Raw genomic sequence first — 72089 nt, 5'->3', positions numbered from 1 at the left:
AGACTGCTGTCTGTAGAAATTTTGCTTCACATTTACTATTTTCAATATTTATGATTATATTGTCAATGATGGTCTGACTGTTATCAGTCACTCTTGTAGGGTCATCTATTATTGTTTTCATGTTACACTGTAATAATGTCTCTTTCAGTTTTTGTTTTGGTTTTGATTCATTACCTATATCCATATTAAAGTTTCCACATATTACAACATCTTTCATTTTAATCTCCAGCAATAATTTTTCTAGTTTTTTCAGAATGTTGTAATATTATCATCTGGGGACCTGTATACACAGATAATTCTGAGCTCTTCACTCATTACGCCAGTAATTTCAAAACCTTTTTCAATGCAAGCTGGAAGTTTTACATATATACAGTATTCAGTACCTTGTAGACATCCAATTTTCTTCTTGTGTATAGCAACACCTTCACCTTTATGTTTTGATCTACAGAAATAATTAATCAAATGATAGTCTCTTATTATTAGGCTGCTAAGTTCTGCTTCATTTAGCCCATGCACACTGATGCATAACATATCCGTTTGTGTTTCATTCAGGACCACTTCCACTTCAAGTTTTTGTTGCCTAAATACTGAGTATTTTGGAACAAGATTTTAATGTTTTATTTTTCTCTTTGTGAGTCCTGGGTTGCTGAGTATCTGTTGTAGTTGGGGCTTGATATGTGACTATGCAGTATTCATTATTATTTATCTTGCTCTTCTTCTCTTTCGTTGGATGTGAAATAAAAAATCTTTTGCTAAATAGTGGGGAACTGCTCGTACTTTCAGAAGTCTAGATTGGTTTCCTTTCTATTTGTTTAACTTTTCAAGTTGCTGGTTGTATGCTTTGATGTATTTCACGATCTTTTTGTGGTGCTGTGTGCGATGGTTCCTTTATTATGTTTAATCCGCTATCGGTTGTTTCTGTTTACACATTATAATCTTCCTGTTTTTTTTTTTTGAGTGTGTTTGTTCCAATACTGCTGTTAAAACTTGTTGGAATGTGATGGTCCAATTTTTCCATCTTCCTGGTTTTTTAATTCTATAGATGATTTTTCTACTTCTGACATGATGGGTTCCGCTATGATTTTCCCATGACTATGGTCCGATTTTTGGTTGTTATTGCGTACTTTAATTCTCTGCATAGTTTCTTTCTTCCCCTTTTGTTTATATGTAATCCTTGCCATGTGAAATCTTGTCTTCTTAGGAATCGGTTTACATCAAGTACTGTGGCGTGATTGTATTGTTCACCTGCTTTTACAATGTACTTGTTCAGCTGATATATGACATATTTTGTCTATACCCTGTCCTGCTGGTATGAAGTTGTACACAGTGTCACCCTTGTGTGTAATGTATTCCTGATTAACACTTCTACAGCATTTCTGAAATTATAGGTCTTCTTCCAGTTTCTGCTGTCATTTGCTCCAGCACAGACTATTAGTGTGTCTTCTTATTCTAGGTGTTTGATTTTGCTATGAATGTCTCTAGTAACTTCGTTAAATAACGCGTCTGGTTTAACAAAGAACGTTACAGAGAGCGTTTCTTGTGATAATTTATTTAACAGGCTTGCACAGTTTCTGCCATTTTCGTTAGTCAACATAAGAACTTTAGTTACTAGCATAGCTGTATTACATTTATCTCTGGTTCCTTTCGCTGCTAATTCCATTTCTGTTCGTGCAATATTTACTTTTATTAGGACTTACGATGTAACACAATTATCGGAACATTCAGCAGTGTCGCTGTTTTCTTTTCCTTTTGCAAATTTGGTCTACATTTTCAGACATCTGAACGAATCGACGCACTGTTTGTCGCACTCATACAGTTTGTTCTTTTAGAGCCTTCAGACTATCAGTAAAATGTGCAGTTGGAGCATCCACTCGCAAAATTTCGTCTTTCATTCGTTGTCGGGAAACTTCGTCCTGAGTATTTCCTTGTATCATTTTATTGTCTATTTGTTTAGTTTCGAGCCGTTGATTTTGTTCTGTGCCTTGCGCTGACCAATTTACATAACGTGTGACGATAGTTGTTTACTTTTCAGCGCTAAGCTTCGCAATTTTTTTTATTAGAATAAGCATACCTGGAATACTGGTACTGTTGTGTCTTCATTTCCATTTCGTTTGCACACTTTAAACATATAGTTCAGAATTGTACAACACACTTACTTGAAAAGTTTTATATTTACGCTCCATCCACACTTTATACAAATTTCTCTAGCTTAATATCTTAACAAACTGTCTTGAAACAGCAAAAATTACACCTGTAGACTTGACTATATTCACAGGATTATTTCGCTAAGCACTTGCTACCCTTGATAAGGTTACCTTCCATTCAGAAGGCTGTTGCACGCAGTGACTGCTATATTGAAATGTAAATAATAGATTTCAGCTATCAAAAACACGACTGATAGCTGAAATCTATTATTTACTTGCTACCTTGGTTTGTTTCACTATATTTAACTGTTTATACTTCCTCATTTCCTCTATTTTTGTGATAATATGACGTACACTACACTTAGGAACACTATAAAAACCGCGACATCTGTATATTACATATTTTTTCACTCTTTACGTTTATATTTGAAGCGCTAACACATTCGCGATTTGTAGTGCCGCCATCTTGTAGATGTTTTAACTTTTATCAGTAATAAAATGAAAACATGCTGAAATCGAATGGAGTATAGCACCAGTTCCTCCACGATAACTGTAATAGAATGTTCGTGTTTCTAAATACAGTTGCGGCTGATGAATTCTTCTCGGGTGCAGCAGAGTGATGGCGTCGTCTTGTCGCAACGTTTCAATGAGTTTCGTACCCATCATCTTCCGGCGAAGTGTCGGGATGCTGTGTTCTGCATATCTACAGAGTGGTCTACTGATAGTGACCGGGCCAAATATCTCACGAAATATGAGTCAAACGAAAAAACTACAAAGGACGAAACTCGTCTAGCTTGAAGGGGGAAACCAGATGGCGCTATGGTTGGCCGGCTAGATGGCGTTGCCATAGGTGTAAATGGCTCTGAGCACTATGGGACTTAATATCTCAGGTCATCAGTCCCCTAGAACTTAGAACTACTTAAACCTAACTAACTTAAGGACATCACACACATCCATACCCGAGGCAGGATTCGAACCTGCGACCGTAGCGGTCGCGCGGTTCCAGACTGAAGCGCCTAGAACCGCTCGGCAACCAGTGGCCGGCGCTGCCATAGGTCAAACGGATATCAACTGCGGTTTTTTTTATAGTAGGAATCTCCATTTTTATTACATATTCGTGTCGTGCGTAAAGAAATATGAACGTTTTAGTTGGACCACTTTTTTCGCTTTGTGATAGATGGCGCTGTAATAGTCACAAACGTAGAAGTACGTGGTATCACGTAACATTCCCCCAGTGCGGACGGTATTTGCTTCATGATGCATTACCCGTGTTAAAATGGACCGTTTACTAATTGCGGAAAAGGTCGATATCGTGTTGATGTATGACTATTGTGATCAAAATGCCCAACGGGCGTGTGCCATGTATGCTGCTCGGTATCCTGGACGACATCATCCAAGTGTCCGGACCGTTCGCCGGATAGTTACGTTATTTCAGGAAACAGGAAGTATTCAGCCACAAGTGAAACGTCAACCACGACCTGCAACAAATGATGATGCCCAAGTAGGTGTTTTAGCTGCTGCCGCGGCTAATCCGCACATCAGTAGCAGACAAATTGAGCGAGAATCGGGAATCTAAAAAACGTCGGTGTTGAGAATGCTACATCAACATCGATTGCACCCGTTCCATATTTCTATGCACCAGGAATTGCATGGCGACGACTTTGAACGTCGTGTACAGTTCTGCCACTGGGCACAAGAGAAATTACGGGACGATGACAGATTTTTTGCACGCGTTCTGTATAGCGACGAAGCGTCATTCACCAACAGCTGTAACGTAAACTGGCATAATATGCACTATTGGGCAACGGAAAACCCACGATGGCTGCCACAAGTGGAACATCAGCGACCTTGACGGGTTAATGTATGGTGCGGCATTATGGGAGGAAGGATAATTGGCCCCCAATTCATCGATGGCAATCTCAATGAAGCAATGTATGCTGATTTCCTACGTAATGTTCTACCGATGTTACTACAAAATGTTTCACTGCATGACAGAATGACGATGTACTTGCAAAATGATGGATGTCCGGCACATAGCTCGCGTGCGGTTGAAGCGGTACTGAATAGCATATTTCATGACAGGTGGATTGGTCGTCGAAGCACCATACCATGGCCCACACGTTCACCGGATCTGAAGTCACCGGATTTCTTTTTGTGGGGAAAGTTGAAGGATAACATGCGTCAGCGCATTGTCAATGCATGTGCGAACATTACGGAAGACGAACAACTCGCTGTTGAGAGGAATGCCGTTACACGGATTGCCAAATGTATTGAGGTTGACGGACATCATTTTGAGCATTTATTGCATTAATGTGGTATTTACAGGTAATCATGCTGTAACAGCATGCGTTCTCAGAAATGATAAGTTCGCAAAGGTACATGTATCACATTGGAACAACAGAAATAAAATGTTCAAACGTACCTAAGTTCTGTATTTTAATTTAAAAAACCTACCTGTTGCCAACTGTTCGTCTAAAATTGTGATCCGTATGTTTGTGAATATTACAGCGCCATCTATCACAAAGCGAAGAAAGTGGTCCAACTAAAACATTTTTATTGCTTTACGTACTACACGAATATGTAATAAAAAATGGGGGGTTCCTAGTTTTAAAAAAACGCAGTTGATATCCGTTTGACCTATGGCAACGCCATCTAGCGGGCCAACCATAGCGCCATCTGGTTTCCCCCTTCAAGCTAGACGAGTTTCGTTCTTTGTAGTTTTTTTCGTTTGACGCATATTTCTTGAGATATTTGACCCGGTCACGATCAATGGACCACACTGTATATAGCTGCTTAGCCGTCGTCCGCTACTGTAGGCCGGCTAATCACGTTCCTGCGGAAGGGGGTACCGCGTCGATAGTCGGTAGTGGGGGTGGGCGGGAGGGGGGAGGGGGGCGGGCGGCCAGCCCAGCGTGGAGAGACCCGGGAGCTATCCAATCTGTCTGCGGACGCCGCTGCTGCCTTCAGATCGGAGCCTTCCTGCCGTATACTGCACCACCAACAGCCAAGATCGCAAGAATATTAAAGAAGCACGAAATAACGACCGACCATCTTCCACGCACCGAAAAATGTCAAAGATATACTTGCCTCAACCAAAGACCAGCTGGGGTTGCAGACGCAGGGCATTTATAGTATTGAGTGCGAATGTGAGATTGAATATACAGGGTGTTACAAAAAGGTACGGCCAAACTTTCAGGAAACATTCCTCACACACAAATAAAGAAAATATGTTATGTGGACATGAGTCCGGAAACATTTAATTACCATGTTTGAGCTCATATTAGTTTTGTCAGTATGTTCTTTCACCTACGCTCAATGGAGCACGTTATCATGATTTCATACGGGATACTCTGCCTGTGCTGCCTTTACAAGTACGACACAACACGTGGTTCATGCACGATGGAGTTCCTGCACATTTCAGTCGAAGTGTTCGTACGCTTCTCAACAACAGATTCGGTGACCGATGGATTGGTAGAGGCGGACCAATTCCATGGCCTCCACGCTCTCCTGACCTCAACCCTCTTGACTTTCATTTATCGGGGCATTTGAAAGCTCTTGTCTACGCAACCCCGGTACCAAATGTAGAGACTCTTCGTGCTCGTATTGTGGACGGCTGTGATACAATACGCAATTCTCCAGGGCTGCATCAGCGCATCAGGGATTCCATGCGACGGAGGGTGGATGCATGTATACTCGTTAACGGAGGACATTTTGAACATTTCCTGTAACAAAGTGTTACTGTTGCTGTGTGTTTCCATTCCATGATTAATGTGATTTGACGAGAAGTAATAAAATGAGCTCTAACATGGAAAGTAAGCGTTTCCGGACACATGTCCACATAACATATTTTCTTTCTTTGTGTGTGAGGAATGTTTCCTGAAAGTTTGGCCGTACCTTTTTGTAACACCCTGTATAGGGCAGACACAACGATGGATCTCCCAACGCTGTACTGAACACATCAGGATCGTACGACTAGGACAGACAAACAAGTCCGCGGGAGCAGAACATAGCATTATCGAGGGACACACCTTCGAACTCGAAAGAACGAAGAAGCTGTGCAGCGCCAACAGTTTCTGTGACTCGATCTTCGAAGAGGCAGTGGAGATACGTCTGCACAACAATTTAGTAAACAAGGGTAGCGGTTTTCAGCTCAGTGCAGCGTGGAATCCCACAATTGACAAAATACGTCAGGAACGCTCCGATCTGAAGGCAACTGCGTCCACAGACAGGTTGGATAGCCACCGGGTCTCGACGCCGGGCCACGCCGCCGCCCCCCTCCCCCCCCCCCCCCCTGCGCCCTCTACCGACGCGGTAGCCCCTTCCGGAGAAACGTGATTGGCCGGCCTACAGTAGCGGACGACGGCCAGGCAGCTATATAGACATGCAGAACACAGCAGCCCTGTCTGGGGATACGTGGCGAAGCAGCACCTGGACAAACTCCAGAGGCTGCAGAACCGCACCCTCAGGAGGGCATTGCATTTACCCCTTGGATTTCCCATAGATGATCTGCACGCCGCAGCTGAAATCCCACTCCTGAGAGAGCGTTTCCAAGATCTGGCAAGGGCCTTCTATGAGGGTTCTTCCAGATCGGAAAATGCCCTCATCCACTCCCTAGGTCCGCATGATGTGTCTCGCGACAAGCACAAGTGCCCCGTGACGATCTTCGACGATTAAGTCGAAGAGAAAATCCCAAATACCCAATCCAAAATCCTGCTCCTTCCCATATAACACCAAACATCTCGCCAACCTCAGCCAAGTACCAGACACATACAGAACAGTCATCACATATCACAGACACCAAAAAAGTACAGAAAAAAATCATACACACACGTACACAGGGGAGTAAAAGCCGAAAGGCTACAAACTCCCCCTCACACTTCCCCAAAGAGGGGAAAGTAAAAGATGAGAGCAGCAGCAGCAGCCCGACACTCGCTGAGTGGCAGTGAAGGGTTGAGCATCGCTCCTCTTACTAGCGCACTGTCAGCCATAGCCTCTCGCTTGCACGGCAGTACAACAAGGAGTGTTTTCCGGCTTTGTTTTTATTAAAACACTGACGGGCACTTGCACCGAGGTCTCGCAGCATAGCAAAACGGCACTTGGGAAGTTTTGCATGGCGTCGCCTGACAGCAGAATTGTCGTGTCTTCTCGTCGAGGTGGTATGTCGGGCTTGGATGGTGCCTTGGGGTCGCGGCGGTCTCTTTCCGCTGACGACACGAGGCGCGTTTTCTTGTTGCCGCCGGCCGTTTCGAGCGCTTCGGTTGCCGCAGAGCTACTCTCTGCCCCCCCCCCCCCCCCCGCCCCAAAGAATAGGGAAAAAGTAGGCCAGGACCTGGAAGCAGGCCGCGGAACCACAGAAAGGTTTTCCGCCGCCCCCGTCCAGAATTCCGCGTCTGCCATCGTTCTCCTAGGGTCAGCAGTGCAACCGGAAAACCCAACGGTGACAACAAAAGTTGCAAGTGACAATCACCTGGCAGCAACACCCCTTTCCGCTCCAGACATGGCAAACACACGCAAATCACAAAAAAACAATTACATTGTCAGTATTTGCGATCCCCTCCCTCCCTCCACTGTCCTTAGCCCGCTCCTGTTTGCCAACGCCCAAAATCGCCTCGCCGAACACATCTTCAAGTGGCAAGCAGAAGTCCCATCAACCGACCAAAATCCTTCCCAAACCCGCAACTGCTACCCAACCCCCTACCCAAACTCAGTTCCTCAAATCCTACCCACTCAAGTCCACCTCATTCAAACAGTAGCGTGCAAGGAAGGACAGGAAGGAGAAGCACTCCAAGGGAAAGAAACACTCCACCACCCCCACCCCAATCACTCCCTGCCCTGTGAGAAAACTGCGCCCCCGACAGCACCTGTTGTCGCCCTGAGAGGGGACCAGGAAACAACTCCACTGGAAGGGAACCACGTAACCAGGCAGGACTCGGATGGTTTCGTGCTGGCGAAGAAAACCTTTCACCAGCCGAGGCTTCCAGCTGCTTGAGGAGTGGAACCCACTGTGAACAGGTTTCAAGTGGTGGGTGATGAGCCAGAGACATCACATGACACAACACAAACACAAAACCATGTCACCCACCACCTCCCTCCGATTGTCACAGAGTTTACCCAGAATTATGAGGAATTCTTCGAGATGCTAAAAACAGAAATGGGGGAGACAGTTTCCAGGCAAATAATGCTGGTGGTGATAAAATCAAAATAACACTAAGCACACTTGAGCACTACACCACAATCAAAACACTTCTTAACAACAAAAACATACCCCACTACACATTCCCCACAACAAAGACGCGAAACAAGAACATTGTGATCAGAGACCTACCGAGACGACTGTCCCCGCAGGCGATCAAAACAGACTTGACTGCCCAGGGGTACGTCGTCAAGGCAGTCCAGCAGATGGGCAACATAGGATGCAAATGGCCCACATACCAGATCACACTGCCAAATATCCCTCAAAACAAAAGCTAAATAAAGATGATCCTGGCAGTCCCTGTGACCACTGAACCACTGAGCCGCAAAAACAAGATGGTGCAGTGCTTCAGGTGTCAGGGCCTTAATCATATTGCAGCACACTACTCCATGGCAGTAAGGTGCAGAAAATGCGCCGAGGTCCATGACACAAGGACATTGAAATAAGGTATCCCAGCTGAGACACAAAGTTGAAATATGCTCACTATTTTTTATTTACTTAACTTTGGCATATTTCGTGACAGTACCATTTCCGTTAGATGTTTACAAGGCGACATTGGTCTTGGCTTCAGTTGTCTAGTGGAAGTATGATTCCACAATGCATCTTTGTCGGCTGCAGAAATGACCTGGTTCAATGCGTTTGCCTCATTTTTGGTGCTTCAAATACCGTTTCTTCGAATGTAGTTTCTTCTTAAAGCTTATATAAAAAAATAGTAACATAATTCAAAATTATTTATGACGGCGACCTGTACATTGTTCTACCGCCAACACACACCAAAAGTTAACTGCCGACTGACTATAGTCAAAGACGACTCCAGCGTCAAAGACATTTTACACAACACACAAGCTTCCACTTGTAATCAGTCTCTTTGATATTCTTCGTCACATTTACTAATAGTAATCAATATGCTTTCACTCTCAAAAATATAAGTAAATTAACATATGATAAGGCAAATCATAATAAAAAAATTTTGACAAAAATATAAGAAAACATTTACAATTTGGTATCGACAAATCCAGTAGAAAATAACACATCTCCCAGATCCATTACAACATGCACAATAAAACACATGGACCCACAAAAATGGTTCAAATGGCTCTGAGCACTATGGGACTTAACATCTGAGGTCATCAGTCCCCAAGAACTTAGAACTACTTAAACCTAACTAACCGAAGGACATTACACACATCCATGCCTGAGGCAGGATTCGAACCTGCGACCGTAGCAGTCGCGCGGTTCCGGACTGAAGCGCCTAGTACCGCTCGGCCACCGCGGCCAGCATGGACCCACAAATAAGGTGTGCGCTGTGTAGTGAAACCCACACAGCGGGTTACCAAAGTTGTGAGGTCCACAAAAAACACTCACAGCAGGCAAAGGGCGACAAGGGTGCCCCCCGTACACGCAAACAAAACGCCACCAACCCATCCAGCCACACAAGAAAACAAAATACGACAACACACACGGACAAGGCCTGTGTAAAACCAAGACCGGACACACCAGGAGCAACTTACGCGGAAATGGTTTCTCCTTCGAGAAGCCATGGAAACGTAGCCCCATCACCACAACACCAGACACCATCACAAGAACAACACCGGGAAACACGCAGCAACAACAACCAGGTCCACCATGACAAAGAAAGCTCTAGGGAACCCCACACACAGCCCACAAACTCGGATCAGGTGTTAGGCATTATGGTGCAGACCATGAACCTCGTCATGGAAATGATGAAGGAATTCAGGGAAGCCCAGAAGCAGAACACACAGATCCTTATTGCCCTTCAGGCAGCATTCCAGCAGTCGCTCCCCTCTGCGACTTCCTCAGTAGTTTCAAAACCCCATCATGAACAGACGACCAAACATCCAAGGCCTGACAATGTGCGTCTTTAACGCAGACGGCATTGTTAATCAAGAGATCGAGTTCTCCATCCACATATGCATGAAGGGGGAAACCCACCTAAAACCGGGAATAAAAGCGACAGTCCCCAACTATGTTAGCTATCGCAAAGACAGGGCAACCCAAGGCTGTGAAGTGGCCCTATACATAAAAGGAGGGACCCCCACCACCAGGTATTCTTACCAGCTACTAATAAAATCGAAGCAGTGGCGGTGGAAGAAACCACTGCCACCGGACCCCTAACAATTATTGTAGTCTACCGACCCCCACATAGCCAGATAGATGAGGGAGACATAGCTGCTCTAGGGAAAATTGAAGGCAAACTCATAATAGGGGAAGACTTCATGCCAAACACCCTGATTGGAATTGTAGAGTAACCTCCAGAGCAGGCGCCAAACTGCAACAACTAGCGCGCACCCACCTCTCTGAAACGTGGGGTCCAGTCGAGCCCACACATTTTCCAAAAAATGGAAGCAGGCCCGACGTATTAGACATAGCCTTCACTAGGAGGATCGCAGGGTTTGTGGACGGAAGGACAATCAACAGAATGTCCTCCGACCACAACCCAGTGGTTCTAGAGGTCGATGTGGGAGAATGGGTAGCACTCGCACGGTACCAGACGTCTTACAAACGTACAGACTGGGAGCGATACCGAGAAACTGTCGCCTCTGATATCGCTCGCGCTCCGCCACCTACTGCCGAAACAGTAGAGCAAGCGCTACAAGACTTAACAGGCACCATCTTGCAGGCAGCGGAAGAGGCCACCCCTCCACAAAGAGATGGCCCACTGCCTCAAATACAGCTCCTGGAACACTTGCTAGCTCAAATTCGACGTAAGAACAGAGTGGCAAGAGAGTGGAAGATCACCAGAAATCAGGCCACCAGGAGGCTGCTCAATCGTCTACAGAGAGAACTGAAGCACAGAACCCAGCAATGGCAAAACCGCCTCACAGCTCTCAAAGTAGACGATCATACGCTATGGGAAGCAACCAAACAGTTCACAAAAAGACGCGCTAGGATGCTGCCACTGTATGACGATCGGGGTCTGGTCTATAGCCAAGCTGAGAAGGCCAACGCCCTCGCTGATTCCTTCAAGAAGCAGTTTCAAGCGGCAGAACCCCAGGATGAAGAGCATGAAGAGGTAGTCAGCCATCAACTGGCTGTCTTCCTCACTGCTGAGGAGGACCCAGAGGACGAACCCACGCTTTTCGCCCCCGAGGGCGTGGCAAAAGTAATTAGGTCCCTCCCCACAAAAAAGGCGCCAGGACACGACATTTAGTCAAAAATCTCCCACCCACGGCGATCACACACCTCACGAACGTCCTCAACGTGATTACTCGATCCCGCGAGTGCCCAGCTTGCTGGAAACATGTGGAATTGGTCGCGATACACAAACCAGGGAAAGGCCCTCTATTTCCGCATTACTACAGGCTGATTAGCCTCTTGCCAACTCACAGCAACATCTATGAGCGCCTCCTGCTATGACCCATACAGGAACATATTACCAGAGAGCAACTTCTGCTGGATTTTCAGTTCGGGTTCCGGCAGAACCACTCTGCCCCAAAACAGGTCATGAGAGTGGTTGAAGCAGCCACAGATGGCTTCAACCACAGAGGCTACTGCGGGACAGTGCTACTAGATGTAGACAAAGCCTTTGATGCAGTATGGCATAGAGGGCTACTCTACAAGTTGTACACACAAGGGTTTCCCAGGAGCATAGTTAAGCTGATCAAAAGCTGTCTCACTAATAGGACATTCTCAGTCAAAGTAGAAACTGCCACCTCCACCAAAAGGCGTATTAGTGCTGGGGTGCCACAGGGATTGGTCGTGGGGCCCGTTTTGTACAGTCTGTACACTGCGGACACACCAACGGCCCCCTGGTGCATACTGTGCAGTATGCAGACGACACAGCCTTCTACACGAGAAATGCGGAGAAGGACCTGGTCATCCGTAGGCTACAAAGGGTTTTAGATGACACAGAAACTTGAGCCCGTCACTGGCGCATCACCATTGACTCTGAAAAGACACAGGCTATGCTGATTACCCACAGGCTCAGAAGGCGCGAACCTCCTCAATGACCCCCCCCCCCTCCATCTTCACCTAAATGGAACCCAACTCCCCTGGCGCAGAACTGCCAAGTACCTTGGCGTAACCTTGGACTCTAGTATCACGTGGAAACCCCACATAGACGAGGTCCACAGGAAGGACTGCGCCAGAATGTCCATCCTATGCCCAATCCTGAACTCAACCAGCTCCCTTCCCTGCCCAGTAGCAGTTAATGTGTACCAGGCCCTGATCTGGCCAGTAATGGAATATGTGTGCCCTGTCTGGGGATACATGGCGAAACAGCACCTGGACAAACTCCAGAGACTGCAGAACCGCGCCCTCAGGAGGGCATTGCATTTACCTCTTGGATTCCCCACAGGCGATCTGCATGCCGCAGCTGAAATCCCACTCCTGAGAGAGCGTTTCCAAGATCTGGCAAGGGCCTTCTATGAAGGCTCTTCCAGATCAGGAAACGCCCTCATCCACTCCCTAGGTCAGTATGACATATCCCGCAACAAGCACAAGCACCCCATGACGATCTTCGATGATTAAGTCGAAGAGAAAATTCCTATATCCAACCCCTAATCCAGCTCCTTCGCATACAACACCAATCATCTCGCCAACCTCAGGCAAGTACCAGACACAAACAGAACAATCAATACATTTCACAGACACCAAAAAACTACATAAATAATCACACACACACACACACACAGACACACACACACACACACACACACACACACACACACACACACACACACACACGTACAAAGGGGAGTAAAAGCCGAAAGGCTACCAACTCCCCCACAGACTTCCCCAAAGAGGGGAAAGTAACAGATGAGAGAAGCAGCATCCCGCTGAGTGGCAATCAAGTGTTGAACATCTGTTCCACTAACTCGTGCACTGTCAGCCATAGGCCCCCACTTCCTTGGGTGACAAAACAGGAGAATCTTCAGCTTAGCTTTTATTAAAGCATCGGTGGGATTCCAATATAGATCTGCAGTAACCAATTACGGCGGGCAGGATATTTTGTTTGGCGACGCCCAACAGCAGAATTGTGTTTCTTTTTGTTTTGTGGGATGTTGAGCTCCAGTGGTGCCTTGAGGTCGAAGCTGTCTACTGCTGTTGACAGAAGGCGCGTCTTGTTGTTGCCACGGGCCATGTCGCCGGCCGTTTCGAGCGCCTCAGCTGCCGCAGAGCCAGGCTCCGCTCCCCCCAAGGACAGGGAAATTGTGGTCCAGAACCTGGAAGCCAGGTGAGGAACCAATGATGCCGTCCAAACCTCCGCATCCACCAGCGCAGTAGGGCCAGCAATGCAGCCAGGCAACCTAACAGTGACAACAATGGCTGTAATTGGCACCCCTTTGGCAGCAGCCCCCTTTTCCGTTCCGGACATGGCTAATAACACAAGAAATCTGATAATACACAAAACGCCAATAGCTTCATACATAGTCAGTACGTGCGATCCCACGCCTCCACCCCTTGTCCTAAGTCTGCTCCTGCTTGCCAATGCCACCAACAACCTCCCAAACTACATAGCATCCCTAAATAAATTCAAGCAGATGACTCGTCAGCTGACCAAAATACTCCCCAAACCCACCACCCCGACCCAGCCCTCAACCCGATCCAAATACCTAAAATCCCCCCCCCCCACACACACAAGTCCACTTCATCCAAACATCGGCGCGCAGGAAAGGACCTGTGCCCCCGACAGCACCTGTTGTTGCCCTGGGAGAGGACCAGGAAACCATCACCCTGGAAGGGAACTGCGTAACCGGGAAGGACTTGCAGTGTTTCGTGTTGGCGAAGAAAACCTTTCGCCAACCAAGGCTTCCAATGGCCCGGAGAGTGGAACCCACCCCAAACAGGTTTCAGGCGGTGGCTGATGAGCCAGAGACAACACAAAACAACACAACAGAAACACAAACACAGAATAAAGTCACCCATCAACTCCCTCCGATTGTCGCAGAGTTTCCTCAGAATTACGAGGAACTCTTTGAGTTGTTAAAAACAGAAATCGAGGGAGGTAGTTCCAAGGTGTAACTTACTGGTGGTGACGAAATAAAAATATCTTTAGAAACACTTGAAGACTACAATACAGTCAAAAGACTTTTCACTAACGAAAACATACCCCACTAACGTTCCCCACATCAAAAACACGAAACAAGAATATCGTTATCAGAGACCTCCCAAGATGACTGTCCCCCCAGGCAATCAAAACAGACTTCACTGCCCAGGAGTATGCTGTCAAGGCTGTCCAGCAGATGGGCAAAGTGGAAAGCAAGTGGCCCCTATTCCAGGTCACACTGCCAGACATCCCACAGAACAAAAGGGAGATTAAAATGGTCCTGGCTGTGCCTGTCACCACCAAGCCACTGCGACACAAAAACAAGACAAAAATGGCTCTGAGCACTATGGGACTTAACATCTGTGGTCATCAGTCCCCTAGAACTTAGAACTACTTAATCCTAACTAACCTAAGGACATCACAAACATCCATGCCCGAGGCAGGATTCGAACCTGTGACCGTAGTGGTAAAAACAAGACAGTGCAGTACTTCAGGTGTCAGGGCTTGAATCATATCACCACACACTGCACCATGGCGATAAGATACAGAAAGTGCACTGAAGCCCATGACACGAGGGCCTGTACACTAAAAGCCACTGACCCACAAATGAGGTGCGCACTGTGTGGCAAAAACCACACAGCAGGTTACCAAGGCTGTGAGGTCCACAAAAGACACACATAACAGGCAAAGGGAGCCAAGGCCACCCCCCACACATGCAAACAGGACACCACCACCCCATCCAATCACACAAAGAAACAAAATACGGCAACACACACAGACAAGGCCTGGGTAAAACCAAGACCAGACACACCAAGGGCAACATACGCAAAAGTGGTTTCTCCTTCGAAAAGCCATGAAAACGTAGTCCTATCACCACAACACCAAACACAGTCACAAGAACAACACCGGGAAAGTCACAAAAACAACGATCAGGTCCACCAAGGCAGAGAAAGCTCTAGGGAACCCCACACTCAGTCCACCCCCTCAGATCAGGTGTTTGGCATTATGGCCCAGACCATGAACCTCATCACGGAAATGATGAAGGAATTCAAGGAGGCCCACAGGCAGAACACCCAGATACAAGTTGCCCTTCAGGCAGCAGTCCAGCAGTCGCCCCCTCTGTGACTTCCTCAGTAGTTTCAAAACCGCATCATGGATAGACGACCAAATATCCAAGGCCTGGCAATGTGCATCTACATTTACGTCTATACTCCGCAAGCCACCTGACGGTGTGTGGCGGAGGGTACCTTGAGTACCTCTATCGGTTCTGCCTTCTATTCCAGTCTCGTATTGTTCGTGGAAAGAAAGATTGTCGGTATGACTGTGTGGGGGCTCTAATCTCTCTGATTTTATCCTCATGGTCTCTTCGCGAGATATATGTAGGAGGGAGCAATATACTGTTTGACTCCTCGGTGAAGGTATGTTCTCGAAACTTCAACAAAAGCCCACACCGAGCTGCTGAGTGCCTCTCTTGCAGAGTCTTCCACTGGAGTCTATCTATCATCTCCGTAATGCTTTTGCGATTACTAAATGATCCTGTAATGAAGCGCGCTGCTCCTCGTTGGATCTTCTCTCTCTCTTCTATCAACCCTATCTGGTATGGATCCCACACCGGTGAGCAATATTCAAGCAGTGGGTGAACAAGTGTATTGTAACCTACTTCCTTTGTTTTCGTATTGCATTCCCTTAGGATTCTTCCAATGAATCTCAATCTGGCATCTGCTTTACCAACGATCAACTTTATATGATCATATCATTTTAAATCACTCCTAATGGGTACTCCCAGACAATTTATGGAATTAACTGCTTCCAGTTGCTGACCTGCTATACTGTAGCTAAATGATAAAGGATCTTTCTTTCTATGTATTTGCAGCACATTACACTTGTCTACATTGAGATTCAATTACCACTCCCTGCACCATGCGTCAATTTGTTGCAGATCCTCCTGTATTTCAGTACAATTTTCCATTGTTACAACATCTCTGTATACTACAGCATCATCCGCAAAAAGCCTCAGTGAACTTCCGATGTTATCCACAAGGTCATTTATGTATATTGTGAATAGCAACGGTCCTACGACACTCCCTTGCGGCACACCTGAAATCACTCTTACTTCGGAAGACTTCTCTCCATTGAGAATGACATTCTGCATTCTGTTATCTAGGAACTCTTCAATCCAATCACACAATTGGTCTGATAGTCCATATGCTCTTACTTTGTTCATTAAACGACTGTGGAGAATGTATCGAACGCCTTGCGGAAGTCAAGAAACACGGCATCTACCTGGGAACCCGTGTCTATGGCCCCCTGAGTCTCATGGACGAATAGCGCGAGCTGAGTTTCACACGATCGTCTTTTTCAAAACCCATGCCGATTCCTACAGAGTTGGTTTCTAGTCTCCAGAAAAGTCATTATACTCGAACATAATATGTGTTCCAAGATTCCACAACTGATATAGGTCTATAGTTCTGGACATCTGTTCGACGTCCCTTCTTGGAAACGGGGATGACTTGTGCCCTTTTCCAATCTTCTGGAACGCTACACTCTTCTAGAGACCTACGGTACACCGCTACAAGAAGGGTGGCAAATTCCTTCGCGTACTCTGTGTAAAGTCGAACTGGTATCCCATCAGGTCCAGCGGCCTTTCCTCTTTTGCGCGATTTTAGTTGTTTTTCTATCCCTCTGTCATCTATTTCGATATCTACCATTTTGTCATCCGTGCAACAATCTAGAGAAGAAACTACAGTGCAGTCTTCCTCTGTGAAGCAGCTTTGGAAAAAGACATTTAGTATTTCGGCCTTTAGTCTGTCATCCTCTGTTTCATTACTATTTTGGTCACAGAGTGTCTGGACATTTTGTTTTGATCCACCTACTGCTTTGACATAAGACCAAAATTTCTTAGGATTTTCTGCCAAGTCCGAACATAGAACTTTACTTTCAAATTCATTGAATGCCTCTCGCATAGACCTCCTCACACTACGTTTTGCTTCGTCTAATTTTTGTTTGTCTGCAATGCTTTGACTATGTTTATGTTTGCTGTGAAGTTCCCTTTGCTTCAGTAGCAGTTTCCTAACTGAGTTGTTGTACCACGATGGCTCTTTTCCATCTCTTACGATCTTGCTTGGCACATACTCATCTAATGTATATCGTACAGTGATTTTGAACTTTGTCCACTGATCTTCAACACTATCTGTACTTGGGATAAAACTTTTGTGTTGAGCCGTCAAGTACTCTGAAATCTGCTTTTTGTCACTTTTGCTAAACAGAAAAATCTTCCTACCTTTTTTTAATATTTCTGTTTACGGCTGAAATCATCAATGCTGTAACCGCTTTATGACTGCTGATTCCCTGTTCTGCGTTAACTATTTCAAATAGTTATCGCCTCGAGTCGGTTCTCTGTTTAACCGCTTAAGGTAGTTTTCAGATAATGCACTTAAAAAAATGTCACTGGATTCTTTGTCCCTGCCACCAATTCTAATCGTTTGAGTCTCCCAGTCTATATCTGGTAAATTGAAGTATCCACTCAGAACTATAACACAGACAGCATTGTTAATCAAGAGGTCGAGTTCAGAGAACTCATGAAGTTCAGAGAACTCATGAAGGAGTTCTCTATCGACATATGCATGATGGGGAAAACCCACCTAAAACCGGGAATAAAAGCGACAGTTCCCAATTACGTTAGCTACCGCAAAGACAGGCCAACCCAAGGCAGAGGAGTGGCCATATACATAAAAAGAGGGATCCCTTACCACCAGGTATTCTTACCAGCTACTAATAAAATCGAAGCAGTGGCTGTGGAAGTAACCACTGCCTTTGGACCCCTAACAATTGTTGCAATCTGCTGACCTCCACAAGACGAGATAGATATAGCTGCTCTAGGGCAAATTGAAGACAAACCCATAATAGGAGGCGACTTCAATGCCAAACTCTAGAGTAACCTCCAGAGCAGGCGCCAAACTGCAAGGACTAGCGCGCGACCAACACTTCGAAACATGGAGTCAGGTCGAGCCCACACATTTTCCAAAAAATGGAGGTAGGCCCAACGTGTTAGACATAGCCTTCACTAGGAGGATCGCGGGGTTTGTGGCCACAAGGACTATCAACAGAATGTCCTCCAACCACAACCCAGTGATCCTAGAGGTCGATGTGGGAGAATGGGTAGCACTCCCATGGTACCAGACGTCTTACAAACGTACAAACTGGGAGCGATACCAAGAAACTGTCGCCTCTGATATTGCTCGCTCTCCGCCACCTACTGCCAAAACAGTAGAGCAGTCGCTACAAGACCTAATAGGTACCATCTTTCAGGCAGTAGAGGAGGCCACCCTCCGCCTCCCGCAAAGGGATGGGCCACCCCCGCAAATACAGCTCCTGGAACACTTGCTAGCTCAAATTCGACGTAAGAACAGAGTGGCAAGAGAGTGGAAGATCATCAGAAATCAGCCCACCAGGAGGCTGCTCAATCGTCTGCAGAGAGAGCTGAAGGCAGCGTCCAATGTGCAAAGGAACAAACAATGGCAAAACCGCCTCACAGCTCTCAAAGTAGACAATCACACACTATGGCAAACAACAAAGAAATTCACAAAAAGATGCGCTAGGATGCCGCCATTGCAGGGCGAGAGGGATCTGGCCTACAGCCATGCTGGAAAGGCCAGCGCCCTCACCGACTCCTTCAAGAAGCAGTTTCAAGCGGCAGAACCCCAGGATGAGGAACATGAAGAGGTAGTCCGTCGTCAACTGGCTATCTTCCTCAATGCTGAGGAGGACCCAGAGGACTAACCCACACTTTTCGCCCCCAAAGACGTGGCAAAAGTAATAGGTCCCTCCCCACAAAAAAGGCGCCAGGACATGATAGTGTTACCAATCAGTTTGTTGAAAACCTCCCACCCACAGCTATCGAACACCTCGCAAACGTCTTCAACGAGATTACTCGTTTCCGTGAGTTCCCAGCTTGCTGGAAACACAGGGAAGTGGTAATGATACTCAAACCAGGGAAAGAGCCTCAATTCCCACGGCACTACAGGCCGATTAGCCTCTTGCCAACTCTCAGCAACATCCATGAGCGCCTCCTGTTAATACCCATACAGGATCACATTACCAGAGAGCAACTTCTGCTGGGTTTCAAATTCGGATTCGAACAGAACCACTCTGCCCCACAACAGGTCATGAGAGTGGTTGAAGCAGCCACAGATGGCTTCAATCACAGAGGCTACAGCAGGATGGTGCAACTAGACGTAGCCAAAGCCTTCGACCCAGTATGACATAGAGGGCCACTATACAAGTTGTACACACAAGGGTTCCCTGGGAGCATAGTCAAGCAGATCAAAAGCTATCTCACAGATAGAACTTCCTCTGTCAAAGTAGAAATTTCCACGTCCACCAAAAGGCGTATTCGTGCTGGGGTGCCACAGGGATTGGTCCTGGGGCCTGTTTTGTACAGTCTGTACACTGCAGACACACCAACAGCCCCCCTGGAGCACAACACACATTACATAGATGACACAGCCTTCTACACTCGAAATTCGAACAAGGACCCGGTCATCCATAGGCTACAAAGGCTTTTAGATGACACAGAAACTGGGGCCTGTCGCTGGCGCATCACCATCAACTCTGAAAAGATGCAGGCTATGCTGATCACCCACAGGCTCGGAAGGCGAGGACCTCCTCAACGCCCCCCCCCCCCTCTACCTTCACCCAAACGGAACCCAACTTCCCGGGCGCAGAACCGCCAAGTACCTTGGCGTAACCTTGGACTCTCGTCTTAGGTGGAAACTCCACATAGACGAGGTCCACAGGAAGGTCTGTGCCAGAATGTCCATCCTATACCCAATCCTCAACACATCCAGTTCCCTTCCCTGCTCTGTAGGAGTGAACGTCTATCAGGCCCTCATATGGCCAGTATTGGAGTATGCATGCCCTGTCTGGGGATACATGGCGAAGCAGCACCTGGACAAACTCCAGAGGTTGCAGAACCGCGCCCTCAGAAGGGCACTGCATATACCCCTCGGATTCTCAACCGATGATCTGCATGCCCCTGCTGATATCCCACCCCTGAAAGAGTGTTTCCAAGATCTGGAAAGGGCCTTCTATGAAGGCTCTTCCAGATCAGGAAACGTCCTCATCCATTCCCTAGGTCAGTATGACATGTCCCGCGATAAGCACAAATTCCCAATGACGATCTTCGATGACTAAGTCGAAGAAAAAATCCCTACATCCAATTCCCAATCCTCCTCCCTCCCCCATAATACTAATCATCTCGCCAACCTCAGGCAAGTACCAGACACACACAGAACATTCATCACATCACGCAAACACCCAAAAACTACAGAGATAACCATACACACAAGTACACAGTTGAGCAAAAGCCGTAAGGCTACGAACTCCCCCACACACTTCCACAAAGAGGGGAAAGTATTAGATGAGAGTGAGAGAGCATCCCGACACTTCGCCAGAAGATGATGGGTACAAAACTTTGAAACGTTGCGACAAGACGACGCCACCACTCGGCTGATAAGCCGAGAATAATTCATCAGTGGAATACGCCGAGAAAGACTGCAATCGCATACAGTTGCGGCTCTTAGGCTGCGCCATTGAAAGCTGGGAGTTCACACATGCAACTGAATTTAAACCACAGTATGTCACTAGCTGTGGCGACACTTGTGTGTGTGTGTGTGTGTGTGTGTGTGTGTGTGTGTGTGTAGACAGCCAGCTAGAGGGGTACAGGGAGCCGAGGTAACAAGCCCGCCCACCACACAGATTGCCATGGCGGTACGATCCGCGTGGTTAGAAAGTTGTGAAATGTAACCCCTCTTCAGGTTTGTGTGCTCTTTCCATTTAAAATTTCCAGTAGTATGTAAAGTTACAATTTACGAGGCAATACTGTTGAAAATTTTGCTAAGTATATGTCTGTGTAAAGGTACCCCTTAAATGGGGTAACTTTACACACAATATTTTTTGTTTTAACGTGTCATAAAAATGATTTTCATTCACTTTGATTTCATAATTGTCATGAACCCTGATGGTATATACAAACCCTTTTCTGTCAATTATGTAACTAATCATACTTTACCAAAACAAGAAATTAAAAAAGTATGTAAAACTCCAGTTGATGGTACACGGTACTATACGAGGAAAAAATCTGCACTTAGAATAGAATATTTAATCACCTTTGACATTGTTTACATACAATCCGTGTCGTCATATAAATTTTGTATACACTTAACGGTGTTACCTATCGGGAATCAAACTTTTGCACAGAGGTGGGCGCAATTGTCTTAATGACCTGTAAAAATTGCCCATTGAAATAAAATTTCTAACAGACAGCAGAAGTATTTTGAAATGTAAAGTTGTCCCATATTAACAAATCCTTTTAGCCACAGATGAATTCTTGGATATAAATAGCTCTAAAGTACACCGTGTAAATAGCCACCATGTAATGGTCTTCACAATCTTTTGTTCAAGTTGCAATTTACACATGATTACATTTATCGTGAATATGATCCATGGAACATAATAATTATCAAATAATTGACTAACTACCGGGAAATAAAGGAGAACGAATAATATTTAAAAAAATTGTTTTGTGCTACATATAGCAATTGAAGTGAGGATAAGTAGACTAGCTACAAAGCTACGTATCCCTCAAAAGGTCGTTTACACATCTAACGACACACAGCATTTATCGACGATTTAAGAAATAAAATACGAATGCTGGTTTAAGCGAAGTTTCTTCTTCGGGTTTCAGCTCCCATAGACACATGAAGCAGTAGCTGAATCTTAGCATTTCACGTATTATTTCATTTATAAACATTATCTTGGCTGACCTAATTTCTAATCGTACACGTTAAATACATTTTAAACTCCTTTTGGGTGAAAGATTATCGGGAAAAAACACAGTTATGACAAATTGTAATACAGGGAAGTGTAAAGAGGCCTTCGCAAGTTCAATACTATTGCCAAAGTGTCAATATATTGACAGTCTGATGGCGCGTATTGACGCTTTGTCAATACTAGAAATATTGACGAGCAGTATTAATGGACCTCAAAATATTCTTGTATTGTCAATACATACTGAACGTCTGAGGTAAAGTATTGACAGTTTGACAATATTATCCATTCAGATGACAGAGCTTCAGCAACCAGCCACACGCCGTTAGGTGCACTGTTTATTTTTCAATACGCCGTTGTGTATATCACGCCTCAGATTCAATTTTTAAAAACTTTTTTAACGCAAAATAACTTTAATGAGCTTTTGCAAGGGTAATCATTGTATATACCATGTTAGGATGCTTAACGGAGGATTCCCTGTGACAATGTTTACTTCATTAATTTTAAAATATAGTACAGATTGGTGTATTACATAGCAGTTTGGAAAAACGTTCTCATTTCGAAAAATACATTATCTGCAATGACTAGTAAGAGGTCTGCGAAATACACGTCAGTTTCACCAAATTATCGCAAAGCGTAGAAAAATCTCTTTATGTTAATTGCCTGAAAAGGTCCTTACCATTTATCCACAACTTTTCACGCAATTTTACTAATTGGGCTAGCTGATATTACAGAACTAAACTTCAGGCATTAGAATGACCTGCCTACCGCCAGAAATCTCATAAGTTACTTCTAATCTCTTGCCAACAGCGAGTCACTCTCATTAACATATTTTGCTTCTCTACTTCATCTCGCATAAATGCTAATAACGTGACAAAAAATGGTTCAATGGCTCTAAGCACTATGGGACTTAACATTTGAGACCATCAGTCCCCTAGACTTAGAACTACTTAAACCTAACTAACCTAAGGACATCACACACATCCATGCCTGAGGTAGGATTCGAACCTGCGACCTTAGCAGCAGCGTGGTTCCGGACTGAAGCGCCTAGAATCGCTCGGTCACAGCAGCCGGCAATAACGTGACATTCGGTGCAAGGCAGATCGGAAAATAATATATGAACGAGGAACGAATGGCTCCAGACAATCGCTGTTTATTTATACACTTAAAGATGCATTCCCTACAACATGTAGCACCACATACCATCTTTATTGACCTTCACATTAATTAGACGGGAAATTCTAAAAGAGTCGTCACCTAGCTTTTATCAATATAAAAGCAGACTGTGATGAGACTACATGTCGCACGCTTGACGAATTGACGATATACTTTGTAGTTTGTAGTTTGTAGAAACCAGTGGGCTTCGGTGAACATCTGTCTCGCATGCGAGTCGCGCTCTGATTGGACGCATCCCCACCAAGAGGATATAGTGTCAGCTGTATAAATTGTTCGAATGATCGGCACATGTCACTTGAAGAAGTAGAAGGAATCACTTGTAAGTGTACGTAAATATTTTTTATTATCGTTTTGGAAATATATTTATACGTCAGAATTGTTACTTTATTTTACTTGGCACGAAAACACAGAAAGGGCTATAAACTCTTTCACTAAATGATGCGAATATATTTTTGGTAAAGTTTAATGTTACGTCAGGAAACGAAGTATAAATTTTTGCTATCAATTTTGACCGCGGAAGTTTCAGTTAAAGAGAGTTGCATAAAAATAACACGTGTGTGTGTGTGTGTGTGTGTGTGTGTGTGTGTGTGTGTGTGTGTGTGTGTTTAGCATTGTGAAGCCACAGGCTGATACAGATATTATTATCTTTCATTTTTCTATCTGTTGCAGTTCATAGAGGAACCAGTGACTGTTAATAGTACACAATGTCTGCAGCAGGATTTCTACCGAACGATTCTTCCTTTGCAACGAGAGCAATTCATGATGGTCAAGATCCGGAAAAATGGTCGTCGCACTGCATGATACCGCCAATAGTTATGTCAACTACTTTCAAACAATCAGAGCCATGTGTATTTAAGGTTTGTCACACCATTCTTCTGTACTTTATTAGCGTTCTGAAATTTGTATGCTAGAAGACCGAGAAAATACTGCTTTATTTTCTACGTGTCCCCCAGCCGCAGCCAGTCAGTGATTTAAATCACTGTAAAATTTTGTGATGCAAATATTAGTCACTGTGGTGGAAAATATTTGGGATTTTGGCTAGATTTGTTGCTGCTCTTAATAGCAAAACTTGGTGTAGGCATATACTTGGTAACACTGAAACTAATCAGCATAAATTGCAGAAGTAATTGGTCTAGTATAGCAGTGATGAGGATGAAATGCAACAGGCCACATTTTTCTGTTTCTGTTGGGAATAGATGAGAAAATATTACTTCAAAACATACAGGAAACTGGTCTTTACAGTGATCCAGATCTTTTCCAACAAGGTACAAAATCTTGTTAGCAAATAGAATAAATTTATTATCTATAAATATAGTGCATGTTAACTCAATGCATTCCAAATTTTAAATGGTCATTGTAGATGAATAAGCAATGCGCAGCTTTTATATGGAAAACGTCTTGTTCAAAGAGGTACATCCTTCTGATGCAACAATTTTTCTTTGAATCCCTGCATTCTATTATGTGAAACATGTTTCGAATACTTTCAGCTTGTTTCTGACAGAAGATAGGACAATCTTGACTATACACCAACAAAACTTCTGGTGGAGAATGACCCCAAGGAGTCAAACTTAAATTTACTACCTGTAATACATGAGAATTAATCTTACAGTTTTGTAGATATTACACAGTAATAGACTGATAGTCCGTTATGAAAAGTTAGGTTTGCAAGCTCACTATCTGGTCTGTAATAGCTAATGAAAGTACAAATACTTGCACCAGATTTGTTGAGTTGCATTATTCATGTGCCATACTCTATTGTTAACAAGCTATTCATGTTGCCTCATTGCCCTTGTAGAGAAAGGGAATTTGACAGTGCCTGACTTCAGGGCACAGTGTGGTATCCCTGAGTGCAGTGCACAACCGTAGATAAATCATTATCAAAATACTGAAGAATTCAGTAAGTGTATGTGAACTGAACTTCTGCGTGTAGCAGCACCTGTGGAGTACAATAAACTTGCAACACATTGCAACAAAAGCCTCCTTTAAATGTGGTGCAGTTGAAACATACTAAGTTTTCCAGGTAGGTGGATTTGGTTCGTAGCTGTCTTTGGAAGGCCTGACAACTTACCTGAAATGTGGTCCTCGAGGACAGGTCCTGTCATCATTGACTCTACCGATTAGTGTTTGTCGAGGACAGTGTCAGTCATGACTGGTGGAATGTGGTATTTTCTGGGAAAATGTTGTTGTCCTCAGTTAATGATGGTCCTCTAAGAGTATAGAGGCTCCAAGGTGTCCGTTCTGACCCCAAATTAATCCACAAGTTACCTTGTAGTGGTCATGTGTCTGTGGCAGTTTGGGAGTGGGAGGAATGCTTCACAGGATAGATAGTTCTCTTGATGCTACCCAATGTACATATAATATAGGTAATATTACAGTTCCATCCGTGTGACAACTGCATGCTGGAGGAATAATCTGTTTCCAACAGGGCCAGTCTCCTATACACTTGGCAGCAATGGTGCAAGAGTGATTTGCAGAACAGAATGAGATCTCTCTTCTCAGTTGTCCACCTCCTGCACCAGACCTTAACACGATTGAGAACATATGGGCAGAGGTGAAATGGGTGGGGGGACTGGCGTGACCCCATGCCAAAAACCCCTTATGACCTTTGGAATGTCACACTAGCTACCTGGGAGGACGCAGTAGTAAATGAGAGATTTACTTCCCATTGCATGGACTCCTTTCCTCACAGATCGCAGACAGTCATTGAAGTTGAAGGCCTTTAAATTAGATTAATACTTGTTCCATAGGTCATGAATACAACACTACGTAATGATGTGGAACGTGTCAGTTTTGTCAGTTTAACAAAAGGTTTCTTTACACGCCATAATTTGAGGTTTTTGTTTTTTTAAACCAATGATTTTGTGGTAGTGTAATTCACCCTTTTCTGTGCCAAAGATAGAACTCAAAGTAGTGAAGATCAGCCTTTCTCAAGGTGGTATAGCTATGCACAGTGCTGTTGCTTTTGACTTGGTATGGGTTATTAATAACAGATTTCATAAATACGCATATGTATTGCGAAACTACTGTGAAATATCTAGTTCCTTAAATAAATGTCTGCAATATGATTTAGTCAGGGCACGTGCTGTTATTCTGATTACACGCTTTTGTGCAATTACTACTAAATGACAAATTACTCCATAATATGTTGCCATATAAAAGCAGTAAATGCAAATAGGTATAGTAAGCTAATTTACTTGTATGTTATCTCCAAAATTTGCAATAACCCTAATAACATAGATGGCTGAATTCAAACATTTAAGCAGATCGTCAATGTGTTTCTTCAAATTTGATCTCTCATTAGTGCGCACACTCAGAAATTTGGAATATTCTGCCTTAGCTACATACTTCTCTTCAAACTCTTTATTTGTTAATGGTGTTATGCTATTTACTGTAGAGAACTGTATGTACTGTGTTTCATCAAAATTTAATGAGTCCATTTGCAGTGAACAACTTAATGATTTTCTGAAAGACATTGTTCACAATTTCCTCAGCTAATTCTTTTTTTGTACGTAGTTACTGCACTTGAATCATCATCAAAAAGAATTAGCTTTGCATCTTTGTGAATATAGAATGGCAAGTCTTTAATATATGTTAAGAATAATAAGGGAACCAATGATCCTTGTGGGACCCCTTTCTTGATGCCTCCCCAGCTTGAGGAATCTGCTGATTTTTGAACATTATGTGAAGTGTTTATTTCAACCATGTGTACTCTTCCAGTTACATAACAATTAAACCATTTGTGCCCTGTGCCACTCATACCACAATACTTACGCTTTTCTAGCACAATTTCGTGATTTACACAATCGAAATCCTTTGACAGATCACAGAATATCTCAATTGATGATGTTCGGTTATTGAGAGCATTTAATATTTGATCAGTGAAAGCATATATAGCATTTTCTGCTGGAAAAACTTCCTGAAAACTAATTTGGCATTTCGTTAGTACTTTATTTTTAGAAATATGTGAAGCCACTATTGAATACATTACTTTCTCAATTATGGACAAAGCTGTCAGAATCGAGATTGGGCAGTAGTTGTTGACAACAGACTTATCCCCCTTTCTTATGCAGTGATTTAACAATAGCATATGTCAATCTATCGGGGGGAAAATGCTTTGTTCCAGGGAGTTATTACGTAAGTGGATAAGAATCCTACTCATCTTTTGGGAACCACCTTTTAGTACTTTGTTGGAGGTGCCATCAATTCTATGTGAACCTTAACTTTTGACTGAGTTTATTATTGTCTTAATTTCAAAAGGAGAAGTGGGTAGAATTTCAATTTCCAGGTTGCATAGGTATTGCCTTTTCTAATGAACATGTGGAACCTATTTTCTCCACTGCATTTAAAAAACTGATTATTAAAAATATTTTCAAGCTCAGGCTTTATTAATAAACTTACCATTTGGTTTGATGGTAATAGTCTTCCTGTGCTCTTGGTTACTGTGTTTCCCTTTCAACAACATTTCAAACTCTATTAATTTTACTATCCGATTTGTGAATCTCAGACATAATAGACATAGTAACTTCCCTTAACTTAATACAGTAATTTTATAATATTTGACTGTTTCTGGGTCATCACTTTTCTTGCTATTAGATATGTTTCTGTTTTCAAGGGATTTTTATCCCCCTTAGTAAGTCATGATTTTTTTAAATATTATTTCTTACAATTATTTTACTGTTTTCAAAAATACTCACAAACATATCGTGAAATATGTTATATTTTCAGTTAGCATCAGGTTGCTGTACACCTCTTCCCAGTCTAACTGCTGCAAGCTTTTCCTGAAATTTGCAATTGTTAAAGTATTAGTTGAATGGACAATTTTGGAGGAATGTTTTGCATTACTGTATGGAGCCATGTCATATACTGTAAATAGTTGTGCATCATGATAAGAAAGATGATTCTTAACAGGATAAATTTTTATTTGATTAAATTTATCTGGTTTGTGAAAATATTACCTATTAGTTTGCTACTTTCCTGTACCATCCAAGTAGGAAACTCGAAACTGACTCAAATTGGAAGAACCAACCAATACTTAAAGATATTTCTTCCTATCAGACTCTTTCAAAAGAATCTACATTGGAATCCCCTCCATAATAATTTGCTTCACTCTGTCTGACAGATAGCACAACAAGGAATTAAAGTTTTTCAGAAATAGTTGATAATTTCCCAGTGGAACACATACAGCTATAAAATTACCATTATTTAATTTAAGCTTACAGGCACATCCTTCTGTATGTTGCTCTGCACATAATTTTTAGTTTCTAAATTTTGACACTATTATTATTTTTAGTGTAGGCTATATGACAACTCCTCCTTATCCATGTTGTCTCTGCTTACATGTGCTGGAAGTTTATATCCTCTTACATTTACCTTTTCCAGACCTGTGACTATATTATGTTCTGACAGACATATTACATTTATTGCATTTCCTGTTTCTAAATCTCCTAAACAGGCAAGAACTTCATCTACTTTGTTTTTTAATTCCTTGATATTCTGATGCAATATATTATCATTTTAAACTGTACTTTTAGAAGAACTTGGCTATTGTAAAAGTTTTGAAGTGCTTTGCTATCAACCCTGCCAAGTGACACTGAAACTCATGGGAGTACTTTTTTTAAAAAAAGGGCTAAGATCAGTGTCCAGATATACAACATTGAAACAAATCAAGCAAAATGAGAAGCTCAAACAGGTGGCTACTAAAGGTGTTAAAATATCATGAGTTCTTAAAATTACAGCGAAAAATAATGTTTGTATATTGCATCAGAATATCAAGGGATTGAAAAACAAATAGACAAACTTCTAATTTGTTTGGTAGATTTAGACATATTGTATGGGATATTAAGTGGCAAACAAGCCACATGCTGTGCACTTTGAGAGCCAAAAATGTCTTACTGAGAACCATGAGGTGTTAATTCTATTAATTTCATAATTTCTTGAGATTAATCACATTAATGGAAGAAAAATTGCAGTTAGTAAAATACAACCATGCCTTGTCTCCAGGCAGTCGCCTACTAGACTGCTAACTATACAGCTGAGCTATGAATGCATTACACCACAGCTGCTGCCATTTAGATACTTCTTGCTGGTTGTGACTCCACATCAAGAAATAGTATTGTCACTAGTTTCGCAATGTTACAAATGATGTGGCAGTTTTCTTGTGTGTTTTTAGATAGGACATCCTTATGCATCAAAAAGCACTTGATCCTTCTGTTACAATCACAATTAAGTGTTCTTTACTTTTGTTAGCATATCATTACACCCTGTAATGTGACTGGTTCCTGTGTAATGTGGCGAGAAATTCGGATTTTAGCCATGACCATTTTTTGTGCCGCCAAATGTACGAGGGCATTTCGGAAAGTAAAGATACAATGGCTCGCAGTCCTTAAATAAAACATTTATTTAGAAAACGTCAGTTACATCTTATTAACTGGATTATTTGTTATTTTTCGACATAATCACCCCTGTTATCCAAACATTTGTTAAGTTGGTGCACAAGCTTTTGTATCCCACAGTCATAGAAGATTGCCACCTGTTGTCGGAAGCACATTTCAACTTCATCTGTGATCTCTTCATCGTCGTGGAATGATTTTCCACCAAGATGTGACTTCAGGTAACGGAAGACATGGAAGTCGGTGGGCGTAAGTTCCGGGCTGTGTGGCGGATAGTCCAATATGTCCCATTTGAATTGTTTGATTAGTGCTTTGGTTACGAGTGCTGTGTGAGGCTGAGCATTGTCATGAAGCAAGCGGACTCCACTTGTCAACATTCCCCTGTGTTTGTTTTGCGTTGCCCTTCGAAGACGCTTCAGTATGTAGCAGAATTAATTGTTGTTCCAGGAGGCATAAATTCCAACAGAAGAATGCCTTGTCTGTCCCAAAAAAAAAACAGAAGCCATGATTTTCTACGCTGAAATCGACGTTTTGCATTTCTTGGCTTTTGGTGAATTTGAATGGCTCCATTGCATTGATTGTTGCTTGGATTCAGGTGTATGGTGATAAACCCACATCTCGTCACCTGTCACAATGTGATCAAGGAACTCATCACTTGCTTCAGCATAGTGTGTGAGGAAATCGAGTGCATAGCCCATCCTTTTCTTTTCGTGTTCTTCCGTTAATAGTTATGGAACCCAGCGCACACACAATTTCCTGTACCCTAACTTGACAGTCACAACGCCATAAAGAGTTGTCATTGACACGTCCGGTATGATCTGATGCAATTCTTTCAATGTGAGACGTCTATTTGCACGAATTGCTTCTTCCGTTCTCCGAAGAAGGGCATCAGAGATCACAGATGGCCGACCTGTTCTTTGTTCGTCATGAACGTCGGTCCTACCTTCAGAGGAATAACAACACCATTTTGTTACATTTTTGTCGATTCATAATGTTTCCATAAACAAAAACAATTTCTTTGTGAATATCTGCTGGTCGCTGATCTTTTGCATGAAGAAAACATGTGACGGAGTGAACTTCGCATTTCGCGGTATTCTGAATTGGCGCAGCCATTTTGAACACAACCTACTCTAACCAGAAGCGACAATCAACTGCCAAACGACCGCGAGGAGAAAGCAGATGGTTCAAGGTTAACACCAGTGTTGCCAACTTGCTTGCCAAAACTCTTCCATTCCTCTGGCGTATGGTGTACCTTTACTTTCCGAAATACCCTTGTACATACTGCTATACAACTTGCGAACTTAAAATTTTATGTTGTTACAAAAAATTTGTGTAAATTTTACTTTGTTCAACACAGGTTTAAAAACTCTATTTTTCATAACTATCCGTTGCTGTGTCTGTCATGTCAGTCTACACTTGTTTGCTTTTTGTTTTGGGGTGGAGAGTAAACGACCCTATGTTTCAGCATATGCTCACTGAGAAAGGTTTTATTAATCTAAAAGTCATATTAGTTTGTATTACTCACCTTTCCTAGGTACTCGATCTCTATACCACTACCTCTTCTTTAGTACAGCTTATTAGATTTTGCTGAAGAATTAAATAAGCTATCCAGGCACTGTTTGTCACCTAACCTCTCACAGCTTCAGTTCTAACAGCCTCTTTCCTGTAAGTGCACATTGTGAATCTTTCTCTGGTGATTCAGTTGGTAATAGCAATGTATTAAAAGACAATTTTGAGTTGGACCCCAGTCCAGAATACAGTTCTAATAAATCAGTAACTATCGAATTTGAGCACACTCAGCTGTTACAGTGACTGAGTCTTTCAGTATTCATGCCCCTTTAATTAGAGAAGGTGCCAGCGTAGTTCAAAATTACATGTGATTTGTACCAACAAATAATTCTTCTGAAATGTGGAAAACATGTTCATTTATTTCCATAGCCCTATACTGGTTTTCTGTCAGGACCATCCTGTCTGCAGTCTGAATTTCGACTGTATTATAATTATTATTATTATTTCTATTTTTCTCAGACCTTAGGTCTGGTTAAAAATGGAAAGTGCGCGCGGACCTTCATCAAGCGTGACTTCCTTTTAACGGTATGGTATATGTTACATTGTATTTAGCAACTTTCGGGTTATTGAACACGTATCAATAATTACGGATTTCTGTAGTTGTGTATATATACGTTTGGATGTAGCTGTATTGCATTGATGTACTAGTGGATATTGTGTGGTATGACTCCTGTAGTTGATAGTATTATTGGTATAATGTCAACTTTATCCTGATGCCACATGTCCTTGACTTCCTCAGCCAGTTGGATGTATTTTTCAATTTTTTTCTCCTGTTTTCTTCTATATATTTGTTGAATTGGGTATGGATATTTCAATTTGTTGTGTTAATTTCTTCTTTTTATTTGTGAGTATGATGTCAGGTTTGTTATGTGGTGTTGTTTTATCTGTTATAATGGTTCTGTTCCAGTATAATTTGTATTCATCGTTCTCCAGTACATTTTGTGCTACATACTTGTATGTGGGAACGTGTTGTTTTATTAGTTTATGTTTTATGGCAAGTTGTTGATGTATTATTTTTGCTACATTGTCATGTCTTCTGGGGTATTCTGTATTTGCTAGTATTGTACATCCACTTGTGATGTGATCTACTGTTTCTATTTGTTGTTGTGGGCTGCAGATTCCTCGACTTGTGCCATAGGGTGGTGGGGTTTCGGGTTACGCTGGATAGGTCAGGACTCCACTACACGCAGCAGGTGGCTACACGGGTAGCAGGGGTTGTGTGTTGTGGACTGGGCGGGTTTTAGGTTAGATGGCCTCGGGCAAGTACAGTAAGGGCAACAGCCTCAAAGGGTGTGGGGCAAAGTCAGGACATGCTGGGACCAAGCAGCAATCGGTATTGTAATTGTAAACTGTCGAAGCTGCATTGGTAAAGTACCGGAAGTTCAAGTGCTGATAGAAAGCACCGAAGGTACAGAAGGCTGGCTGAAGCCAGAGATAAATTTTTCCAAAGGCACAGATAGTGTTTAGAAAGGATAGATTGCATGCAACCGACGGTGGTGTGTTTGTCGCTGTTAGTAGTAGTTTATCTTGTAGTGAAGTAGAAGTGGATAGTTCCTGTGAATTATTATGGGTGGAGGTTACACTCGACAACCGAGTCAGGTTAATAATTGGCTCCTTTTACCGACCTCCCGACTCGGCAGCATTAGTGGCAGAACAACCGAGAGAAAATCTGGAATACATTTCACACAAATTTTCTCAGCATGTTATAGTCTTAGGTGGAGATTTCAATTTACCAGATACAGACTGAGACACTCAGATGTTTAGGATGGGTGGTAGGAACAGAGCATCGAGTGACATACTGAGTGCACTATCTGAAAATTACCTTGAGCACTTAAACAGAGAACCGACTCGTGGAGATAACATCTTGGACCTACTGATGACAAACAGACCCGAACTTTTCGACTCTTTAAGTGCAGAACAGGGCATCAGTGATCATAAGGCCGTTGCAGCATCCCTGAATGTGGAAGTAAATAGGAATATAAAAAAAAGGCAGGAAGGTTTATCTGTTTAGCAAGAGTAGTAGAAAGCAGATTTCAGACTACGTAATAGATCAAAACAGAAAATTTCTGTTCTGACACTGACAATGTTGAGTGTTTATGGAAAAAGTTCAAGGCAATCGTAAAATGCGTTTTAGACAGGTACGTGCCGAGTAAAACTGTGAAGGGCGGGAAAAAACCCACCGTTGTTCAACAACAAAGTTAGGAAACTACTGCGAAAGCAAAGAGAGCTTCACTGCAAGTTTAAACGCAGCCAAAACCTCTCAGACAAACAGAAGCTAAACGATGTCAAAGTTAGCGTAAGGAGGGCTATGCGTGAAGTGTTCAGTGAATTCGAAAGTAAAATTCTATGTACCGACTTGACAGAAAATCCTAGGAAGTTCTGGTCTTACGTTAAATCAGTAAGTGGTTCGAAACAGCATATCCAGACACTCCGGGATGATGATGGCATTGAAACAGAGGATGACACGCGTAAAGCTGAAATACTAAACACCTTTTTCCAAAGCTGTTTCACAGAGGAAGACCGCACTGCAGTTCCTTCTCTAAATCCTCGCACAAACGAAAAAATGGCTGACATCGAAATAAGTGTCCAAGGAATAGAAAAGCAACTGGAATCACTCAACAGAGGAGTCCACTGGACCTGACGGGATACCAATATACCAATTCGATTCTACACAGAGTACGAGTATGCGAAAGAACTTGCCCCCCCCCCCCCCCCCTTCTAACAGCCGTGTACTGCAAGTCTCTAGAGGAACGGAAGGTAGTCCCAGTCTTCAAGAAGGGTTGTAGAGCAGATGTGCAAAACTATAGACCTAGATCTCTGACGTCGATCTGTTGTAGAATTTTAGAATGTGTTTTTTGCTCGCGTATCATGTCGTTTCTGGAAACCCAGAATCTACTCTGTAGGAATCAACATGGATTCCGGAAACCGATCGTGAGAGACCCAACTCGCTTTATTTGTTCATGAGACCCAGAAAATATTAGATACAGGCTCCCAGGTAGATGTTATTTTCCTTGACTTCCGGAAGGCGTTAGATACAGTTCCGCACTGTCGCCTGATAAACAAAATAAGAGCCTACCGAATATCAGATCAGCTATGTGGCTGGATTGAAGAGTTTTTAGTAAACAGAACACAGCATGTTGTTCTCAATGGAGAGACGTCTACAGACATTATGGGACCATTGCTTTCCGCAATATGTATATAAATGACCTAGGAGATAGTGTCGGAAGTTCCATGCGGCTTTTCGCGAATGATGCTGTAGTATACAGAGAAGTTGCAGCATTAGAAAATTGCAGCGAAATGCAGGAAGATCTGCAGCGGATAGGCACTTGGTGCAGGGAGTGGCAACTGACCCTTAACATAGATAAATGTAATGTATTGCGAATACATAGAAAGAAGGATCCTTTATTGTATGATTATATGATAGCGGAACAAACACTGGTAGCAGTTACTTCTGTAAAAAATCTTGGAGTATGCGTACGGAATGATTTGAAGTGGCATGATCATATAAAATTAATTGTTGGTAAGGCGGGTACCAGGTTGAGATTCATTGGGAGAGTCCTTAGAAAATGTAGTCCATCAACAAAGGAGGTGGCTTACAAAACACTCGTTCGACCTATACTTGAGTATTGCTCATCATTGTGTGATCCGTGCCAGATCGGGTTGACGGAGGAGATAGAGAAGATCCAAAGAAGAGCGACGCGTTTCGTCACAGGGTTATTTGGTAAGCATGATAGCGTTACGGAGATGTTTAGGAAACTCAAGTGGCAGACTCTGCAAGAGAGGCGCTCTGCATTGCGGTGTAGCTTGCTGTCGAGGTTTCGAGAGGGTGCGTTTCTGGATGAGGTATCGAATATAGTGCTTCCCCCTACTTATACCTCCCGAGGAGATCACGAATGTAAAATTAGAGTGATTCGAGCATGCACGGAGGCTTTCCGGCAGTCGTTCTTCCCTCGAACCATACGCGACTGGAACAGGAAATGGAGGTAATGACAGTGGCACGTAAAGTGCCTTCCGCCACACACTGTTGGGTGGCTTGCGGAGTATAAATGTAGATGTAGATGAAAGTCTGCATTTATCTGTTGTGGTATTGGGATCTTTAATAATATGCTTGCTGTAATATCTGGTGTTTATTGTTTGATCCTGTATTGCAATCGTGAGTCCTTCCGTCTCACTGTATGTATTGCCTTTTCTTAGCCATGTGTTGGATGTGTCTTGATCGATATGTGGCTGTGTTAGATGATATGGGTGCTTGCCATGTAGTGTTTTCTTTTTCCAATTTACTTTCTTCGTATCTGTTGATGTTATGTGATCTAAAGGGTTGTAGAAGTGGTTATGAAATTGCAATGGTGTAGCCGATGTATTTATATGAGTGATTGCGTTGTGTATTTTGCTAGTTTCTGCTCGTTCTATAAAAAATTTTCTTAAATTGTCTACCTGTCCATAATGTAGGTTTTTTATGTCGATAAATTTCCTTCCTCCTTCCTTTCTGCTTAATGTGAATCTTTCTGTTGCTGAATGTGTGTGATGTATTCTATATTTGTGGCATTGTAATTGTGTAAGTGTATTGAGTGCTTCTAATTCTGTGTTACTCCATTTCACTACTCCAAATGGGTAGGTCAATATTGGTATAGCATAAGTATTTATAGCTTTTGTCTTGTTTCTTGCTTTCTTCTTCTTCTTCTTCTTCTTATTATTATTATTATTACTTTTACTATTTCTTCTTCTTGGCTGCTGCTAGGAACAAAAATGTTTCAACATGTTCTGCTCTGTTAAAGCCAGGTATTGTCAAATAGGACTGACGAATGTTCTCCCTATGCCCTTGAGTGGACATCTTAGAAAATGAAAAACAAGGAGATAAACTAACACATAATCATACTGAATGAGAACTAGTCTGCTGATCGAACATAATTTGACAATCTGGCCCGAAGCCCACATGAACCATATCCCATTCGTGACAACTGCCATTCCGGATTGTTATTGTATTTAGAATACAAGGATGGAAATTAATTACAATGCACCTTGATGATGGCCATGTCACAATCACATTGAATGTCAGCTTTCCCTGGCAGGACAGCCAATGCAAAACACCATGGTTTATTACAGCAACTTGTTAGAGCATAGTATCCTACATACAGTGTAGGGATTTGTTACTTTTCTTTGGTACATTGTAAATGGACAACTACCCTCCCAAATGGACAACTACCCTCCCTGCAGAGCTATGAATGTTATTGATGCTGGATACTGACACCATATTTCAAATGAAGTAGCTTCCATACTTGTCATATCTTGTACGAGAGAGAGAGAGAGAGAGAGAGAGAGATAGGTATTGCCAAGTGAGGTGACACGTAGTTTGACGCTAGACACCCTATGAGGAACAATTTTAACATTGCGGTCTGTGAATCCTGACCAAGTTACCCTTCAGTCAGTCTCAAACACCACAGCTAATTCTAGTTATGTAATACTACTTCAAAAATAGTTCTCTTTTCTTTTTTTTTTTTTTTTCTTTTAAACCTGTCCAGTATGTTAACAGTAACTAAACTAAAATGTACGGTAGTTGTATAGTGATTAACAGCTGTGGATACCATAACCTCTTCGCTTCTTAGTGCACTGTAGTGCTTGAATTTATTATCTTTGTTTAATATGCTTACAATTTTCCCCCAACAGGGATATGACTATAGTCGCAGTGGAAATCCAACAAGGGATGTTCTCGAATCTTGCCTAGCCTCTCTAGATGATGCTAAGTATGGCTTGGCATATGCTTCAGGTCTTGGAGCAACTACTACTGTTATTCATCTCCTCAATGCTGGTGATCATTTTGTTGCCATGGATGACTTGTATGGAGGCACAGTTAGATACTTCAACAAGATTGTGAAGAGAATGAACATAAATGTCACTTATGTTGATGGCACTGACCATAATGAGATAGAGGCAGCAATAAGAGACAATACAAAGTTAATATGGATAGAAACTCCAACAAATCCTTTACTGAAAGTGGCAGATATTAAGAAGATATGTGACATTGCACACAAGAAAAACATTCTAGTTGCTGTTGACAATACATTTTTGACTCCATACTTTCAAGTAAGTAACAAGCCCATCTTATTGTAAATTTGGTGGCAGAATAGGTTGGCATGACTGCTTACTAAGGTATTAAGTTTCATTTCTTTTTAATTACTTTTGCAGTCTTCTACTTGGTAGAATGTTGTGCTCATTCCAATAAATTACCAGATCCTGTCTTGTGGCAAGGTTTTACATGCGAAAGAATAAACAGGCGGCGGGCGGCTTATCTTACGTATGAGATTTGCGTGAACAGGTTCAAAATGAGTTCTTTAGTGTGCATTGAAAAGTCGGGAGATGCAGCATTGTGTAATAGACCTTATCATGATGTGGTACCATGTCAGGAGCCCCTGACAGTGCCAAATTCACCTTCACAAACTGTATGAATAATTAAATATTCTCCATTGCGGGAACAAAAATCTGTGTGTTCCACTACTGTCTGGGCTGTCACCTGATTTGTCCGGAAGGTTGCCAAAGCATGTTAAACCAGTAACAGAGCATCTCCAGATGCACTAACAAATACTTCGGATGAACTTCCATATTGGTGTATACATTGTGGAATGAAGACACTCAGAAATGCATACTATGGTCTCTCGTTGTTCTCTCTTTCATAATTTGGTGGCTCTGGTTCTCACTGCTCAAGATTATGACATTCTGTGCAGTTGGTCAACTTTTGAACTGTTGCATAGCTGCATGCTTGCCCCAGACTCGGTTAAGTAAGAAGTTGTACCTTAAGAAGGTATAAGATGTAAGAAAAAATAATGGACAATACACAACCAAGTTAGGTTGTGCAATTGTGAGTTACAAATGTTAATGTATTTATTTTTGATTTCTATGTCATATGTGATAATGAAATTAAAATTGTACTTTTTTGTTATTTTTTTTTTCCTCTTTTGTTCTCCACACACAGAGACCATTGAACTTGGGTGCAGACATGGTTGTCTATTCCTTGACCAAATATATGAATGGCCACTCGGATATAATAATGGGAGCAGTGACCACAAATAATCAAGAAGTGTATGAGAACCTTAAATTCTTGCAGAAATGTTAGTAACACTGAATTCTTTTTTATGTTTTAGTGTTTTTGAGAGGCAGAACAGTCTTACAGTATACCTTCTATGCCAGAAATCTTGGTTTACTTTAACTATACAAAAGTTAACCACCATTTGAATGCTTTGATACACTTTCATTCTTGTAAATGTGTGATATTGTTTAGATTTCATTCATAACATTTTATTTCTGTTGCAGCCCTGGGTATTGTTCCTTCTCCATTTGATTGTTATTTAGTGAACAGAAGTTTAAAAACTTTGCACATAAGGATGAAAGAACACATGGCAAATGGCCTGGCAGTTGGAAAATTTTTAGAAAGCCATCCTTTAGTTGAAAAGGTTAATCACCCAGGTACAGTAAATGCTTGCTATTCACAATACTGGTGATGAGTTTTGACACGGATAAGAGAAGTACTACCATTGGAAATTAATAACTGTAATAGAAATAAAAAATGCAGCATAAAACTGCTGTAAAATGTCATGACAGTTAATGAACAGTGTGGTTTTTTTAAAAAAAAGACTGACAATTGTTGTACATGACAGTTCCTTTCAGTCACCTTGTTGCTAGTGTGATGTTGTGACAAAACCCAGTATGATGAACATATTACGACAAATGAAAGTCAGCTGGACTGACTCTCAAATTTAGATCTCCTGCTTATCTGGAACTGAGTCTAAAATTAGGCTATCCTAGCATGCCTCTGCACATGATTAAAGCTTTAATTATCATTGCTATTTCCTCCTGTTCCTTCCAAATACTGCATCCAGAAGTTATCACAAATTTTAGTTTGTTGCACATTGTCAGTGTATCTGAATGGTTTTCACTAAAACCACTGCAAGACAATGAATTTGATTAAATTGTTACAGCATGATACTATTCTCTTTAATCTAAGGAGAACCATAAAAGAAATTGTAGTGATGTAATCATATCCTGACCACAGTTTCTCACTCAGAATTAAGCCTGCAGTGTTGTTAAACTTCTACATAAATCACTTTGATCTCTGTACTAATAAATCCGTGCAACTAATAAAACAGTTCAGTATTGTTGCTCATTAACCTTGCAAGAATTGCAAATGGAACTGTCTACCATATTATAATTTATAATTTTCACTTACAATAAGTACTCATAACACATCCTGGTGAACCCAAACAAACTGAAATAGTACACTGCGAACGAAATAAGAGCAGCTGAATAATAAGTTTACATCATGGCTCCTGTGAAATGTACATGGAATAATTGCATTGAATTGTACTGTGCCTTTGTTTCTTTATGTATAACATATTTAGAAATTCCATTTCGTCGTGAAACTGTGGAACATGTACAGCTTTCACCCCTGTATTTGAATTTTTATTACAGGCCTCCCAGCGCATCCACAGTATGAACTGACACTGCGACAGTGCCATGGTCACAGTGGGATGATCTCATTTTATATAAAAGGTGGCCTAAAAGAAGCTAAGCGTTTTCTGAGTGCTCTAAAAGTCATCACTTTAGCAGAGAGTTTAGGTGGATTTGAAAGCTTGGCTGAAATTCCGTATGTATACATTTAGTGTATTTGATCCATGTTTATATTTCTCAGCTTACATTTTCAGTTCCTTTCTCCAAGTTAGGTGGAAGAATTTATTTTTTATTTATTTCTTTGTTGCAGCTCCCTCATGACACATGCTTCTGTCCCACCAGAGCAGAGAGAGAAACTTGGACTTACAGACAATCTGATACGTTTATCAGTTGGCCTCGAGTCCTCAGAAGACCTAATAAAAGATTTAGATCAAGCTCTTCAGGCCAGTGTAAGTAGAATGTCGGATAGACTAATATTACACATGACATGTGGGTGTGTGTGCACGCGCATGAAGTAGACTAAAAGACTAAGTAACCTTTGGACAGCTTGTAAATCGACTCGGAGAAATGGTGTATCCCAAAGTGCTGTCTCCAGCTCCTTTGTGTTGAGGCTGGACCTTTGATTATTGGATGTTGAAAGGTTACTGAGAATCTTGTGTGGAAGTAGCATGTGTTATCATGCCTGATGTAACACGAGCACTACTAACTCTGTACTTTGCAAGAAAAACTGAGTGACCTTATAAAGATTAGTTCCTGATGTTCATGTCGACATTGAAACTAAGTACTTGTCTTCTCGAAGTTCGTAACATCTGCTGTGCAGTTCAGGGTATAATGGATCTGTCCTGTCACAAAAAAAATGCTGGGTATAAGTTTAATTGCATTTTCTGGTTTATTCAATTGGCAGGTTCACTTCAACTCAAGATAATACATTTCACCATAAGTGCCACTATTACAAAATACTGTGTTATAAAATGTACTTTGCAAAAAACTACACCTGTACTCTGTAACATCCAGATACTTTCTGCCCCTCTGCCTTGTTCGTGCCACCCATGGTGCATGTACTCCAGTGTTAGTAGTATTGTATACAATTTAATCAGTGCAGATGACCACTGGAAAAACGGTATTTATATTGCATAAAAAAATAGCTGATAGTGTTTTTCACATAATAATTCTGTATCTATGTAATGATCAATAACTGTTAAAAAAATATATAAGTTATCGTTCGTGAACTCGACAGTTGTTTTAGAACTTTTTCAGACGAGATCACATTTTAATGTTTAAAAGAAAAGTAAAGTTACTTTCCAAGTTTTGTATATTATTTTAGTGTTGGAAATGGTTCAAATAGAATGCTAACACTATCTTTTGCGAAAACTGAGCAAGTTTGGGTACTTCAGTGTATGTCGCAGTTTAAATGTTTAATGCTTTGATAATAGCCCAACACAACATACTTGGCAAAATTTAAAGTGCATTCAGAGCACTCTGTCTACCAAGCTTTCTGATCTGTAATTTATGGAAAGATAAGGACTTTCTGTATAAATATGCAGATTTTGAAGTTAAGCATTTTGTTAGATTATGTTCCATTTTGTTTTCGGTAATAATTTAGATAGCATTTTTGTGTCTCAAGCAATTTGTGGTTATCGTCAAAGTAGATAAAGTGGTATTTGTATTTAAATTCCTTCCTAATTTGCAAGTTTTAATACTTGCACATCACAAACATGGTTGTAACTACGGTTTGTGAAAATAACCTTTTTCTTATTAGTCGTTAGAATATAGGCTGAACATTAAAAATTATAAAAGGATAGGTGTCACAGAAAGTATCCACGTGATATGTGACACAATTCAGTATTGAATTACCTGATCCAAAGCCTTAAACTTAATGTTCATGCAAGCTACTCCTGAGGTATTAATGCCCATCTTTGGACATAATGTTATATTAGGGCTCATTGTGGGTAAGATGTGATGACATTTTTCGTATTTGCAGGAACTACTGCCCATAACTAGATCTGCTACCATAGGTCTTGTTTTGCTGTTGGCAGTAAATCTTAAGACTCTAGGGGATGACTAATTACATTGATGTTAGCCCCCCTTCAGCACTCCATTCTGGTTACTGAGGTACCAAACTATCTCGGTTGCTTTTGTTGACAGACAGGTGAGGGAGTATCGGGTGCAATGTAATGAACCCTTACAGGACTTCATCACACTTCTGCAGTTATATTTCTTCATAAATAATACACGCACAAGCCATCATCTAAATTAAGACTGTAGTATCTTAGTGGGAGTAACAGCTTCACCATGTCCAAGCCTAACCATATTAATTGTTGCTACACAGTACTTCTAAGACAAGAGTTTGATCACATACATTTGCAATTTTCTCATAAGACGGAGGAGGAGGAGGAGGAGGAGGAGGAGGAGGGGGGTGGTGGTGGTGGTGGTGGTGGTGGTGGTGGTGGTGGTGGTGGTGGGTGTCAAAGTTAGAAGGTTGCAGCAATGTCTGACATACTGGTCTAATACATTTCAGTTGACCACACTCGGTCCTTCAACCCAGAAAGAAGTGTGCAAATGAGCTATAATTATTTTTCTCTTTTTCTCAAACTATAATTTCCTTGTGCATTTTAACCAGTGAGGACATAATTTATTGCCACATATATATTTAATGAATTACTTCCTTCAAATTTAAATGTATATAGGTTTTCCATTATAAATGATGCCAATAAAATGCTCTTATAAGGATTTTGAGCAGCCTTAGAGTAATAACAGAATGATGTTTTCGTATAAAAATCTACAGCATTAGGCACCTTCAAAAAAAAAAAGAAAAAAAAATTTCATTGCAACATGTGACAATTTCATTTGGTCTGTGCTAGATGAGGTACTTAAGAAAAACTTTCAAATTAAACTAAGACTACATTTTAATAAACATAAAGCTCCAATAATTCAACTAAATGATACAATTGTGTAGTGAATGATTTGGAAATAACAAAGTTATTGGGACTAATTACAAATTTTCTTCTTTCTTTTTCAGGCAAAATGAAGGGACCACTCCATATGATGTTTGCCAAAGTCAATTTTTGTGAGAAAAAAAAGTAACAAAATAAAAAGTGCCATATTTTTAGTGGATTCATATTATTACAGAAACCAAAATGCTAAATTGTTGTTTCATTTGGAGAAGAAAGCTCTGATGAAGACAGTCAATACAGAGCGAATGAGATGGCACGGTGCTAAAACAAAGGATCTGTATTTGGAAGGGCAGGTGTTCTACTTTTGCCCTCCCCTTCCAAATCTAGTCGTCCACATTTAACTTTCCAATATAGTTCCTTCCAAAGGAAACGACCAGTTTCTCCATCATTCTACCCCAATACAAGCTTGTGCCCACTCTCCATTATCAACCTGTTGTTAACAGGACATTAAAATCAGATCATCTTTCCTTACCATAAACAAAATTCGGCAGACATCTAGTACAGGCATCGCTCATTGTGTGGAGAGATCCCACCTTTATGATCCACTGCATTCATGTTTTACACTATTACAGAAATGTGATACTTTACTGGCTTGGTTGAGCGTTTCCATCTTTGGCTTCCCAAACATTTGTTGATTAGTCTGTTGCAGCAGTGTGAATGTCAGAAAAAGCAAGGTATTCTACATTCAAATATGGGGAGTGTATCATATTATATTTATGTTGCTACACAAACTACAAACAAATATTATACTGAAATAATCTCTTCTTACCAGAGCTGTACCAAAATTGAGCATCTAAAATTGAATAAAAAAAAATATGGGTATGTCTGTTCTATCAGCCATCCAGCTCCTTTCTGTGTAAAACTGTGTATAATTGATTGAATGTTTTCCCAACCAGTGAGATCTGTTTATAATTTGAAACTTCTTCCTTACTTCTCTTCATATGGACTGGCTGAATTACTTATTTTTAAGGTGCTTGATATGTTTTCACTAATACTACAATAAATAAGATGGTTTAATGATTTCACTGGCACATTTCTTCAACACCACAATCAAGATACCATCCTATCCAGATGATTGATTGTTCTTTTGACTTTTGGACCATGTTAAATATCTCCTGTTGAATCACCTCCACAAATCTTAGCACTAAACAATGTTTGATGATATTTGTTGTCTCAACCTGTAGGTCTATAATGGGGGATGGTTGGTCAAAATGAGAGGGAGAGTACTTATTCAACAAATTATGTAATGCATTGAGATCCTTCACTTTGTGGTCTTTGTGCGTTGTGCTGACTGGTTCACTTTCCAACTCGTTATTGGTTTTACTATGTTTATTGGTTATTTTCCAGGATGCCTTACCTATGTTGGCTGAATTCTCTACTACATAATTGTTTGTTTCATAAAGTGTAAAAGGTATGCTTTAAAGTTGTCGTCCCCCCTCCCCCTTTTCCTTGACTGTACTTTTCCTTAAAAATTTGAGGGTGGATTAAATATAAACTGGAATTTTTGTTTTATGTGCCTTTTTGTAAGTGATGAGCAGTGCAGTCACTGCTCATTGTTGCTTTTATTTCCAGTGATTTTTCTCTGCAGCTTGTATTGTTTGTTTAGTCGAATCACTTTGTGTAAACCCTCATCTCCAGTTTTGTGGAGGTCTCATCACTACTGCTGTGGAGGGAGAGTTGGCACTGTTGTTACAGTAGGCAGAGTTTGAGAGTTCGTGAAATGGCTTCTGGTACAGTACACCGCTAAGACAATTTCTCCCTGCCATCAGTACACAGCTATGCCTCAGGGTCAGGTAACAGGATAGGAGAACAAATGTTCTGCAACGCTCTAACAAATTAGTAACAAAGTCATACAAATGAATTAAAAAGGGTTACTTATCTTTGTTACTTATCGGATATTGAGGTCTGCAACACTGCATGTAACAACACAAAAAGGCCCTCACTGGCTAAGTGCAAATAATTGTACATAGACTTCACAGTACATAGCAAATGCAATTTACAACTACTGTCTGTTCACTTCGAAGAGTTCACTAACGATGTTCCCTGTCTAAATTAGCCATGGATGATGATATGTGACCAAGTGGGCGAGAGTTGCTCTTTTTCTTCCGAGGAGATTTCAGTCTTTTGTCTTTTGTCTAACCATTGGTTAGCGGCTGTCAGTCAGCTGATGAAGTGTTTTCGCTTTCACCCTCTAATAAAGTAACAGCACATTCTTTTTCATCTTCTGACTGCTAAATTCAATGGCGAATTCAGGATCTCTGTAGCTGTCGTTTTTTGGAAGCACTGCCTCAACAATACAGGACAGAGGCTGAAAGCACATGTTTTGTCATCAATTATCCGTAGCTTCACACAGTTAACTCATAGATTCTGTCAAAATAATAAAACAAGATAACTAAGGATGTTGTGTTAATGGGGTTAACAGAACAGCAATCGTGTGTAACAGCTTGTCCTCTTCTTCCACGAGACCCAGAAGGTGGTAGGTACTGGCACCCAGGTAGATACTGTGTTCCTTGACTTCCATAAGGCATTAGGTACAGTTCTGCAGAGCCACCCAATGAACAAAACATGAGCGTGCGTGATATTGAGCCAACTATATGATTGAATTAGTTTCTTGGTAACAAACACAGCATGTCAGTCTCAGTGGAGAGGTCTTCAGGCATAAATGTGACTTGTTGTAACCCAAGGGCGTATTTTAGAGTCATTACCTTTTCATAATAATTTGTGTAAATGACATAAACATCAGAAGTTCTGGTAGGCTTTTTGCGGATGACACTACGGAGAAGTAGCAACACTAGAAAATTGTTGGAAGACCTGCAGAGTGTTGATGTGACACTTGGTGCAGGGAGTGGCTGTTGATGCTGAACCAAAACAAATGTAACATACTTATGTAAACAGCAGACCCCTTATTGTAAGATTACAGATTGCAGAACAATCACTGCAAGCAGTCACTTCCATAAAATATCTAGGATTGTGTATGGAACAATTTAAAGTGGAACAACCATATAAAACGAAATGGAGGATGGGTAAATGCCTGACTGCGAATCAATGGAAGAATTTTCAGGAAATGTAGTCTGTCACCAAAGGAGGTAGCTTACAAAACACTTGTTTGACCAACACTTGAATATTGCTTGCCATTATGGGATCCATACCAAGTAGGATTAATAGAGGAAGTAGAGGAGATCCAAAGTAGAGCAACAGATTTTCTCACAGGTTCATTTAGTGAGCACAAAAGCATCACAGTGATCTCCAGTGGCAGATGCTGCAAAAGAGGTAGTCTGTGCAACAGTCCAGTTTACTTTTAAAGTTCCAAGAGCATATGTTCCTAGAAGAGTCAACATACATATTGCTCCTGCTACATATATATCACAGAAAAAGACCATGAAGATAAAATTAGAAAGATTAGAGTACGCTTGGAGGCTTACCGAAAATCGTTCTTCCTGCGAACCATTAGAGAATGAAACGGGAAAAGAGGAGGAGGAGGAGGAGGAGGGGGGGGGGGCAGTATGACTGATACACAAAGTACCTTCTGCCGCACACCACATTGTGGCTTGTGGTTTATAGATGTAGACATAGAAGTACTCAACTGACAATACTGATCAGAGTAATGAAAATGAACATTATATCAGCTTACATTGTCTTTCAAATTCCTGTTGACTGCTGTGTAATCTATATTACTGGAGCTTGAGTTTATGTGAATTTAATAAGGAGTTTGCCTCAGTATTGAAATCTCCAGCCATACTAAGGTCAGTGTGACCTGTCTGCCTAATTGCCGTACTAAGTCTATCATGATAGTTTAAAAGCAAGAAGGTGCTTAAACCATCAATGTAGGTCTGTGCTGTGATAGTGCCATGCAAAACAACTAGGGTTGCAAGCCCCCTCTGTGAAAAACACGACCTCACCATAACAGCACAACCTCCGGATTTTACTGTTGGCACTACATACTCTGGTAGACGAATTTCACCAGGCATTCGCCATGCTCACACCCTGCCATTGGATTGCCACATTGTGTACTGTGATTTGTCACTCCACACAATGTTTTTTCGCTGTTCAATTGTCCAATATTTACGCTCCTTACATGAAGCGAGGCATCATTTGGCATTTACCAGTGTGATGTGTGGCTTATGTGAGTGGCCGCTCGACCGTGAAATCAGTTTTCTCACTTCCCACTGAGCTGTCATAGTACTTGCAGTGGATCCTGATGCAGTTTGGAATTCCTGTGTGATGGTCTGGATAGATGTCTATTACACATTACGACCCTCTTAAACTGTCAGCGGTCTGTCAGTCAACTGACAAGATCGGCCTGTACGCTTTTGTGCTGTATGTGTCCATTCACCTTTTCACTTCACTATCACATCGGAAACAGTGGACCTAGGGATGTTTAGGAGTGTGGAAATCTTGCGTCCAGGCATGTGACACAAGTGACACCCAATCACCTGATGACGTTTGAAGTCTGTGAGTGCAGTGGAGCACCCCATTCTGCTCTCACAATCTCTAATGACTACTGAGGTCACTGATATGGAGTACCTGGCAGTAGGTGGCAGCACAATGCACCTAATACGAAAAACGTATGTTTTTGGGATTGTCCAGACACTTTTGATCACATAGTGTAGATGAAGTAATACTGGCGATGTTAAGCCTGAGACAATAATAGCCATACCACAGCTATTGCCACTGGCCCTTATATATTTTTTAACAATCGAAATGTGAGAACGTGCATTGTTTTAAACAATGCATGATTAAATGAACGTACACTGCAATGATATTTGTTACTAAAATTGTAACTGCTGAAAAAGTGACTCGTAGTGAGTCATCGTCACTTAAAGGCTATTTATGGTAACAATTCTGTTGGCAAGTCTACTGTAAATTGATGTATAGTAATGTTGTATGGTTGTGAGCCTGGAAAAGCTATAATTCTTGATGAAACACACAGCTGATGTCCGATCACTGCCACATCAACAGTCTAATTTGAAAATGAATGGCGAATCAGTCAAAATAATATTGCAAGCCATGCTGGAATGTCCAAGGAATGAGTTGGCTTCATTATTGAACAATTAGGATACACTAAAATCTGTGCACGACGGGTATCACACCATCTCGCAAACAGTAACAGTCATTGTTGATTGGAAAGCTGTGAGCAACTTTTGCAGCGCTAATGTGATGGAGGAGATGACTTCCTTTTGAGTATTGTGATGGGGAATGGGTCATGGGCTCATCATTATGACCCAAAAGAGAAAAAACGGGGCACTGAATTTCGACATCCATTTTCTCCTTGAGTTAAAAGGTTGAAAACACAACCATCTGCAAAAAAAAAAAAAAAAAAAAATTTCTTTTTACTGTCTTTAGGGATGCTTGCCGAGTTTATGCGACTATCTGGTATGAGGAATACCCATTGGGAGAATTTGTTAGTCTTAACAGTGACATCTCGAGAAATAAATACATGATTAAAAGGACTTTCCTAATGATTTTTGTGTAATCTTCCTAATTGTTTTTGTTCATGTTCTACAAGCATTACTGTCCAGCATACCCTTGTATACTTAACAGAATTCACATGTAAAAAAAGTGTTTAGCTATATAGATCAGACATTATCGTGGAAGGGCATTTCATGTAATTTGGCCATAGTGATTGTGATATTTCAGCATGTTAGGTGAACTACAAATTTTGCAACAAAGAGTGGAACCAAACTAATAAAATTTTAAGTGTTAAAAAGCCTGTTTAAAGCAAAGCATGTTCACACATTTCAGTTGTTAAAAGATATATATCAGTGGCAATAGCCATGGTATGCCTACTATTGTCTCAGATTTGGTAGGGTCAGTGTTACATCACCCGTGTATGTGATGCAGTAAAAATGATCTCTCTCTCTCTCTCTCTCTCTCTCTCTCTCTCTCTCTCTCAACCTAACCTAACCTAACCTAACCTAACCTAACCTAACCTCCAAACAAAAGTGCTGGCAGGTCGATACACACAAACGAACACAAACATACACACACAATTCTAGCTTTTGCAACCAACGGCTGCTTCGTCAGGAAAGAGGGAAGGAGAGGGAAAGACGAAAGGATGTGGGTTTTAAGGGAGAGGGTAAGGAGTCATTCCTATCCCGGGAGCGGAAAGACTTACCTTTGGGGGAAAAAAGGACGGGTACACACACACACACACACACACACACACACACACACACACACACACATATACAGACACAAGCAGACATATTAAAAGGCCTTTTAATATGTCTGCTTGTGTCTGTATATATATATAATTTTGATTTAATTAACTGGTTTAGATCAATGCAGTGAAGAGATACTTGCCCCGTTTCAATATCACCAGAAATCATGAAGTTTTGTATTAGAATCGTAGCCATAAAACCTGATTATATTTTAATTTGGTGGGCTAAGCTGTGACACATCGAAAATCGTTAGGAAAGTCCTTTTAATCATTTCTAAGTGTCAGGTACCTATACGCCACAAAAAAGAAATTTAATTACTCTTAATTGAAAATATGGATGGGATTTACAACAATAGGGACCAAAAGTGAAACTCAATGACTGAGAAGGAAAGCGATGAATCAGTTAAGTGTTAATAATTATGTGGGATATCAACATCAAAAAGATAAGGACTTTGAATGTTTTTTCTTTCCTCTGGTATGTTGGTGAAAGTCAGTGTTGTTGGCCATGTTACAAACATTTTGTTGAGGATTGTGAAGTGTCTTGTCAGTAGTTAAACATGGAAAATCAGGTTAACAGTGTTGTAGTTTCAAATAACAATATCGAGTTTAGTGTAGTCACAGTGAGGCAGTGATAATTTTGAATAATAATGAGGAACTTAATCTAAGTGGTAATGAGGAAACTGTAGACGGGAATGCTAGAAGTGTCTGCTGTCCATTCTGAGGTTTCGACCATACAGAACTTTCAGGACTGAATGTTGGTATTTTTGAACAACTAGACATTAATGATTGAACAGTTAAGCAATTACAATAAAGACTTAAGTGGTAGAATTGAAGCATAAAAAAGTGAACTGAATCAAGACTTGGGCAGTAAAATTGATGTTACAAATACTGAATTAAAAGAATAAAAGGAATGAAATCTTTAATATTAATAGTCTAATTAATGAAATCAGGGAGTATCAGAACACAAATTAATTGATGCACAAATAGATACGGTAGAAGGCAAAGACTTCAGTGTTAAAACAAATTTTGTGGAAGCAGTTCAGAAAAACCAGGAAAGCCATATATTAATATCAGAAATGAGTCAAAATTATCAAAATCTTGAATACAAAATTAATTACTGAGAAAGCAAAATTGAAAACCAGTTATTAGTAATTAATAATTAGGTAGCTGAGATAGAAAAAGCTGTAACTAGCAATGTGGATGCACATAACACCAACATGAGAAATGTTAGTAAGGGAAAAATTTCATAGTGGTATGAATTATTTCGAATTATAGCTTAGACAAGAAGAGAATAGAAGCTTTCGAAATGTGGTGCTACAGAAGAATGCTGAACATTAGATGGGTAGATCACATAACTAATGAGGAGGTATTAAATAGAATTGGGGAGAAGAGGAGTTTGTGGCACAACTTGACTAGAAGAAGAAATAGATTGGTAGGACATGTTCTGAGGCATCAAGGGATCACCAATTTAGTACTGGAGGGCAGTGTGGAGGGTAAAAATCGTAGAGGGAGACCAAGAGATGAGTACATTAAGCAGATTCAGAAGGATGTAGGCTGCAGTAGGTACTGGGAGATGAAGAAGCTTGCACAGGATAGAGTAGCATGGAGAGCTGTATCAAACCAGTCTCAGGACTGAAGACCACAACAACAACAACATGAATTATTTGCTTAAAATTAAGTTTGTAAAATAGTTTTTGGGTGGGGAAGTAATCTATTGGGCTAACCAGTGTGCTAATGTAAATACACTCCTGGAAATTGAAATAAGAACACCCTGAATTCATTGTCCCAGGAAGGGGAAACTTTATTGACACATTCCTGGGGTCAGATACATCACATGATCACACTGACAGAACCACAGGCACATAGACACAGGCAACAGAGCATGCACAATGTCGGCACTAGTACAGTGTATATCCACCTTTCGCAGCAATGCAGGCTGCTATTCTCCCATGGAGACGATCGTAGAGATGCTGGATGTAGTCCTGTGGAACGGCTTGCCATGCCATTTCCACCTGGCGCCTCAGTTGGACCAGCGTTCGTGCTGGATGTGCAGACCGTGTGAGACGACGCTTCATCCAGTCCCAAACATGCTCAATGGGGGACAGATCCGGAGATCTTGCTGGCCAGGGTAGTTGACTTACACCTTCTAGAGCACGTTGGGTGGCACGGGATACATGCGGACGTGCATTGTCCTGTTGGAACAGCAAGTTCCCTTGCCGGTCTAGGAATGGTAGAACGATGGGTTCGATGACGGTTTGGATGTACCGTGCACTATTCAGTGTCCCCTCGACGATCACCAGTGGTGTACGGCCAGTGTAGGAGATCGCTCCCCACACCATGATGCCGGGTGTTGGCCCTGTGTGCCTCGGTCGTATGCAGTCCTGATTGTGGCGCTCACCTGCACGGCGCCAAACACGCATACGACCATCATTGGCACCAAGGCAGAAGCGACTCTCATCGCTGAAGACGACACGTCTCCATTCGTCCCTCCATTCACGCCTGTCGCGACACCACTGGAGGCGGGCTGCACGATGTTGGGGCGTGAGCGGAAGACGGCCTAACGGTGTGCGGGACCGTAGCCCAGCTTCATGGAGACGGTTGCGAATGGTCCTCGCCGATACCCCAGGAGCAACAGTGTCCCTAATTTGCTGGGAAGTGGCGGTGCGGTCCCCTACGGCACTGCGTAGGTCTTGGCGTGCATCCGTGCGTCGCTGCGGTCTGGTCCCAGGTCGACGGGCACGTGCACCTTCCGCCGACCACTGGCGACAACATCGATGTACTGTGGAGACCTCACGCCCCACGTGTTGAGCAATTCGGCGGTACGTCCACCCGGCCTCCCGCATGCCCACTATACGCCCTCGCTCAAAGTCCGTCAACTGCACATACGGTTCACGTCCACGCTGTCGCGGCATGCTACCAGTGTTAAAGACTGCGATGGAGCTCCGTATGCCACGGCAAACTGGCTGACACTGACGGCGGCGGTGCACAAATGCTGCCCAGCTAGCGCCATTCGACGGCCAACACCGTGGTTCCTGGTGTGTCGGCTGTGCCGTGCGTGTGATCATTGCTTGTACAGCCCTCTCGCAGTGTCCGGAGCAAGTATGGTGGGTCTGACACACCGGTGTCAATGTGTTCTTTTTTCCATTTCCAGAGCATCGAGTGACATTATACTGAGTGCACTATCCGAAAATTACCTCAAGCAATTAAACAGAGAACCGACTCGTGGAGATAACATCTTGGACCTATTGATAACAAACAGACCCGAACTTTTCGACTCTGTATGTACAGAGCAGGGAATCAGTGATCATAAGGCCGTTGCAGCATCCCTGAATATGGAAGTTAATAGGAATATAAAAAAAGGGAGGAAGGTTTATCTGTTTAGCGAGAGTAATAGACGACAGATTTCAGACTACCTAACAGATCAAAACGAAAATTTCTGTTCCGACACTGACAATGTTGAGTGTTTATGGAAAAAGTTCAAGGCAATCGTAAAATGCGTTTTAGACAGGTACGTGCCGAGTAAAACTGTGAGGGACGGGAAAAACCCACCGTGGTACAACAACAAAGTTAGGAAACTACTGCGAAAGCAAAGAGAGCTCCACTAAAAGTTTAAACGCAGCCAAAACCTCTCGGACAATCAGAAGCTAAACGATGTCAAAGTTAGCGTGAGGAGGGCTATGCGTGAAGCGTTCATTGAATTCGAAAGTGAAATTCTATGTACCGACTTGACAGAAAATCCTAGGAAGTTCTGGTCTTACGTTAAATCAGTAAGTGGCTCGAAACAGCATATCCAGACACTACGGGGTGATGATGGCATTGAAACAGAGGATGACACGCGTAAAGCTGAAATACTAAACACCTTTTTCCAAAGCTGTTTCACAGAGGAAGACCGCACTGCAGTTCATTCTCTAAATCCTCGCACAAACGAAAAAATGGCTGACATCGAAATAAGTGTCCAAGGAATAGAAAAGCAACTGGAATCACTCAATAGAGGAAAGTCCACTGGACCTGACGGGATACCAATTCGATTCTACACAGAGTACGCGAAAGAACTTGCCCCCCTTCTAACAGCCGTGTACCGCAAGTCTCTAGAGGAACGGAGGGTTCCAAATGATTGGAAAAGAGCACAGATAGTCCCAGTCTTCAAGAAGGGTCGTCGAGCAGATGCGCAAAACTATAGACCTATATCTCTTACGTCGATCTCTTGTAGAATTTTAGAACATGTTTTTTGCTCGCGTATCATGTCACTTCTGGAAACCCAGAATCTACTATGTAGGAATCAACATGGATTCCGGAAACAGCGATCGTGTGAGACCCAACTCGCTTTATTTGTTCATGAGACCCAGAAAATATTAGATACAGGCTCCCAGGTAGATGCTATCTTTCTTGACTTCCGGAAGGCGTTCGATACAGTTCCGCACTGTCGCCTGATAAACAAAGTAAGAGCCTACGGAATATCAGACCAGCTGTGTGGCTGGATTGAAGAGTTTTTAGCAAACAGAACACAGCATGTTGTTATCAATGGAGAGACGTCTACAGACGTTAAAGTAACCTCTGGCGTGCCATAGGGGAGTGTTATGGGACCATTGCTTTTCACAATATATATAAATGACTTAGTAGATAGTGTCGGAAGTTCCATGCGGCTTTTCGTGGATGATGCTGTAGTATACAGAGAAGTTGCAGCATTAGAAAATTGTAGCGAAATGCAGGAAGATCTGCAGCGGATAGGCACTTGGTGCAGGGAGTGGCAACTGACCCTTAACATAGACAAATGTAATGTATTGCGAATACATAGAAAGAAGGATCCTTTATTGTATGATTATATGATAGCGGAACAAACACTGGTAGCAGTTACTTCTGTAAAATATCTGGGAGTATGCGTGCAGAACGATTTGAAGTGGAATGATCATATAAAATTAATTGTTGTAAGGCGGGTACCAGATTGAGATTCATTGGGAGAGTGCTTAGAAAATGTAGTCCATCAACAAAGGAGGTGGCTTACAAAGCACTCGTTCGGCCTATACTTGAGTATTGCTCATCAGTGTGGGATCCGTACCAGATCGGGTTGACGGAGGAGATAGAAAAGATCCAAAGAAGAGCGGCGCGTTTCGTCACAGGGTTATTTGGTAACCGTGATAGCGTTACGGAGATGTTTAACAAACTCAAGTGGCAGACTCTGCAAGAGAGGCGCTCTGCATCGCGGTGTAGCTTGCTCGCCAGGTTTCGAGAGGGTGCGTTTCTGGATGAGGTATCGAATATATTGCTTCCCCCTACTTATACCTCCCGAGGAGATCACGAATGTAAAATTAGAGAGATTAGAGCGCGCACGGAGGCTTTCAGACAGTCGTTCTTCCCGCGAACCATACGCGACTGGAACAGGAAAGGGAGGTAATGACAGTGGCACGTAAAGTGCCCTCCGCCACACACCGTTGGGTGGCTTGCGGAGTATCAATGTAGATGTAGTGTATGATGCATAGTGATTTTGAAAAAAGCTTTTCGAATAGATTTTGGTCAGTAACAGAACAAGCTAGAATCAAAAGTGAATTCTTAAATGGAGCATCTATGTAGAAAGTAGTGGTAGTATGATAGATTTCTGTGAAAAGCAACTGAGAAAATGCTAGTCCATTTCATGAGCTCACTCAAATAGATGCCTTAAAGAGATTACCAAGAAAAGTGCAGTGGGGTTTAGTGTACGGATCGGATGATCCTATTAAACAATTTTTTTAAGTATAGAGAAACTGGACAGGATGTAAGAGAGAAGTGATATAGTTTTTATCAGAATGGACCTGCTGGGAACCAGCATGAGGAGAGGAACCAAAACTACTGTAGTACACCTATTTATGGAAGGAGAGAGGGAGTAAATGAAAAGAATAAATTAAAGAGGTTGGGGAAGAGGATCACAGTGAAATGATACAAATATAAATGAAAAGAGAACAATGAAATAAGAAATAGACTATGGGAGGAGGATAATAGACCATTTAATCATGGTAGACTTGAAAACAGAGGTAATAATCCAGTAAATTAAAGATCGTCCCAGTCAGTTTGTAATGATGAGAAACAGAAGAAATCAGGCTAACTATTATAACAGGAATTTTCAAAGAGTGAAAAACTTTGAACCATACTGGCAACAAAACAATACTGGGAATAGATGTGGAATGAATACATTAAGTTTTGATTGGATATTTAGGGAGGCTTACTGCACTGTTATACTGGCTGAAAAATGGGGGCTGGAAGTTCAACACTGACTACTGTAAATGATGTAGCCTACAATTGCACAGTTACATTTCACAGTTCTTTGCTTTCACTGTTCACAACCCTGCATTATTACACAGTTACGTGGCTAGTTCACTGTTGGTAAATGTTGATAAGCCTCATTAATATGTTGCAGGCAAACATCAGCACACTGCTACAATAGTTTGCTGCTGAACATCTATGAGCAGGAAAAACCTAACCACACAATTCACAGTTCTTGCAGAATAATATGGTACATGTGACACTATTTCTTAAATAACCTGAACAGACGCTGCCACTGTTTTAACACATGGCCTATTTGTGTTACACTAATTCCACTGTTAAGTTGATGCATTGTTGTTACTTGAAATCGGGTGTAGACAGACTGTCTTGGGACCAAAAATCCATCCTTTATATATACTCAAATAATAGGCACTGAAACTGTACATTGTTCAATGTTTAAGTTACATAAATTACAATTAAAACATAACTCATTCAATTAGCTGATGAAAAAATCCTCCTTTTTAACAGTTCATAAAGGTCAGGCCAAATTATTTGGTTAAATAATGAAATTAACAGATACAATTATACAAACAATATTTTTGACAGACCTGGTAATTATTTTGGAATTAATTAAGGTCTGAGTTCACTAGTATGTTTTCAAATAGAGCCAAATAAAGTCTTTAATAATCCTATTAGTTCTTCTTCCAAATGTTTATAATTAGTCCACATTTATATTTGTTTATAAGCCTACAATAGAAACTAAGTTATAAAACAATTACCGATTTCACCCTATAACAAAGGTATTAACTAGGAATTAATGAAATAAATTAGGAAATTTTTTTACATACACAAAACTAAGCACAAAATTAGATCTGGTATTATATTCTGTAAGATTGAGGGCCAACCTCTCTCTTATATGGAAATGCAGATTATACTCGCACATGTTAATGGTAATTAGGCAAAAATGAATTTAAGGAGGCAGATGGCAAAACAAGAGAGGAAATAAGGAGATCCGAGATTGCTTTGTCACAAACTCTTTACAGTGTATCAAATAATGTAGTTTAAGTGGGAGAGACTTTGACTTTGGTTTATGCAAGTTAATGATTGAAGATGTGGCATATGTAGATGGAAAATTTACTGTTTCTAGTGTTGTTGCTATGGCCTTGCCAGAGTGGTAACACAGGTTCCCGTCAGATCACCAAAGTTAAGTGCTGTTGGGCTGGGTGACCATCCAGTCTGCCGAGTGCTGTTGGCAAGTGGGGTGCACTCAGCCCTTGTGAGGCAAACCAAGGATCTACGTGACTGAGAAGTAGCGGCTCTGGTCTTGTAAACTGACATATGGCCATGGAGAGCGGTGCGCTGACTACATGCCCCTCCATGTCCGCATCCAGTGACGTCTGTGGGCTGAGGATGATACGGCGGCCAGTCAGTACTGTTGGGCCTTCCAAGGCCTGTTCGATTGAAGTTCAGTTGTTCAATTCCCAGCCGGGTTGGGGATTTTTGCTGCCCGGGGACTGGGTGTTGTGTTGTCCTCATCATCATTTGTGAAAGTGTCTAGATTGGACTGTATACAGATTGGGAATTTGTATGGGTGCTGATGACCGCACAGTTGAGCACCCCTCAAACCAATCATCATTATCTTATCAGTGAGAAACAGGCAACAATTGCTAGTAATCAGGAAAGTGAAGATGATGTAGATGATGATGAAGAGAAAATAGGAAGAGAGAGAGATTTGATCTGATGCAGACTGTGTTTTTTCCAACTAGGGTGCAGGGAACAGTAGCACAGCCATAGACAATATTTTTATTCATTCTTCATTACTAGGTGGGCATTCTGTTAGTAAAAGCGTGAATGGCCTTTCAGACAATGCTGCACAAATTTTAACACTAAAAGGCTTTTTCACTCAAACCATTGTCATCCTTAATTACAAACTATGTGGGAAAGTTAATCCAACAGCAATAGAGAGTTTTTTAAACCTTGTCAAGGAACAAGAGTGGTCGGATGTTTATAGTGCCGATAACACTGATGATAAAAACAATGCTTTCCTAAACACATTTCTTATGCTCTTTGAGAGTTGTTTTCCATTATAACATTCTGAATGGGGTACTAGCAGTAATAGGCAGCCTGGGTGGCTGACTAGTGGGATAAGGATATCTTGTAGAACAAAGTGGGAATGATATCATTATGTTAGAAGTACTCACAACCAAGCTAAAGTAGCTCATTACAAACAGTATTGTAAGGTGCTTAAAAATGTTATTAGGAAGGCAAAGATATGTGGTATGCAAATAGAATAGCTAATTCACAGGATAAAATTAAAACCATATGGTCAGTTGTGAAGGAAGTGTCTGGTCAACAGCACAAGGTTGACGATATAAAGTCAGTTCGTAGTAAAAATATTTCTATTACTGATAAATCAGATATATGTACAGTATTTAACAATCATTTTCTGAGCATTGCTGATGAATTAAATAAAAATTTAGTTTCTACAGGAAATCGTATAACTTTCTTGGCAAGTGCCATTCCGAGATTGATGTCTGAAATAGTCCTCTGTGATACAGACAAGGGGGAGATTGAGTCAATAATTAAATCACTGAAGACTAAGGACTTTCATGGTTATGATGGAGTGTCTATCAGAATATTAAAGTACTGTGCTGCACATGTTAGCCCTGTATTTAGCCATATTTGTAATTTTTTCTCTAGGAATGGTCAGTTTCCTGAGTGATTAAAGTACTCAGTAGTAAAGCTGCTTTATAAAAAGGGAGAAAGGGATAATGTAGATAATTTTAGACTTATTTTTATGCCATCATTGTTTGCAAAAGTTATTGAAAAGGCTGCGTATGTACGATGTGCATTCAAGTTCTAAGGCCTCCGATTTTTTTTTTCTCCGGTCTGGGTAGAGATAGAAACATGCGCATTTTTTAAAAGGAGGCCGCTTTCATTGTCAATACATCCCAGAGATGGCAGCACCGTATGGCAGATGGAATTTTACTGCCAGCAGTGAGAATGAGAAATGTTTTATATACTTAAAATGGCGACGTTTTCCTTACTTGAACAGCGTGCAATCATTCGTTTTCTGAATTTGCGTGGTGTGAAACCAATTGAAATTCATCGACAGTTGAAGGAGACGTGGTGATGGAGTTATGGATGTGTCAAAAGTGCGTTCGTGGGTGTGACAGTTTAATGAAGGCAGAACATCGTGTGACAACAAACCGAAACAACCTCAGGCTCGCACAGGCCGGTCTGACGACATGATCGAGAAAGTGGAGAGAATTTTTTTGGGGGATTGCCGAATGACTGTTGAACAGATCGCCTCCAGAGTTGGCATTTCTGTGGGTTCTGTGCACACAATCCTGCATGACGACCTGAAAATGCAAAAAGTGTCATCCAGGTGGGTGCCATGAATGCTGACGGACGACCACATGGCTGCCCGTGTGGCATGTTGCCAAGCAATGTTGACGCGCAACGACAGCATGAATGGGACTTTCTTTTCATCGGTTGTGACAATGGATGGGACGTGGATGCCATTTTTCAATCCAGAAACAAAGCGCCAGTCAGCTCAATGGAGGCGCACAGATCCACCGCCACCAACAAAATTTCGGGTAACCGCCAGTGCTGAAAACATGATGGTGTCCATGTTCTGGGACAGCGAGGGTGTAATCCTTACCCATTGCACTCCAAAGGGCACTACGGTAACGGGTGCATCCTACGAAAATGTTTTGAAGAACAAATTCCTTCCTGTACTGCAACAAAAACGTCCGGGAAGGGCTGCGCGTGTGCTGTTTCACCAAGACAACGCACCCGCACATCGAGCTAACGTTACGCAACAGTTTCTTCGTGATAACAACTTTGAAGTGATTCCTCATGCTCCCTACTCACCTGACCTGGCTTCTAGTGACTTTTGGCTTTTTCCAACAATGAAAGACACTCTCCATGGCAGCACATTCACCAGCCGTGCTGCTATTGCCTCAGCGATTTTCCAGTGGTCAAAACAGACTCCTAAAGAAGCCTTCGCCGCTGCCATGGAATCATGGCATCAGCGTTGTGAAAAATGTGTACGTCTGCAGGGTGATTACGTCGAGAAGTAACGCCAGTTTCATCGATTTTGGGTGAGTAGTTAATTAGAAAAAAAATCGGGGGCCTTAGAACTTGAATGCACCTCGTAAGGATAATTGATCATTTTATATCACACGATTTGCTATCAAATGTACAGTTTGGCTTTAGAAGTCATTTAACAACTGAAAATGCTATATTCTCTTTCCTCTGTGAGGTTCTGGATGGGCTAAACAAAAGACTTTGAATGCTTGGCATATTTTTTGATTTAACTAGGGCATTTTATTGTGTCGATCACAAAATATTGCTCCAGAAGTTGGACCATTACGGAATACGTGGAGTAGCTCACAGTTGGTTCACCTCTTACTTTAGCAACAGACAGCAAAATGTCATTATTCACAATGTTCAGAATGGCTGTGATGTGGGGTCTGAGTGGGGTACAGTCAAGTGGGGGGTGCCCCAGGGATCAGTGTTGGGGTCACTCCTGTTCCTTATTTATATAAATGATACGCCCTCTAGTATTATGGGTAACTAAAATATTTCTGTTTGCTGATGACTTGGTAGTGAAGGATGTGTGCAACATTGGCTTGGTTTCAAATAAACTTGTTCAAAGACTTAATACTGCCATTTTTACTATTCGAACAGTATCAGAAGTGAGTGATTTTTCAACATGAAAATTAGTCTACTTTGCTTATTTTCATTCCCTTATGTCATATGGTATTATATTTTGGGGTAACTCTTCCCATTCTAAAAGGATATTTTTGGCTCAGGAACGGGCAGTTCGGGCAATAAGTGGTGTAAGTTCACAAACCTCTTGTCGACCCCTGTTCACGAGTCTGGGTATTTTGACATTGGCCTTTCAATATATATATATATTCCTTACTGTAATTTCTTGTTAACAGTATTAGCATATTCCCAAGAATAAGCAGCTTTCACTCAGTTAATAGACAGCAGAAATCAAACCTGCATTTGGATTGGACTTCCTTAACTCTTGTGCAAAAAGATGTACAGTATACTGCTGCATCCATTTTCAATAAACTACCATTCGAATTCAAAAATCTTAGCAGTAATCCATGTGCTTTCAAATCGAAACTGAAGAGTTTCCTCATGGGTCACTCCTATTCTGTCAAGGAGTTCCTTGAAAAATTAAGCTGATTCTTATTGTATTGTTGATTGCGTTTACTTAAACTTATGGACTGACTTTTTACAGGTTCATGAACATTTATTTTTATCTGTTATTGCTTTTATGTTGTAATTTCATGTACTGACACGTTCCATGACCTTGGAGATTTGCTTCTCAATTTGGTCCTACAGAACTTGAAGTGTAAATAAATAAATTTATATAAAGAATTAAATGGCATGATATACGTAGAAGTTAAAGACAAAGTATTAGAGGAAGGTAATTATGGAGACAGTATTGATTGTACTCAGGGAGGCCAGAACAGTGAATAATGACCAGTTGACTGCTCTTGTAAATAATTTATTTAATGACAGATTTCATACCTTAGAAACCACATCATCAGGTTAGGTATGTTAAATTGTAAAAAGCGTTCACTACAATTGTGGTCTATTATAGTTACAATCAGTAATGAGGAAAAGAGCAAATTACTTACAGGTTAAATCATGAAACTTCCTGGCACATTAAAACTGTGTGCCGGACCGAGACTCGAACTCAGGACCTTTGCCTTTCTCAGGCAAGTGCTCTACCAACCGAGCTTGCAGAACTAGCACTCCTGAAAGAAAGGATGTTGCCATGTCTCCGCAATATCCTTTCTTTCAGGAGTGCTAGTTCGGCAAGGTTCGCGAGAGAGCTTCTGAAAAGTTTGGAAGGTAGGAGATGAGGTACTGGCAGAAGTAAAGCTGTGAGGACGGGGCGTGAGTCATGCTTGGGTAGCTCATTTGGTAGAGCACTTGCCCGCGAAAGGCAAAGGTCCCAAGTTCGAGTCTCGGTCCGGCACACAGTTTAATCTGCCAGGAAATTTCATATCAGCGCACACTCCGCTGCAGAGTGAAAATCTCATTCAGGTTAAATCATAATGTTACACTTACGACATGGACAAGATTGAATATTCCTTGTCTATGAATATAAAACTCAATCAGCAAATTGTCAGGTAAGCGGAAAGCATGGATCCACAATTCCGCAAGCATGCCTAAGAATTCTGTAAAAACTATAATCACCGTCAAGACATATCCACCCAACCTAATGTGACATAAAACAGATAATGGGCTGGAACACAAAAATGAAAAACATGTACTATGAATCCAGAAAGGATTACAGTAAGCCAAACGTAACCAGTTAACCATTAGACCAAGGGGCACAATCAATCAGAAGTGGCTAGAAATGAATAAAAATGTAGGATGTATAGAGAAGATCCCACTTACTAATAAAAACGATAAGTGATGGGGTAATTTGTATGCTCATGAAAATGTCATACCATAACAACTGCAGACTGTGTTACATGGAGATGTGCTTGAGAGAGTGACCAGCTAAGAACTGAGTGAGAAGTGATGGCGGTGGTGGAAACCAGGGCCGCAAGTGCGTAGTGGGGCAATATGACCTATAGAAATATTCGCATTGCATGATCACAGACCAAAAAAATGTTAGGATCCTTTCTGAACTAACATAAATGTAATAGAACAATTACAGATGACAAAGAACCATGTGCTGAAATTAATATAATTTGGCTTATGTCAATTAAGCACCTGATGGGAATAATACTGGCAAAAATCGCTGCTGAATATGAACATATAAGGAGGTACGTGAGTGAGGTTCTACTAGTTGATATCAGTGAAGCTGTGATGAATTGTTATGAGGTGAGAGGGAAATGGATAAATAATGAAGTTTAAAAGTAGTTTGGGATCATTATGGAAATGAAAGTAGTGGTAGTAGGAAAAAAGATACACTGAGAAAGGCACATGGAAGTGTGCATCCAGCATTGATTAAGTGGAGAGAGGGAATAATTCAGAGAACTTAGAAAAAACTGATTCACCTGTTAGTACCGTGCAACCAAGAATGGAAACACACATAAAGGCTGAAAATAAAGATGATAATGATGTAAAGGGTGGTCCATATACTCATATTCAAACTGGTAAGTTGGAAGGCAACTGTTTAATAGATACAGGGAGTCCAAACTGTGGTGTCTGAATAGTTGCGGGATAGAATAAGGCACAGTCCAGATTTTGTTGACTTGCCATAATAGGAATTAAGATTAGAGGAGCTACTGTGAGGTATAGTAAAGTTGTGAACAAATAAATATTACTGTCATTTAGAATCAATAACATATCATTTATCCAGGGATGCATTGTGGTAGAGTGCATGCAGATTAATGTGGCCGGTAGTCCGTTGGGCACAGGTGGGGAGAGCGGTAGTGGTGGGGGTTGCAGGCAGGTCATCAGCATGCTGTGGGGAAAGTCCCATTCTAAGCTGAAGCCTACACTCACATTTTGTGTAAATATTAAGTGGAGCACCTCCACACCCACACTTGCATAGCGACCATTCAGAAAGATCAGCTTTACTTAGTATCAAAAAAGAATTCTGCTGAAAATGCAACAAGAGTAGCCGCGTGGGATTAGCTGAGCGGTCTAAGGCGCTGCAGTCATGGACTGTGCAACTGGTCTCGGCGGAGGTTCGAGTCCGCCCTCGGGCATGGGTTTGTGTGTTTGTCCTAGGATAATTTAGGTTAAGTAATGTGTAAGCATAGGGACTAGCAGTTAAGTCCCATAAGATTTCACACACATTTGAAAATTTTTTTGCAACGAGCAGCAATGTCGGCCTCCCCTTACGAACTAAAAAATGAACTTGCAAGGCTCTTTGGGTGAAAAGTGGTCACTGTGCATCGACCACTGTATCCTGCACAGACTCTACCTGATCAGAGTGAGGAAACTATTTTGGGCATGGGTTGGACTGTAAAAGCTAAAGTAGGATTTTGTTGGACGACCAAAGAATTTAGATTGACTGAACCAAGAAGTGGTATTTCTTCTCAAACCAAGTTGATCACTGCAAGTGGGAATAGCAATAATCAAATCAAGGGGATAAAGTATTTAGACAATAGAGGATATATTGAAGAGGAAGCAGCAGTTTAAATGAGAGGGAAGATTTGAAATGTTATCATAATTTAGTCAAAATCAAAGTAGAGGGTGCTGAGAAACTTAACAAGAGTCTGGAGGAGTATTTAAGGAAATTTTTATGGGAATATTGTGATGGTTTTAATGAGGAACTGGGAAGAGTAAAGAATGACCAGTGTAAACATAAGCTAAGAGAACATGAACCATTTTTCATTAAACCTCATGGAATACCATTGTGTAGAAGAGAGGGCTGTAGAAAGAGAATTACAAAAGATGGAATATTGGGGACTTCTAGGGAGCAGTTGCAGTGAATTCAGTAACCCACTCATAGTATGCAAATGAGATCCAGGAATAGAGTATTAGAAACAAGACACTTGAATAAAATATTAGAGAGAGAAACTGACCATCCTGGAAATACAGACGAGCTGTTGCACAAATTTAAAGATGTAACATATATGACTAGTCTTGTTTTCATCAGATATCTCTGGAACCCAGTTCTAGAAAGTACACTGTTTTTTTTTGTGTAGTGGCAGATCTTATAAGTATTGTGTTGCAGCATTTGGGTTAAACATTTCTGTAGCTAAGTTTATGTGAAGTTTAGATTTTGTTTTGAGAAACAAATTACTTGCTACATTGATAGTATATGTAGATGGGTAGAGCACTTGGAATTATTAAGAGAACTAAGGAGAAGGTGAAGGAAAGGAGGTATGTCATAAAAGTAGGAAAAGTGTAAATTTGATTGCTGTGAAACATTTGGAATTTCTTGGCCACAGCATTACAGAGGAAGGAATTTTGTGTGACAGTGATAAACAATTAGAGATAGCAATATTTCCTGTCCGTAAGTCAAAGAGACAGTTAAAATCATTTTTCTTACATTTTTTTTTTTTTTGGTTAGTTGGATTCTGTAGAAAATTCATAAAAAATGAGGCTTTGAATGCATCTCATTTGAAGAATCTCCTAAGGAGAAATATAAAACGGGAATGGAGAAAGGAAAGCCAGCAAGCTTTTGATAAAATGTAGAGACAGTTGTGTAATTGCAAAATTCTGCACAATCCAGATTTGACACTACCATATTGCTTAATGACTTACAGTAGTGATAGTGGAGTAGGACCTCATTATTTCAAGAGAAAGTAGTGAATGGGAAGATAGAACATCATTCTATAGCATTTGCAAGAGAGAGAGAGAGAGAGAGAGAGAGAGAGAGAGAGAATTACACTGTTACATAAAAATATAGTATGTTCTGATCACAGGTTCAGTTCCCAGCTGGGTTGAGGATTTTCTTTGCCCAGGGCCTGGGTGTTTGTGTTGTCCTCATCATCATTTGGGAAGCGCCAGGACTGAAAATGGAGAGATTTGGAACTTGTACAGGTGCTGATGATGACAATGATGTTGAGCACCCCACAAACCAAAATCATAATCATCATCACAGTAAGCTTACAAGACTGCCACTTTTTTTGGAATGCTTTGATTATTCAATAAAATACATAAAAGGAAAAGAAAATATAATTGTGGATGAAATGCCTAGATTAATAGTGGGGAGGGTAGGGGTAGGGGTTGGATGTGTAGAGATTAGGAATCAGGAAGAAAAAGATTTTAGAATCATGTACATGACGGGACTTAAGTATGAAAAGGAAATTAGGAAGTTTTGTAATGATATAAGATGAAAACAAAATGATGATGACTGCTGGAAGCTTGTGAAGAATCGTACGGGAAAGAAAGGTAATGAAAAAGTGGAGAAATATTATAAGGCAGTGTTATTTAGGAGAAACAGTCCAGATAGTGATAGGTGGAAGTTGTGTTGGCCAGAACAGTGTGTAGATAGTCTTACTAAGTATGTGCATGAAAGTTATAGCTGCTGTGGAGCACTGAAGTGTGCCCATAAGATTTAAGAATATTTACATATTTATAACTTAACCAGGAGAGCTATAACCATTTTAGTTGCTTGTGACAGACATCAAACATTTGAAAGTCAGCAACCAAATTAGCAGAGGACACATGCTGTACATTATTCCAAAGAAGCAGATGGAACTGGTAGAATCTGATTTGATTTGTTTGTACAGTTACTAAAAGCAAAATGGGGGGGGGGGGGTTTCAGTCATAGCTTTGTTACAGTAAGACCATCTTCAAATTTCATAAGTTATATCCTATAAAGAAAGCCACCACTGATGACACACTACAAAAAATTAAAAAGGGGTCCTCTTTGTTGTTGTTGTTGTTGTTGTTGTTGTTGTTGTTGTCTTCAGTCCTGAGACTGGTTTGATGCAGCTCTCCATGCTACTCTATCCTGTGCAAGCTTCTTCATCTCCCAGTACTTACTGCAACATACATCCTTCTGAATCTGCTTAGTGTATTCATCTCTTGGTCTCCCTCTACGATTTTTACCCTCCACGCTGCCCTCCAGTGCTAAATTTGTGATCTCTCGGTGCCTCAGAACATGTCTTACCAACCGATCCCTTCTTCTAGTCAAGTTGTGCCACAAACTTCTCTTCTCCCCAATCCTATTCAATACTTCCTCATTAGTTATGTGATCTACCCACCTAATCTTCAGCATTCTTCTGTAGCACCACATATCGAAAGCTTCTATTCTCTTCCTGTCTAAACTATTTATTACCCATGTTTCACTTCCATACATGGCTAGACTCCACACAAATACTTTCAGAAACGACTTCCTGACATTTATATCTATATTCGATGATAACACATTTCTCGTCTTCAGAAACGCTTTCCTTGCCATTGCCAGTCTACACTTTATATCCTCTCTACTTCGACCATTATCAGTTATTTTGCTCCCCAAATAGCAAAACTCCTTTACTACTTTAAGTGTCTAATTTCCTAATCTAATTCCCTCAGCATCACCCGACTTAATTCGACTACATTCCATTATCCTCGTTTTGCTTTTGTTGATGTTCATCTTATATCCTCCTTTCAAGACACTGTTCATTCTGTTCAACTGCTCTTCCAAGTCCTTTGCTGTCTCTGACAGAATTACAATGTCATCGGCAAACCTCAACGTTTTTATTTCTTCTCCATGGATTTTAATACCTACTCCGAATTTTTTTTTGTTTCCTTTACTGCTTCCTCATTATACAGATTGAATAACATTGGGGAGAGGCTACAACCCTGTCTCACTCCCTTCCCAACCGCTGCTTCCCTTTCATGCCCCTCGACTCTTATAACTGCCATCTGGTTTCTGTACAAATTGTAAATAGCCTTTCGCTCCCTGTATTTTACCCCTGCCACCATCAAAATTCGAAAGAGAGTATTCCAATCAACATTGTCAAAAGCTCTCTCTAAGTCTACAAATGCTAGAAATGTAGGTTTGCCTTTCCTTAATCTATTTTCTATGATAAGTCACAGGGTCAGTATTGCCTCACGAGTTCCAACGTTTCTACGGAATCCAAACTGATCTTCGCTGAGGTCGGCCTCCACCAGTATTTCCATTCGTCTGTAAAGAATTCGCGTTAGTATTTTGCAGCTGTGACTTATTAAACTGATAGCTCGGTAATTTTCACATCTGTCAACACCTGCTTTCTTTGGGGTTGGAATTATTATATTCTTCTTGAAGTCTGAGGGTATTTCGCCTGACTCGTACATCTTGCTCGCCAGATGGTAGAGTTTTGTCAGTACTGGCTCTCCCAAGGCCGTCAGTAGTTCCAGTGTTGTCTACACCCGGGGCCTTGTTTCAACTCAGGTCTTTCAGTGCTCTGTCAAACTCTTCACGCAGTATCGTATCTCCCATTTCATCTTCATCTACATCTTCTTCCATTTCCATAATATTGTCCTCAAGTACATCCCCCTTGTATAGACCCTCTATATACTCCTTCCAGCTTTCTGCTTTCCCTTCTTTGCTTAGAACTGGGTTTCCATCTGAGCTCTTGATATTCATACACGTGGCTCTCTTTTCTCCAAAGGTCTCTTTAATTTTCCTGTATGCAGTATCTATCTTACCCCTAGTGAGATAAGCCTTTACATCCTTACATTTGTCCTCTAGCCATCCCTGCTTAGCCATTTTGCACTTCCTGTTGATCTTATTTTTGAGACGTTTGTATTTCTTTTTGCCTGCTTCATTTACTGCATTTTTATATTTTCTCCTTTCATCAATTAAATTCAATATTTCTTCTGTTACCCAAGGATTTCTACTAGCCCTCGTTGTTTTACCTACTTGATCCTCTGCTGCCTTCACTACTTCATCCCTCAGAGCTACCCATTCTTCTTCTACTGTATTTCTTTCCCCCATTCCTGTCAATTGTTCCCTTATGCTCTCCCTGAAACTCTGTACAACCTCCGGTTTAGTCAGTTTATCCAGGTCCCATCTCCTTAAATTCCCACCTTTTTGCAATTTCTTCAGTTTTAATCTACAGTTCATAACCAATACATTGTGGTCAGAGTCCACATCTGCCCCTGGGAATGTCCTACAATTTAAAACCTGGTTCCTGAATATCTGTCTTACCATTATATAATCTATCTGATATCTTTTAGTGTCTCCAGGATTCTTCCATGTATACAACCTTCTTTTATGATTCTTGAACCAAGTGTTAGCTATGATTAAGTTATGCTCTGTGCAAAATTCTACCAGACGGCTTTCTCTTTCATTTCTCTCCCCCAATCCATATTCACCCACTATGTTTCCTTCTCTCCCTTTTCCTACTCTCGAATTCCAGTCACCCATGACTCTTAAATTTTCGTCTCCCTTCACTACCTGAATAATTTCTTTTATCTCATCATACATTTCATCAATTTCTTCATCATCTGCAGAGCAAGTTGGCATATAAACTTGTACTACTGTAGTAGGCATGGGCTTCGTGTCTATCTTGGCCACAAAAATGCGTTCACTATGCTGTTGGTAGTAGCTTACCCGCACTCCTATTTTTTTTATTCATTATTAAACCTACTCCTGCATTACCCTGTTTGATTTTGTATTTATAACCCTGTATTCACCTGACCAAAAGTCTTGTTCCTCCTGCCACCGAGCTTCACTAATTCCCACTATATCTAACTTTAATCTATCCATTTCCCTTTTTAAATTTTCTAACCTGCCTGCCCGATTAAGGGATCTGACATTCCACACTCCGATCCGTAGAACGCCAGTTTTCTTTCTCCTGATAACGACATCCTCCTGAGTAGTCCCCGCCTGGAGATCTGAATGGGGGACTATTTTACCTCCGGAATATTTTACCCAAGAGGACGCCATCATCATTTAACCATACAGTAAAGCTGCATGCCCTCGAGAAAAATTATGGCTGTAGTTTCCCCTTGCTTTCAGCCGTTTGCAGTACCAGCACAGCAAGGCCATTTTGGTTAGTGTTGCAAGGCCAGATCAGTCAATCATCCAGACTGTTGCCCCTGCAACTACTGGAAAGGCTGCTGCCCCTCTTCAGGAACCACACATTTGTCTGGCCTCTCAACAGATACACCTCTGTTGTGGTTGCACCTACGGTACAGCCATCTGTATCGCTGAGGCACGCAAGCCTCCCCACCAACAGCAAGGTCCATGGTTTTTGTGGTAGGGATCCCAAAAGCTATTCTGTCTCGTAATGGAGTTCAGTTTACTTCTAAATAGTGGAGAAGGTTTATAGAGAAAGCACATTAATACTGGTGTACAATCCATCAAGTAACCCTCCCGAAAGATATATGAAAGAGATAGGTACACTATGTAGGTGTTATTGCATTGAAGATCACTTATGTTGGATTGAAAATACAAGTAGTTTTGAGGATATAGTAAGACATACTACACAACATTCAACCACTGGATTTCCACCATATGAGATAATGTATGACAAGAAACCTGCTAATTTAATAAATGAAATGATATAATTCTATGCATAGGAGAGTAAAAGTAAGAAAATTTATGGTAGGACATTTGGTTCTTGTGAAAACCAGTGAAAAATCTGGAGCAGTTAGGAGAGAAATTAAGAAATTTTTTGACATTAATAGTGGACAATTTGAAATAATAGAGATTCCTCATCCAAGCACTTATAGGCTAATGTATCCTATGCCAAGAAAGTTATTCAGGTTAAGAAATATTGTACAGCTGAAGCCATACAAATATACAATCAAACTGGTTAGCAATTTCTTGTTACTACAAGATGCGAATGAGTATAAGGAATTTTATATGTTCTAGTAAAAGTTAATGCAAGATGCAGAGGTATGCATCATCTTTGTGAATCAAGTGTGTGGCATACACTGATTCACTAGCCATCTGACTTCAAAAAATTTTGATTTCCAGAGTCGCATTATTTTTTATTCTGCCCTCCAATATATACATTTCATACTATCTTCACACTGTCATGATACTCTACATCATGCCGAGGTTAGTTTGTTATGTAAAGACCGTGAGTAGGGAAAGAGACGATATATGTTGATTTATTTTATCATGATGTATGAAACTTACACTTTGCAATATATCAGTCACTTAATTCACTGAAATATCTGTACAGTTAATTTAAGACTCAAGTATAGACACATATATTTGAAATGAGAAAAGAATTGCATTGTAAACAAATAATTGTCATAATGAAGTAGGGAAAGATATTAGCACTGCTTCAGAACAAATATATACTTATCAGTGCGAAAAATTAAGAACTATATATGCTCCTTGTAACACCATTCAGGCAGTGTTTATAATTCAAAGTTGTGTACAGTGATCTCGGACAACTTCCAAACATGCCTGTGTACAGAGCAATTGCAACCTATTATGTTACTTATACTTTGATAAGCTATACAATACTTACAATGATTATCAGATCACATATTTGTGAGTTACTATTCCACTGTAGTATTATGATGGATGAGACAAGATCATCATGTCACCTTGGTGTGGGCTTACTTCCCATCTCTGACGGGAATTGCCGCATGATATACTGCTTATACTGTTGCCATATGTCATGTTTATGAATGGAATAACTATACTTCAAACTGATATTCTCTATGAATGAGATCTCATACTGAATCCATTGAGATGTCAAGCCATAAGCATTATGAAAAGTTTGTAAGTGGCTACGAATCTCATTTGGGCATACACCATTCAAGAAAGGAAATATGTGAATATACCAAACAACTAATCTGATACCATGTGAGCATGAATGACACTTTGCTTAACAGAAATATGAATTTTTTATTCTCGTTTGTACACATGATGATTGTACCATGAATGTTGGAAAATGCTAGATCAGACATACAGTTTTATAGAAAGTATCCTCCAAAGACTTATAGTGAGCCAGTTAAAGGTTTTTGTAATGATATATATATCACATCCCAGATGTGTCTGATGGGGTTCAGATTTGGCAAGTTGGGGGGGGGGGGGCAATCACATCAATTGGAACTCGCCACTGCATTCCTCGAACCACTCCATCACATTCCTGGCCTTGTGACATGGCACATTATCTTGTTGAAAATGCCACTGCTGTCAGGAGACAGGAGCATCGTGAAGGGGTGTACATGGTCTGCACCAGTGTTCAATACTCTTTGGTTGTCATGGTAACATGCACGAGCTCCATTGGACTCATGGATGCCCAAGTGGATGTTTCCCACAGCATAATGGAGCCACTGCCAGCCTGTCTCTGTCCTGCAGTACAGGTTAAGGAGCTGTTTCCCTGGAAGACAATGGATTTGTGTCCTCTCATTTGCATGATGAAGAAGGTATCTGGATTCATCAGACCATGCAACACTCTGACACTGTGCCAATGTCCAGTGTCATGTCCCCATTTCATTTGTAGTTGGCAACAATGTCGTGGTGTTAGTTATACCACTGATACACTGAGAAAATTCTCCAACTCCCTTGTTGAATTGCAATTTGTATGAGAATGTATTTATACCAAATGAAGAAGGGTTGTATAGTTATACACTGCACAAAGTAAGAACAAGCATTTATGTGAATTTTCTTTATACACATGGTGGTTCACGAACTTGGATGATAGTTCCGCTTGGAAGGGGGTCAGCCTTGTTATTTCTGGCCTTCCTGACTGTTCCTACCTCAGCGCAAATAGTGATTTACTTATTTTAGGCAAAATGCATCAACTATATTACCACAAAGCTACACAACTATCAATGTTTCTACTTATACCACGAAATGAAATACATGAATCAGCAGATGAATAATTAACGTGTAAGTGTGTATCGGAGAGTTTGTGAAAGTTTTCGCCTTTGTTAGATCTTGAAAACACTAATTACCCTATGACCAAATGAAAGAAATGCGAAAGGCTTTGAACTTGGTCACAACAGTTGTATTGCACCTGTGCAGTTATGAGAGAAGTAAGAGATGTATTTTTATAACTATTGAGTGATAACTTGATGAAAGTAGCACTTGCATAAGCCTATACCAGATGAAACAGAATTGATTTATACTTTAATTTGCATGTGCACACGTTTGATTGAAATTATTTGTATGTGAACTGATCAAGATGAAATTTAGTGTAGTACCATGAAATGAAAATTATACAAGTCCATTCTTGAATAAGCTGTAGAACTTACTGTCATTGAAAGCTTGAAGAATACTTGTAAGAAGGAAACTGTTACATTTTATCAAAACAAACAACAACTCATACCTATTCTGGTCGCAAAATGATTATTATAATTGTAAATATATGATTTTCCTGATGATGGCTTATAGTTGGAAGATATTCCCATGTCATGTACATAAAAATTGTAAGACATAAATTATGAGCTACATATTGAAATGAATTACTAATAGATTGTTACCAATTTTTCTTATAAACTTTGTCTCCAAGTGAACCACATGCTTCTCCATTGTTAGAACAAAATGCTCTGGTTATTAAGAACCTGTAAATTTGAAGGAGTTGTGCTATATACATGTACTACTTAATAATATAATCTACCTGAAACTTTTGAATTTTAATTTATATGATGCTGTAAAGTATAAG

At 41.1% G+C, this 72089-nt stretch overlaps 1 protein-coding gene across 2 annotated transcripts; it reads left to right on the top strand.

Annotated features, from left to right (window-relative positions):
- The first annotated feature begins 23516 nt into the window (after positions 1–23516).
- LOC124556857 (cystathionine gamma-lyase) lies at positions 23517–43563 on the top strand. 2 transcript variants are annotated; one of them, XM_047130879.1, is made up of 8 exons: positions 23517–23675; positions 24020–24207; positions 36973–37389; positions 38276–38411; positions 38614–38766; positions 39769–39943; positions 40058–40196; positions 42767–43563. In XM_047130879.1, the coding sequence occupies exons 2-8, from the start codon at positions 24055–24057 to the stop codon at positions 42773–42775; spliced, it is 1182 nt and encodes a 393-aa protein (XP_046986835.1). In that variant the 5' UTR covers positions 23517–23675; positions 24020–24054; the 3' UTR covers positions 42776–43563. The 2 variants fall into 2 exon arrangements, with proteins under 2 accessions (XP_046986835.1, XP_046986836.1); XM_047130880.1 differs by having other exon boundaries at positions 23521–23669.
- Positions 43564–72089: the final 28526 nt, after the last annotated feature.

Source organism: Schistocerca americana, chromosome X (assembly GCF_021461395.2).
Source record: "Schistocerca americana isolate TAMUIC-IGC-003095 chromosome X, iqSchAmer2.1, whole genome shotgun sequence".
Lineage (NCBI taxonomy): Eukaryota > Metazoa > Arthropoda > Insecta > Orthoptera > Acrididae > Schistocerca > Schistocerca americana.
This window is presented reverse-complemented; position numbering and strand designations above follow the sequence as displayed.

Bases quoted from the DNA above. Each gene is read 5' to 3' on its own strand.
- LOC124556857 (XM_047130879.1), top strand. From the start codon at position 24,055: ATGTCTGCAGCAGGATTTCTACCGAACGATTCTTCCTTTGCAACGAGA. The intron at 24,208-36,972 runs GTTTGTCACACC...TTCCCCCAACAG, and splicing joins CAGAGCCATGTGTATTTAAG to GGATATGACTATAGTCGCAG. The intron at 39,944-40,057 runs GTATGTATACAT...TCTTTGTTGCAG, and splicing joins GAAAGCTTGGCTGAAATTCC to CTCCCTCATGACACATGCTT.